General features: G+C 38.4%; 1 pseudogene; it reads left to right on the top strand.

The window, feature by feature from the left end:
- Window positions 1-19,846: 19,846 nt before the first annotated feature.
- LOC127130173 (LRR receptor-like serine/threonine-protein kinase ERECTA) lies at window positions 19,847-21,593 on the top strand (annotated as a pseudogene).
- The last annotated feature ends 50,496 nt before the right edge of the window (window positions 21,594-72,089 follow it).

The raw sequence follows: 72,089 nt of genomic DNA, 5'->3' as shown, positions 1-72,089 counted from the left end.
TTGATGTCAACTTGTTGAATTTAATTGGATGACCTATGCATGTTGGAATTGGCTGAAATTTTGCATGATGACTTGTTGACATGTTAGGATGCTTGATGAATTTTTGTAGGATTTTTCACTGTATTTTCAATTTAATCTTGATTTTTCATTTCTGGTTGTTGAAATTGCAAGCTCATGTGATACATGTTGGTAGATTGATTGGGAAATCCTCATATTGTATTGTATGGCCATGAAATTTGATATTCATGAACTAGACACATGTTAGGACCTCCCTGTTTTGGTCTCATCCATTTCTTTTTAGTTTCCAATGAGATATGAATTTTTGAAGTGGAAGCATGTATTGATGTTGTGATTTGGAGCCTATAATTGTGACTGTTTTGTTGATTTTCATTGACATGGTTCCATTTGCCCAATTGAGCTCAAATTTGACATGGTAGACCTTGATTGACCCCTGTTTAGGTGTATTTAATTTGAGATTTTTTGATGTGTTTTGGCATGGCTTTGAATGCAATACTTCTGTTTGTATATTGGGTGCGTCATTTGAACCAATATGGATTGTTTTGTGCATGAATTGAACATAATGGATGATATAAACATGAGACCAATGATGTTTGGTTTTGTTTGATGTTAATTTGATGTTGGTTGATGAATACCTTGCTGTTTTACATTTTTTCTTGCTTTTGGACCCTAGGCTTGGCCTAGTGGTCTAGTTGCTAATATTTGCTTGATTTTTCAGGATCAAAAAAAGCAATGCATATGGAGAATGATGCAAATCAATTTTGATTGATGTTGTTGTTGTTTGTACACTAACATAGCATTGTTTTGTAGGTGTTGAAGCTTGGGCTTAAGCCTTGGGCTTGTTTGTGTTGTATTGTTTAAGCTGGTTAACTGTTTATTGTTTATGGTTTGTCTGATTGAGTACTGACTGAGTTTGATTGTTTCCAGGTACTTTAGTTGCTCAGTTCCTTGTGAACTATTGCTTTGCTTTGCTTTGCATAAGCAATTTGCATAGAGGTATAATCTTCTTACTTCATGTAGTCTGGAGACCCGGCTGTTACCGGGCCGGGCAAATAAATGTCTGAAGTCCTCCTTAAGAGGCAATGATTGTGGTTGTTTATTTTTAAGCCCAAGCAGGTGAAAGTCCTTTAAATAAGGCAATTGGTGGAAGGTAGGGACAAGCAGTCTGTCCCCCACTATTCAGTGAGTCTTCTCCTTGCTCCCATTACATGGTTGTAGCATTGAGATCCAAGCCCAAGATCTGTTGTGTCAGAGTCATCGAGTATAGGAGGGTTCCCCTATTCTGGACCCATGCTCATTTGTCAGCTCTCCCTGGTTAGGGATAAGAGCTGTGAGGTCTCATCCTCACTTCATCCATCATCTGCTTCACCTTAGCCTCGTAATGGCAAGGTTAAGAGCAAATCCAGCCCGTACAGACGACTCGCTTCGGCAGTCAAACCTGTTGATTGAGCCCCTTGTTTGGCTATAGTGCGTGCTATGTGGATATCTGATTGACATGTTTGAGATGCCTGTTCTCATTTGATGTGTGATATGATTGTATGCTTGTGTGCTAGCTTCTTTCCTGGTTAGGATAGGCTTTTGTATGCAAGTAGGATAGAAAACCGAACTTAGGTGAACGATGCATGACAACATTAGGCTCGAGTCTCAGCTCCCTAGTCGTGTGTCTTTCCCCGGTTTCTGGTTAGCAATTTAGTCCCTGTTAAGGGGAACTACATCGCCCTGATCCTTGTTCCAGACAAGGTATGTAGGCAGGTGGTCGTGCGAGACCACTCCGGGCAACCTTTTTCTTTTTTGCGTGTGTTTACCTGTTATCTGATTGTGTTTGGCTCGGATGCCGACGTAAGTCCAGTAATTGGCTGTCGGGCTCCACGTTTGCCCTTTTGAGTGTGTTTTGGTTCGGATGCCGACGTAATTCCATCCAGTGGTTGTCGGGCTCCATGTTTGCCACTCTTGTTTGTTTGTGTCGTTTTGTGTTGTTTGGCGTGCGTAAGCCGAACTACAGAGGCTCTGATTCTTGTTCCAGACAAGATATGTAGGCATAAGGTGCGATACCTTATCGAGCCCGTTCCTCCTAACCCCACCTGCGTTCCCTGTGTGTGTATGATGTTTAGCAACCTTTTCTTTATTCTAGGACGTGGATCCCTAGGAGTACCTAGGACGTGAGGGGTGCTAATACCTTCCCCTCGCGTAACCGACTCCCGAACCTTTTCTCTCTGGTCGCGAGACCATGTCTTTCCAGGTTTCTCTGAGCGTTTCCTTTCCCTATCTTGGGATAAATAACGTTTAGTGGCGGCTCTGTGTGTTTTTATTTTTAGGCTCGCCGGTTGATTTTTCGCAGGATGCGACAATAATCAGTTAAGTTTATACAATGAATAATATATGGTTGACTTCCCAGGTAAGAGATGTGGACCGTAAAGGACATGGTCGACCAAGTCTTTTCCTTAGCCAGAACCCAACTGAATACAACTACTAAATGTATCCAACTTCCCTTATTTCATTGGGGATCTAACACTTAATATCTAATCAATATTGTTGTTTCTCTCCTTAATAGATCATTTTCTTAGTCTATCAATCACAATCACTCAAGTATAAATAAAATAAACAATTAGACAATTAATCAAACAATGTAAGCATAATACAACCTCAAATTGTCATAGATCATTCTTATTTAAAATATTTAATAATAACCTCCACTATATTTAAATCGTTATTAAATTCAAGTATAAATTAGACTATACTCCCGTTTGGATTTATTTGTTTTAGAAAATTATCAAGAGTGTATTCCTAATAACATTTTAATTTTATAATAATACTTGGGCATTATAACAACTTAAAATGGTAAGAATTATCTTGGACTTTATAGGTTTAATATCTCGACGTCTGAACGGAAATTTAAATCGAAATCTTAAAATAACCTTTATATAAATAACATAATTAAAATAATTAAATTATAACGGCTTTGCCGTTATTTATGAAAATGATTTGAGCAGAACTTTGACGTATCAAACTCCTTTAAAACTTTATAAGAACTTTGACCCCAAAATAACTCTAAAAACTTCAAACCGACACCGTGAAAACTTCGACAACTAAAACTAATATTTCTATATGAAGAAACTAGAGAAAGAAGGAAATAAAGAGGTAAGAAAGATGATTTGTGAATGAATGAATGAAAATGGGGTGAGAAAGGCCCCTATTTATACTAGTTGTAAGATATTAAAATAATGTAAATTTATCTCCTTTTGCCCATGCTTTCTAACTTTTCAACTCTTGCTATAAATATGTCTTTATCAAATATTTACAAGTCTTGCATGAATAGTTTTATAGATGTTCTAATATGACTTTGTGAAAATAGTTGGTGAGAAATGTATGGAAGTTTGGTTTTCTACTATTTCATGACGTATGATAATGTAGAATATTAATAGAAAAATAAAATATATTTCTTTTTTATAAAATGAAATGATAAGTGTAATAATAATAATAATAATAATAATAATAACAACAAGGATAATTATTTAATACATTTATTAACTTAAGGTTATTTTATTTACTAATTGTTTTTAAGATTAGTTTGTAGAGTAAAATAGTGATATTCAAATCAAATAACATCAAATAATATAATAACAAAACAACAAAAGTAATAATAATAAAAATAATATGGATAATTAATTAACTTAAAGTTAAGTATTTAAATGACTAATTTCAAAGTTTAGTTTGTAAAATAAAACGATGATATTCAAATTGAATAATAATATTAATAATAAAATAAAGAGTAATTAGTGTATAAATTAATTATTATAGTTGCTAGTTTCAATGTTTAGTTTGTAATAATTAGGAATGTTAAAATCTCAATTATAATCATATATATTATTTAAGGTATGGAAAATTAGGATGTTACACCAATTGTAACCCTAAGATCCCTCATGTTATCTCATCATATGCATTGGCATTGGGATCATACATTGGCATCCTCCTTACCCCTTATTCATTGGGTTTGTATTGTGAGAGATCACCAAGCACCATGTGATTGTATCATACTTTGTATTTTATCATTTCCTAACCAAAATACCAAAAATATGTCTTTGCATTTGCCTAATTTTTTTGTAGGTAGGGCATTTGATCACCTTTGATCTATCAAGTTCATGTATAGGGTTTAAGACCCTCATTGCTAAGAGCTCAACCAAGAATGATCCATATTGGCTCTAGGAATCATATATTAGTCCCTATTATCTCTACATGTTATTTTGATCAAGAATTCTTCAAGAGGTTGGGATTGGTTTGCCTTGGAAACCCTAGTTCATCTAGGTATCTTGTGTAACTTCTTCACCAAGCTTCATCAACAATTGATCAAATATTTCAAGGGACACTTAAAATTGCATCATCTTATGCATATATGATCTCCCATGAGTCCCAAAATTTAAGATAATTGCAAGTTAGCAAGGTGGATGATGGTGGTTGACCAGAGGAATTCATTTGATCAAAACTGGGGTCCCCTAGACCCTATCTCCTACAATTTTCATCATCTGAAAATGATTCCAAGAGAAAAGTTACTCTAAATTACATTACAAACAACTTTCATGTTGAGGTCTAGAGATAGTTTTGTTTGGAAAGACATTTTTATGTTGAAAGATTATAGGTCATTTTGTCTAAACCCTAATTTGGAAGTCAACTTCCCAAGGCCATAACTTTCTCATTTTTTATGAGATGAAAGATTTACAAGTTTCACAATCAAGTTTAAGGTGTCTACTTCAACTTTTATGTTTGGAGGAAGAGCTAATTCAACTTTTATGAGCATGTGATATGACGATACATTATAGGTCATTTTGGACAAATACCATTGAACAAGTGATTTTCCTCAACTTCAAAAATGCATAACTCATTCATCCCAAATTCAAACGAGGTCAAATTTATGACCATTTTTAATGTTTTTTAAATAGCTACAACTTTGATGAATACACTTTTCTCATTTGAAGCTCACATAAAAAGTGAGCCAAGGTGGAATAATTGAACATATGGTTTGACACTTTGAAAAAATTTTGACATGTTGAAATTTCCAAATCTCCACCTCAAAATTCATCATGAACAAGTTTCAAATGGAAAAGTATTCAACATAAGAGTTGTTCCCTTGATCTAACCTTTCCAAAGAGTCCAAATTCATTCATTTTGGACAAGGTTTGAGGGGTTTGCGCATGGTCTGAACATGGATGCATCATTTGGCAAGGATCAATCTTCAAGCAGCTACACACTTTTGCCTTGCACTCCAACTCACATTCAGACTCAATTTCATGTAATTGTGGACTTAATTGAGTAGCTTCATGGGCCTGTACACGCCCATGCAAGCATCCATCATGCAATTGCCAAAATTGGAAACATTTTGAAAGGTGCAAATAACACTTGCTTGAGCTATAAATAAGAGGTCCTTACATCATATTTGAGGACCCTTGCGCGCCAGCTTCGCCTCTCACACTTGAAACCCTCACATTTGAAAGGAAAACCTAAGAATTTTCATTTGAAAATTGAGTTTGAATCTCACTGTTTGGAGATTCAAAAACTCCAGGATCCAAAGCTTTGTACCAATCCTAAGCCACTTCTGCAAGCTTCCTAAGCAAGATCAAGCACGAATTGAAGCAAGAGAGATCAAGTTCTGCACAGCATCAAAGGTATTTTCCAGATTTTTTCTTCTCTTTGATTCTCTCTCAATTCTGATCAATTATTTTGGATCCTTGGTTGTCTGAAGTCCTACCAATGTAGGAAAGAAGATTGAGTTGCTTTGAGGTCAAATCGAAGCAACTCAGTTGATGTACCTCAAATTTCAACTTCATGTATCTCTCAATATACTTGGAGTTAGGTTGAATTGAGGTCAAATTCGTGATCAGTGCCATTTTTCTGTAGGATCATGTCCTTCTTTTTCATTTTTGTAATGGTGATGAGAGAACCAGTCCGACCAAGGTCACCTGAGAAGATGATCGGTGGTTTGCTCCGGCGGTGAGTTGGACACGTTCTGAGCCACATGATCAAGCCTTTGAGTTCTAATCTTGAGTGTTACTTTTGAATACCATTGGTGTGGCGCGCTGACTCGTGTGTTTGGTGGAACGCGCATTTTAGACCACTTGATCTGCCACCTCAAATAATTAGGGAGATCAAGTGGTCCACGTTTTTTCTGATTAATTGATTTTCATTTTATTTGTTCTATTTTCATTAATTCATATTAAATTTAATATTGATCCAAAAAATATGAGAGTTTCACCCAAAAAAATTAAATGAATTCCTCTTTCATTTTTTGAATTAAAATTATTTTTTGGATCATTATTAATATTTTTTATGATTTAATTGATTTTGTGAATATTTTTAATTGTTTAAAAATACTTTTAAGTTTCTAAAAATTCTGAAATTTTTTCTCCAAGGTCCTCTGACCTTGTTTGACCTATGATAAATCTCATGGCCATTTTTTTTGGTGTTTTGATGAGGTTTTAGGAAATTGACCAACCATAATTTAATTTAATGCATATTTTTATTATTTTTAATTGATTAAATTTCAAATAAATTGTGTAGAGCTATTTTAGTTGACTTTATGAGTTTGACTTGTGTTGTTGGGCCTTGGTCAAGGTTGATTTGACTTTGCTAGGTTAAGATCATTGAATTTAGGGGATTGATGGAATGTACATTCCATCTCCCAAAATGAATGAATAACCTTAATTTGGTAAAAGTCCTCCTTTGACCAATTTGTGTTTGATCCATTTCCCCTCCCTCTTCATCTCATCCCCCTTGTTTATTCATTCATGTCATGGACCTATAATATCTCTATATCCTAAGGCTAGTTGATTGCAAAATCAACATAAGTATGGATGAGATTAGGTCCCTCACTTTGCATATTCTTTTTGTGTGTGGTATGTTTCATGAGCATAGTCCATCATACTATGTCTCTAACATGCATTAACACCAAAACTTTATTGCCCGACCTCAAATAGTTGTGACTTCTACATAAGTCCAATTACGATTGCTTAACATAGCGCTAAATATTGGCACAAAAGGGATAGCATTCTAGTTAGTGAGATTGTAAGTCTCCCCTCTTTCATGGTATTGTGTGGAAACTTGGTCTTTTTTCCTTCCTTTGAAAGATGTCTTGGTTCAAGGATCTATGCTTGTGATAAGTGGGTTGAGTGTTATCCAAAGAAGGACTTAAACAAAAACAAAGCAAAAGCAATACTAATTTCTCATCAACTAACAACTAACATTTAATTTCAAGTCATTTATTTTTATGCACTTTAATTTTTTAAGCTTTATTCATTTGCCATTATTGATACCATTTAAGTTGTTTACTTTAATGTCATTTTTCCTTTGTCCACTTGGACCATCTTTTGTGATGTATTGTATTTGTATATATTTGTTTGCTTGTGTGGTCTTTTTGACCTTAATGTATATAATAAGAACAAAAACCCTAAAAAACATCTTGTATGGACTGTTGGTTTGATCTGAGACTATTGGACTTAGAATTTAGGCAACACTCCCTATGCAAAGGACTTGGCCAATGCCAACTTTCATGAAATCAAGTGCTTGTGAAGTGAACATTCATATGATATTGAAGATCCATTTGAGTTCATCTGCAACATGATTATAGTGAAGCTGTTATTTTGAACTTGTGCATAATGCCATCTTTGAAGTCATCTGGTACATGGGAAATCTTAAAGAAGATCATGGAGTTACTGAACTTGGATGTGGATATCTTTATTTGATGCCTTTCTCTTCAACTTGCTATTTGTATATTGATTGTTGCTTGATTCTAAAGTCCAAGGGAAGTTTGGGTTTCTATATGACATTCTTGTCTATTGGATCGCAGTCCATTTGTTAGATCTTTTCAACTCTTAACTTTTAAATTTTGCTTAGGATTAGTCTCTTCATCTCCTCCCCATTTATTTAATTTCAAATCTCTCCCTACTTTTAAAATCTTCTTTTCTTGTGTTTGTTTTTTCTAAACTTTGACCATATTGCAAATTAGAAACTTTGGCCTTATGCCATTGCATTTTCAAAACTCTTTTCTTAATCAAATTTGCAAATTAGATACTTGACTTAAAATTTCAAAAGATAAAAATAACTAACACTCATTCAAACCATTTTAGGCCTTTGGTGCCTTTGTTAAACTTAAAATTTTGTTAAAAGCAATGCACTCACTTTGAAATTGATATCACGAACTACGAGATTTTGATCCCTCATTTTTATTTTGGTACGTAGGCACACGTCCGAAGATCTTGTCAAACACAAAAATATAATTAATGAATTCTTTTCTCATCCCTCCACTCTATTTATTGCAAACATCTTTTGTACAAAAACACATATGCACACAAAAAAAGGGCTCCCTAGGAGTACCTAGGACACTTTGGGTGCTAACACCTTCCCTCTGTGTAACCAACCCCCTTACCTGTAATCTCTGGCATTTTATTAATTTTGATTTGAAAACTTCTTATATTTTGGGTTTTGTTCGTACTTTTCCCTTTTCCATTGGAAACAATAAAAGCGCGGTGACGACTCTGGTTTAATTGACGTCTAGCTTATCCATAGCTTGATGGTCATGAATTTACCGCTACATAAATTAAGTGGCGACTCTACTAGGGAGTAGTCTCTAGTGGGTTTAGCCTACTTTTTTGTGTGTATATAATTGTATATTTTATGTATGTATATTTGTTTGTATGATATAATATGCTTGTTGTGCTTGGTGATTTCTGAGTGGTGAGATAAGTTCTAACCCGAACTTGAGTGCAATTTATAAGACCCCAATTTTGGCCCTAAGATCCCTCATGCAATTTCATCATAAGCATTAGCATTGGGTTTGTTTTGGGAGAGATCACCAAGCACTTTGTGATTGTATCATACTTGTATTTTATCATTTTTACTAACCAAAATACCAAAAATATGTCTTTGCATTTTCCTAACTCTTTTGTAGGTAGGGTATGATCTTCATTGATCTATCAAGTTCATATCTAGAGTTTGAGACCCTCATGACAAAGAGCACAACCATGGATTGATCCAAGCATGGTTATGAGCATCATGTATGAGTTCCATTGGTTTCTACATGTTATATTGATAAAGCATTCTTCAAGAGTTTGAGGGTAATTTGCCTTGGAAACCCTAGTTTGACTAGGTATCTTGAGAAACTTCTCCAACAAGATATCTCATCAATTGATCAAATTTCTCAAGGTACACTTCAATATTCATCATCTTATGCATATATGATCTACCATGAGCCTATAAAGTCAAGAGAATTGAAGATTAGCAAATTGGTTGATGGTGGTTGGCCAGATGAATTCATCTGATCAAAACTGGGTCTCCCTAGACCCTATCTCCTACACTTTTCATCATATGAAAATGATTCCAAGAGAAAACTTACTCTAAATTACATTCCAAACAACTTTCATGTTTAGACCTAGAGCTATTTTTGCTTGTAAAATCATTTTCTATGTTGAAACATTATAGGTCATTTTGTCTAAACCCTAATTTGAAAGTCAACTTCCCAAGGCCATAACTTGCTCAATTTTTATGAGATGAAAGATTTCCAAGTTTCACAATCAAATTCAATATGTATACTTAAACTTTTATGTTTAGAGTGAGAGCTAATTCAACTTTTATGAGCATGTGATATGAGGCTACATTATAGGTCACTTTTGACCTATACCATTGAACAAGTGATTTTTCCAAACTTCAAAAATGCATAACTCTATCATTTAAAATCCAAATGACATGAAATTGGTGACCATTTTTAAGGTATTTTAAATAGATACAATTTTGATAAATACATGTTTCTCATTTGAAGCTCACATAAAAAGTTAAGCAAGGTGGAATATTGAGATATATGACTTGACACTTAGAAAAAATTTCAACATGTTGAAATTTCCAAACTTCCACCTCAAAATTCATCATGATACAAGCTTCAATTGGAAAAGTGTTGAACATGAAAGTTGTTCCTCTTGATCTAGCCTTTCCAAAAAGTCCAAGTTCATCCATTTTGGACAAGAATTGCTAGGGCTGCACAGGGCATGAACATGGTATCATCATTTGGCAAAGATCAAACTTCAAATCTTCACACACACTTGCCTTGCAATCCAAGTTGATTTCAGACTCTCTTACACTCATTTGTGGACCTAAAGCAATGATCTCATGGGCCTGTACACGCCCATGCACCCATGCATCATCAATTGCCAATTTTGGAAAGTGATTTGGAAGGTGCAAATATTATGAGTTGCAGCTATAAATAGAGACCTCTAGCATCAGAATTCAAGAGACATTCGCGCCAGCTTTGATCCTAAACCCCTAACCCTTCCATTTGAGAGGATAATCCTGAGAATTTCATCTTGAAATTGAGTTTGAATCTCACTATTTTGAGATTCAAAACTCCAGGGATCCAAGAATTTTTGTGCATTTCATTCTACTTCTGCAAGCATTCTGAGTGAGATCAAGCACGAGCCAAGGCAAGAGCAGTTGAATCCAAACCTGCATTGAAGGTATTTTCCAGAAAATTTTATCTCTTCGATTCTCTCTCAATCTTGCTCAATTCTCTTGATTCTTTGGTTGTCTGAAGTCCTACCAATGTAGGCAAGAAGATTGAGTTGCTTAGAGGTCAAATCGAAGTAACTCAGTTGACATACCTCAAAATTCAACTCCTCATATCTTTCTATATGTGAGTAGTTAGTTAAAATTGAGGTGATATTCGTGATCTACACCATTTTTCCTTTCAGATCATGTCCTTCTTTTTCATTTATGATGTGGTGATGAATTGACCAGTCCGGCCAAGGTCGCCTGAGAAGACGACAGGCGCTTTGCTCCGGCAATGATGTGGCACGGTCCTGAGCCATCAGATTGGTTCAAATTGTTTTAATCATGAACGTTGCTTGTGATGACCAAGTGTGTGGCGCGCTGACTAGCGTGTACCATAGAATGGGCGTTTGTCACCACTTGATATGCCACCTCAATTAATGAGGCAGATCAAGTGGTCCACGTTTTTTAGATTTTCTGATTTTTATTTTTATTCCTTTGATTTTCATTAATTCATATTAATTTTAATATTGATCCAAAAAATATGAGAGTTTCACCAAAAAAATTCAAATATTTTCCTCTTTCATATACTGAATTAAAATTATTTTTTGGATCATTATTATTATTTTTCATGATTTAATTGATTTTTCATTTGTTTTTAATTGTTTAAAAATACTTTTAAGTCCTTACAAATTCTAAAAAAAATCTCCAAGGTCCTTTGACCTTGTTTAACCTATGATAAATCTCACGCCCATTTATTTGGTGTTTTGATGAGGTTTTAGGAATTTGACAAACCATATTTAATTTAAATGTATTATTTTAGTATTTTTTTAATTGAAATAAATGCCAAATGATTTTGTTGACCAACTTGTTGGTGTTTGACTCTTGTTGTTGGGTCTTGGTCAAGGTTGATTTGACTTTGTCAAATTAATATCATTGGATTTAGGGGATTGATGAAATGTACATTCCATCTCCCAAAATGAATGAATGATATTAATTTGGTAAAAGTCCTCCTTTGATCAGTTTGAGATTTCATCTATTCCCCTCCCTCTTCATCTTATTCCCCTTCTTTATGCATTCATCTCATTTGGCCTATGATATCTCAAAGTCCTAAAGCTAGTTGATTGAAAGATTAACATGAGTATGGATGAGATTAGGCCATCTATTTTGCATATTTCTTTTTGTGTGTGGTATGTTTCATGAGCATAGTTCATAATACTATGTCTCTAACATGCATTAACACCAAAATTGTATTGCCCGGCCTCAAATAGTTGTGACTTCTACATAAGTCCAATTACGATTGCTTAACATAGTGTTAAATTTGTGACATAAAAGGCATAGCATTCTAGTTAGTGAGATTGTAAGTCTCCTCTCTTTCATGGTATTGTGTGGAAACTTGGCCTTTTTTCCTTCCTTTGGAAGATGTATTGGTTCAAGGATCCATGCTTGGATAAGTGGGTTGAGTGTTCTCCAAAGAATGTCTAAGAATGAAAAGCAAAAACAAAACAATTCGAACTTCTAACCTATTAACTACTAACTTTTAATTTCAAGCCCTTTACTTTAATGTCATTTAATTCTAGCTTTTATACATTTGCCATTGTTAATATCATTCTAATTGTTTATGTCAAGGCAATTTTCACTTTGTCCATTTGGACCATATTATGTGATATACTTTGTTTGTGTATACTTTGCTTGTTTGTGTGGTCTTAGGCCATTAATGTACATAATAACAACAAAAACCCTAAAAAAACTTTTGTGTGGACTGTTGGCTTGATCTTGGACAAATGGACTTAGAACTTAGGCAACATTCCTATGCTAAAGGACTTGGACAATGCCAATTTGTTGAGAGACCAAGTGCTTGCAATTTGAAACTTCATCTGATACATCATTGAAGATCCCTTTGAATTCATCTGCAACATGATCATTGTGTAGCTGTTATTTTGAACCTGTGACTTATGAAATTCATCAGTTACATGGGCTACCTTGAAGAAGATCATGGAATGGATAAGCTTGGATGTGGCCATCTTTATTTGATGCCTTGCTCTTCAAGATAATATAATTGTGCATTTGTGTGTTGCTTGATTCTAAAAGTCCAAGGGAATTCTGGGTTTCTATTGACATTCTTGTTTATTGGATTGCTACCCATTTGGTCAGATCTTTTCAACTCTAAACTTTTAATTTTGTACATAGGATTAGTCTCTTCATTTTCTCCCCATTTCTTTAATTTCAAAATATCTCCCTCCTTTTTCAAAACCTCTTTGATTGAACTCATTTTGTTCTAAACTTTGACCATCTTTGCAAAAAGATAGAAACTTTGGCCTTATGTCATTGCATTTTCAAACTTCTTTTCTAAATCAAACTTATAAATAGACTTAACTATACTTGACTTAAACTTTCAAAAAGCCAAAAAGAACTAACTCATTCAAACCATTTTTAGGCCTTTGTGCCCTTCAAACTTAATTTTTGTTAAAAGCAATGCATCCACTTTGAAATTTGTATCACGAACTACGAGGTTTTGATCACTCATTTTTATGTTGGTACGTAGGCACAAGACCAAAGGTCTTGCCAAACACAAAAATATAATGAATGAATTCTTTTCTCATCCCCCCATTCTATTTGTTTGTAAACATCACTTTGTACCAAATACATATGCACACAAAAAGGGCTCCCTAGGAGTACCTAGGACACTTTGGGTGCTAACACCTTCCCTCTGTGTAACCAACCCCCTTACCTGTAATCTCTGACATTTTATTAGTTTTGATTTGAAAACTTCTTACTTTTGGGTTTTGTTCGTACTTTTTCCCTTTTCCCTTGGAAACAATAAAAGTGCGGTGGCGACTCTTGTTATTTGATCTCTAGCTTATCCATAGCTTGATGATCATGAATTTACCGCTACAAAAATTAAGATAGGAGGATGGTATAGTCATGTTAGAATTGTGTGGAGTAGTCCTTAACAAGTTGGCTTGAGATCCATCTACTCAGTGGAGACCCTTTTGGATTTAAGAATGTCACACAAGTTATTTGTGGTTAGGCATTACTATCTCTGATTTGGGGTCCGAGAAGATGAGGACTGTAGAACATTTAACCCCTCTTGGCCTATTTAGGACGTAGTGCGGAGACTGTTTCAGTGTAGACTTGATCATACTTGTTACGCGATGCTACACTCAGATGCGTTTCTCTTGAGAATATTATGGGTTGATGAGTCAGTCATCCTAACCTGTAATATCCGATAGATGGAATTAAGACTCTGGGAACTTTTTAGAACATGATCTACAGGTTTCTTATCCTTAGTACACTCCTTTGGGATGGTTCTTACCCAGACTCCATGCTCGTGACTCACAACAAACCCTTGATTCTTGGTTGATCCAATCAAGTCTTGTCAATATCAATGGAACTTGGGTGTTGATAAGGTGTAAACCATAATCCACCAAAATGGATGATTGATCTTGACAATGACTTGATTCATCCCTTGACCTTTGTTTGTTTGCCTTGTGTGTGATCCCTTTTTTGTGATTGTTGCATTCATGCATTCATGCGCATCATAACATTCATCATACGAAAATTTCAAGGAACTGAGGTATTATTTGCAAATATTTTCATACCATGGATTGTGGACGAAGGAACACTAAGAAGTACGGTTTTAGATGTCCAGACTTGAAAGAGTTAAGGAAGCTATCATCTTTTGTACTAGATCCCTTGGACTTCAAGCAATGTCATGGGAAGCTTTTCTCTATCTTATCTGCTGATGTGGTTGAAGGACTTCTGAGTGTTTTGGTTCAGTTTTATGTTCCTCTCTACCGTTGCTTCACTTTTCCTTATTATCAACTTGTGCCTACGTTGGAGGAGTATGCACATCTCTTGGGAATACCTGTTTCTAACAAAGTACCTTTCAGTGGATTGGAGGAGATCCCGAGATCTCATGTTATAGCTGAAGCTCTTCACTCGAAGAAGTCTGAGATAGAGGCTCATTGGGTGAAGAAAGGAGGATTGTATGGATTGACTTCTGATTTCCTTATCAAGGAAGCTACTGCCTTTGCTCAAGATGGTAGTGTGGATGCTTTCGAAACTATCTTTGTGTTGTTCATCTATGGTTTAGCTTTGTTCCCTAACATTGACGATTTTGTTGATGTTAACGCCATTAGAATTTTTTTGATTGGGAATCATGTGCCTACTCTGTTAGGTGATATGTACTTCTCTTTGCATCTAAGGAAATCTAAGGATGGTGGAACTATTTTATGTTGTGTTCCTCTTCTGTACAAGTGGTTTATTTTGCACTTGCCTCAGACGCCTGCTTTTGTGGAGAGCAAACAATGTCTAAGGTGGTCTCAGAGACTTATGTCTCTCACTAATGATGATATAGTTTGGTATGATTCTTCATTGAGTAGTTTGGAGATTATTGATAGTTGTGGTGAGTTCTCTAATGTACCTCTCATTGGTACACTAAGAGGAATCAACTACAACCCTGCTTTGGCTCGTCGTTAACTTGGGCTCCCCTTGAGAGACAAACCTAATAACACTTAGTTAGAAGTTATTTTCTATCAAGAGGGTAAAGATCCCCAACGTTTGAAGAAGAAGATTGTGCATGCCTGGCATAATGTGCATAGGAAGGGAATATCCGAGCTTGGTCCGTGCAATTGTGTAGCTTTAGAAGCTTACACTCTTTGGGTGAAGAAGAGAGCTTTGGAATGTAAGATGCCATATGCTTGTGAGAGACCTATGTCTATGGTTGTGGTTGAGCCATTAACTCTCCCTAACCAAGTTGTAGAGGAGTTGGAAGACGCGCTCGCCAAGATGAAGCAAGAAAAGGATATGTGGGAAAAGCGTTTCCATGCTTTTAGCAGAAAGCATGAGGAGTTGCAGCTTGAGTCTAAGAACAAAGATGCATTTATTGAGCTTGAGTCTAATTCCTTTGAATACCACGTTCATGCATTCCACAAGGTTTGTTGTCATGTGGCCCCATCGACAACCTCTTTCAAATGCCCTTGTCCACTGCTCTACTGGTATGTTATTTAGCCATCTCCATGCGTCTTCATTAGACAGTCTAATTTCATCATGATAATATTGAAATGACAGCTGAGTTAGAGCTTACCCAACATTCACCACCTTCCTGTGAAGATTCTTATCTTTTATTGCACGCATGAAGTTTTGTGCAATATGTCTGATGCAATAGACATGGGTTGAAGGAGGATCATGCCATTCGTTGTCATGGTTGTTGTAGGCACTCTCAATGGTAGTATGGCTATCAGAAATCAAACAGAGATTGGCTTGTGGAGCCATATGCGTTCTGAGATGTCGAAGAAAGAAACCTCATCCACCAGCCGTTTCACCTTCAACCAGAGCAAAGGCAATAGGAAAGACATTGTTATTGTTGTCTTGTGCAACCTCCATAAGCAAAGTACCCTTGTATTTGCCGTATAACCAAGTGCCGTCAATTTGAATAATAGGTTTGCAGAATGCGAAACCTTTGATGCATGGGTCAAACACCCAAAAGAGACGGTGAAAGATTCTATTACCTGTAACACAAGTTTCGTCTGGCATCATTGCTGGCAATGTCTCCATAATTGCCACAGTTCCTGGGACATATGTTTTATGGGCCCATAAAAACCATGGCAATTCTTTGTATGAATCCTCCCAGTTGCCGAATACCTGTTCAACAACCTTTGTCCTTGCAATCCAGGCTTTCTTATAAGATGGAGTATAATTATATGTTGTTCTGATATGGGATATAATTATACTCACCTTCACTGATGGGTCTTTATTAACCAACGGCAGAATGTCTTGACATATCAATGCAGCACTTAGTTTACGGTGATCTTGTTCAACGTTAGTTGCAATGCAACTGTGAGGTGGGTCTATTGAAGTGATCTCCCAAGAGTCGTTTTTCTTTTTGTAAGATGCGGCCAACCAAAACTTACAAAGGATGTTAAGACATTCGATAACATACTTTCTTGAATCAGTGTGTTTCATTGTAAAATCAACAGAGTTTTTCATGTGGAATTTTTTGATAGCTCGCACACATTCTTCTTTGGTACGAAACATGTCTCCCACCTTTAATTCACCTTCTGATCATGGATATGGGTTATAGAAAACACTGTTGGATGTATCATCGTCATGCAGATCCAAATTTGTCATATGTTGAGGTGGATTGTAGACATGACTAGGAGGTATTGGTGGTGGTTGATCATCACCTTCAATGTCGTTGTTCATCATCTGATCAACCTGTATCTCGGTTTCCTCTTATTCTTCATCAACAACGTCAACTTCTGCTTCTGCTTCTGGGTTGACGTCATCTGACCATTGTGGATCAAATTCACCAGATTCATCCTGATTGGTTATTTGAGACTGCTGAGACGGTATACATGGTTGAAGAGTAATATGTAACTTAATACAGTTGCAGCCTGAATGTTCATGACTAACAAACATGTATTCAATATCTTCATCATCTCGTACCTTAAGCGGGAAAAACTTGCATTGACTATTCTAAAAAAATATTGGATTTTGATACGTGATCTTTGACACAATACCCGATCCTATAAATGATTGTATTCTTTTTTTCAAATGCAAGAATGTTGCATTTCTCTTGATCGTAAGTCTAATGGTATCAGTGTTTCGAAAACAAAAACCATATAACTCAGACTCGTATGTTTCACTGTTGCAGTGAACGTTGACACTGTATTTTGGTGAAGATGACATTGTGCAGATGAAAACTATTTTCTTGCTGCAAATGAATATGAGTGATGTATCTTGGATGTTGATAGTAAGACACTTAAATAGGGAAATGATGTGTCTCACATGCTATCTAGTTTGAAGTGATATGTCGCACATGCAAGCTAGTCCGAAATGATGTGTCAACCATGCAAGCTACTAAGAAGTGACATGTTCAGCATGCAAGAGAGAGGACAGCCACGTGTCAGACATGTAGACACACACTCCAATTGAATTGGCGCCCCCATTCATTCCTTGCACATGGGCGCCAATCCATTTGGCGACACCTTGTCAAAGCATGCATGCAGACCTCGAAACCAAGCAATCAGACCTAGGTCTTGCATGCATGTCCCTATGGAGGCGCCAATTTGAATGGCGACACCATGTACAAGTTGTACATGGGCGCCAATTCAATTGGAAACACCATGCAAGCACAATTTTTCATGCTCCCATTCATTTGCCTATAAATACATCCACACCATCAACACTTCTTCCACACCATCACTCTCACTACTTATTCTACAATACTTCTTCTACAATTTCATCTGCAACAACTTCTTGTAGTTTCATCTGCATCAACCGCTTTCTTCCCCGACAAAATGTCTATCCTCACAATGGGCGAAACACATAGAGGAACGGTTACGAACATAACAACTTATGTAAGTTTTTTTCTTTTGTTATTTGTTTTAATAGCGGCCCGTTTTATTTTAACATACCAACTTAGTCAAGTTTTTTGTTCTTTCTTTTATAGGATGTTTCAAGGTTCCGGACCCGGGTCCACGAACATGTCCATATGGACCCGATGATTCAACCTTATGTTGAACTCATCGGTTTTGGTCACATAAGCAAGATTTTGTCTTGGTTAGTAGATAACAAATTCATTCTTGCTTTATGCGAAAGATGGCGTCTAGAGACACACACAATTTGGTTTCCAACCAGTGAGTGTACCGTGACGTTAGAAGACGTCTATATGCTTTTGGGACTTCCCATTAAAGGTAAGGTTGTTAATGGTAAAACCAACTATGCAAATTCAATTTACATGGACCTCTTAGAGACTGATTTATTAGATGATAACGCAAGAGGTCAAGGTATACTACTTTCACGCCTTAAGTCATACTATAATAGTTTATACTTAGATGAGCATTCTACCGAAGATGCTCGAATAATAAAAACTAGGTGTTACACTATGCTGTTAATTGGTTCTTTTTTATTTCCCGAAGGTAGTGGTTCTATGTCATACCCTGATTTTGGTCCTGAAACATTTCCCAGTCAATCACTCGTATAGTCATAAATGTCTCATGCTTATATGATGGCCCCAAAGGTTTTAAGTTGATTTAGGTTTCGTTCGTCCTTTGGACGGATCGGGACATCGTGTACAACAGTGTAGTTTTGGAATAGGGTGAATGGTATTTTTGTTTGAATGCCAGAGTTTGAGTCACTATGAACATCCGCTGAGGATTTGGTCACGTGTAACACATAAGGAAAGAAAGCTTGCTCTGCAGCTGAAGCAAGTTCAAAAAACACGGGAAAAAAACTTTGCTTTGGGATGTTCAAAGCCATTGCATCAATAACTTCTGCAGCAGCTTGTTCAGGTGCAAGGTCATCATCTTCGCCTTTATTGATGGATTCAGCAAGAAGAAGGTTGATGCAAAGAATGCTTCGGAAAACTATGCTAACAACATCCGCACACGCAATCGCCATGAAGTTTTTGAGTTACATGTATTTGGTTTTGAATGTTTGATTGGAGTTTTTGAGTGTGGAAATGTTTACGGTGGGTCATTTTTACTCTCAAATTTAAGGAAACATGCCTAAATATTCGTGTTACAAGAAAACTCATGAAGTTAGAAAAAGACATAATACTTAGGTATGTTTTGCGTATATCTTTGTACATGGTGCAATTTCGCTCTAAGTTGTTGCAAAACAAAAAGAAAAAGACCATTCAACAAGTTAGATCCAATCTGTTGAAGCTACTGTAGTGAATTTAAGTACTAAGTTAATAGTCGGTCCTGTGTTAACACCGCTGTTTATGCTTGGAATTAATTTGGTTTCCGCTGGATCGGGTGTTTGCTTTTGATGCTACCACGGGCGATTTTATCAAGTAGAATGCATAGTCGAACGCTGCTTATGCTAACCTTATTGCATCTATAATTCTCAAGACCAGAGATTCAGGTTCAACAGGCTGTGCTGGCACCTTCGAACAACATTCTCGCTCCGAACGCAAGTATTTTATCAAGAATTTGGATAAGACATTTGATTCTAAGGCTTTGTATGACACTTTTTCTATTGTTGGACGCATCTTGTTTTGCAAAATGGCTACTGTTGGTTCTGGCCAGTCTAAAGGTTTTAGCTTTGCCCAATGTGAGAACATTGAACCTGCAAAGAATGCAAATTGATAAGTTAAACGGAATGCTGATCAATGATAAACGGTTACATGATCTCACGTTGATGCCGGTTTAATTCTTGAACCGACCATGGTGCTTAGAGACCTCAGTCAAAACTCAACGCGGCGCAATATCATCCTGCAATAACAGTTCATTTTCAAACCACCAAACACGTTAAATCTTAGAATATAAGAAGGAAGCATAGCATTTGTGCGTCTTTTTCTCTTCTTGTGGTTCCTGGTGCAAGAACAAGAGGTTTTAGAAAGAAAGAGCTTGTTGGGTTGGTTCATCTTTTGTTGAAGCCATGGCATTTCAATTTGGAGTACTCTGTCTTCTTGTTTTTTCCATTTGTTTTAATGTCAATTCAGTGGATTCAGATGATGGGTCAACATTGTTGGATATAAGGAAGTCATTCAGGGATGTGGATAATGTTCTATATGATTGGACTAACTCATTAACATCAGATTATTGTGCTTGGAGAGGAATTTCATGTGATAATGTCACCTTCAATGTTGTTGCACTCAACCTTTCTGGGCTGAATCTTGACGGCGAAATCTCGCCTTCGATAGGGAACCTCAAGAGCTTGGCCTCTATTGACTTAAAAGAAAACCGGTTATCAGGTCAGATACCAGATGAGATTGGTGACTGTTCTTTGTTGCAGGACTTGGATTTGTCATTTAATGAAATTCGAGGGATATACCATATTCAATTTCAAAGCTGAAACAATTGGGAAATCTGATTTTGAAGAATAATCAATTGATTGGACCAATTCCTTCAACATTGTCTCAGATTCCTAATTTGAAGAACCTGGACCTGGCACAAAATAATCTTAGTGGTGAAATTCCAAGGCTTATATACTAGAATGAAGTTTTGCAGTATCTTGGCTTGCGAGGGAACAACTTGGTCGGTTCATTATCTCCGGACATGTGCCAGTTAACTGCCTTGTGGTACTTTGATGTGAGAAACAATAGCCTAACAGGAAGTATTCCCGAAAACATAGGCAATTGTACTTCCTTCCAAGTCTTGGATTTATCTTACAACCAGTTGATCGGAGAAGTTTCCATTCAATATCGGGTTTCTACAAATCGCAACCTTGTCATTGCAAGGGAATAAACTTTCCGGGCATATTCCATCGGTGCTTGGTCTCATGCAAGCACTTGATGTGTTAGACTTGAGTTGTACATGTTAACTGGATCAATTCCTCCTATTTTGGGTAATTTGACTTACACTGAAAAATTGTATGTGCATGGGAATAAGCTGAATGGAATAATACCCTCTACTTTCCAGAGCTTGGAGAGTATGACCTCTTTGAATCTTTCGTCAAACAACCTTCAAGGCTCCATTCCAATTGAACTGTCACATATCGGGAATTTGGATACTTTGGATATTTCAAACAATGAATTAATTGGACCAATTCCTCCTTCCCTCGGTGATTTGGAACAACTTCTGAAGCTGAATCTGAGCAGAAACGGTTTAACAGGACCTATTCTTGCAGAATTTGGTAATCTCAAAAGTGTTATGGATATTGATCTTTCCCATAACCAGCTCTCTGATTTTATTCCTGTAGAACTTAGTCAGCTTCAGAATATAGGATCATTGAGGCTTGAATACGATGACTTAACGGGAGATGTGGCATCACTTGTTATTTGTCTTAGTCTTTCTTTGCTTAATGTGTCCTATAACAACCTAGTTGGTCTTATTCCCACAAATAACAACTTTACCAGATTCTCACCGGACAGTTTCATTGGAAATTCTGGTCTTTGTGGTAATTGGTTGAATTATCCATGTCAAGGTTCTCACCCTACGGACCGAGTTATGTTATCTAAGGCGGCTATTCTAGGAATAACACTCGGTGCCCTTGTGATTCTTCTGATGATACTTCTGGCTGCTTGTCAACCACATCCATGGCTTTCTTTTAGCTTCACCCTGTGTTTTTATGACAGGTCTAGGTTGGCAAAATACATGTGAGAATGTTGATGACATAACTGCAACTCTGGAAGCCCTGAGCGCCAAAATAGATATCAGTGTACTTTATCGTGGGTTAAGTCCTAAAAGCACCCATAACTTGGTTTCAGTGGTCTGTTACTATGGCCAGCATTATCATCACTTTGCTTTAAGTCCAAACGACGATGCCAAATGGAGACAGCATATGCAAACCAAAGCAAGAGATTTCCCGGAAGTACCTGCATTGACAGTAGACACGGTAACACATGGATCAGCAAGATTAAGATTCAAATTCTTACCAACCTTATTGGTTATACCAAGGGTGCTAGAAATAAGATATTTTCCATAGAACCTACACCAATTTAAGTCACAAGTTAACACAATCACATTTCAATAATTTCAATATTACGCACATCCCATTTTTGTTCAAGTGTATCGAATAAGTTCGCAAGCAGTGTTTAACTTCTTACCAACGGTAAAAGAATGAATGAAGGAGTTAAGAAGAGGGACCACAAGTTGGGATGAGGACAAAAATCTACGAACGTCTTCCATACGGACGTGTTCAACCACTCTGAAGAAACAAACAACAAAAAAGGAGAAGAAGGACAAAACATTTTCACAAGAAAGAGTACAAGGTACGAGTTACCTTTTTCAGAACGAGACATCAAAACAGGGTAGACAACTGGCAGCACAAGAAGCACTTCCGAGTCCAATATCCCTTTGCTCTTGTCTGCCGATTCAAAAAACCCTAGCAGTATGACTATAAAAGAAGGAATCTCATCGTCATGGAGAGGAAGAAAAAAACCCTAGTTTATTTATGGTGAAGAACGGTGCTCTTGAGAAGAAGATTTCCATTGGAGTTTTTCTCTGCAAATTTTTGAAGGAACGGAGATTCGTACCAAAACCTCATTTCGTTGCGACAAGGCCTCCTAGCAAGCGAGTTATTCATAGAGAACAGACAAGAAGAACAAAGACTGATTCAAACGAAACCTTACCTACATCCGTCGGTCAATCTCACCGCAACTGGTTAGCTTCCTTTCCGAGTTTCTATTTCCATTGTTTCGATTTCGCTTTGCATTATTCTGAGGGAACTATGGCCGCATTCCAATTTAGTTTCCTTGAAATTTCCATGTGGATTAGCTCTAGCGTCGCCTAGGTTGCTTGTTTCTTTTATCTCGCTCTTGATTTTTTTCGTTATTTACATTGGAAAGAAAAGGAACAATTTGGAATGAGGAAGTAAAGTTGGATTTTCGGAAATGGTGAATGAGTACCGTTGGAGTTCTATTCGTTTTTTTTTATTGATTTATCTTCATATTAATATCATTGGTGTGTTGGTATGTGGTTCGTGGATCAGTCCCCAATATTTCCTTTTCTTGCTCTCCAGACAGTTATTGTCTATTAAGGCATTGTCTTTTCATGTTCCCCAGTCATTAATTGGCTGTTAATTTTCTAATGCCTAAACCAATACAGCCATGCAGCTAGGTCACAGTGACCTTTGGTCTTCTTTTAGTTTCCCCCTTTTTTATTTATCAGGCCAAAGGACTTGAAATGGGCCTCCACTGACCCGAGCCTGGAACCTAGAATTTGTGGGCTTTGGTTTAACATACTCCAGCGGCCCATTAGCTGGCCTTTTTGTTTGTTCCTTTTCTTTTGAAGTTTCATCTTAGTATTTAGGTTTTTTATTGGTCCTAGTTTGACAACTGGCAACTTCTGGCTGGGTGGAGATGGAGTTAGTTCATCTCCCCCTTAGTAGTGGGTTTGATACCCGTGTGTGGCATGTTCGATTTTTGCTGCATTTATTTTTTTATGTTATTCTTTTTTTAATTCTTTCATGTTTATGTTTTATTCTCATTTCTCCGATACTCATTGTTTTTTTATGTTTACTCCTCTTATTTATTTTAATTGCTAAAGCATCGATTTTAATTTATGGATTCAGCCGCTATTATGTTGTTTATCCATGATTATTTTATCGAGATAGCGATAGAATTTCACCGTGTTTCAATTTGTCGCACATGATCATCCAATGTTTGTCATGATGCATAAACCGGGTTTGAGCACATTACTTAATTGTAATTTCCCCATCTCCACGCCCTTGTAAGTCGATTGCTTTTAAGCGTCGCCGTCAACCTCACATAGCTTACTCTTGGGCTTTCTTACAATGAGACGGTTTCCTTACACCTACGCTCATACATTGCATTGCTTGTTGTTTGGGCCCAATTTAATTATTTCATTACTTTGAATCCCCATTTGACAAAATGTACCCCCACTTCCATGATGTGTAATAATATTTTACTGTTTTCTTTCTTTACTTGCTTGATTGTTTAGCTAGCTACTAACGCAAGAATAAAATCAACCATTTCCAAAAGATCAAAAATAAAAACTTGATCCAACGTCGGGTATTTTTCTCAAATCCGTCCATTTCTATTCACCCATTCCTACCCATTCCTTTTCTTTCAAACCAATTCATTCAAATCTTTCTCAATCACTCATCAAATGCTTGATCCAACGTCAAGCCATTTTCATAATAAAAACTCAAAAAAACTTAATTCATATTTAAAACCTTTTTTCAATAAAGATGGAAATGGAACATGGTAGATACCACGTACTCCTAAGACTAGGGTTCGAGATGGATGTCTCTCCTATCTTAGCTCTCGCCATCATCCAAATCTATCTATTCTATTTCTCTCAAACTTTCATTCAATTCCTCTTAAAAACATCCATCAATGCTTGATCCAACATCAAGCCATTTTCATAATAAAACTCAAAAATACTTAATTCTTATTTAACACTTTTTCAATAAAGGTGGAAATGGAACATGGCGGATACCATGCACTCTTGAGACTAAGATTCGAGGTGGATGCCTCGCCTATTTTAGTTCTTGCCATCATTCAAAATTGTCAAAGCAGTTTCTTCAAACCCTTTCTCAATTAAATTCAAAAACATTTAATTCTTATTAAACATTTTTACAAATAATATGGAAATGGAACATGGTGGATACCACGCACTCCTGAGATTAGGATTCGAGATGGATATCTCGCCCATCCAACTTCTCGCCATCACTCAAAACACATCAAACCAATCAAACATTTTCTCGTCGTCGTGCGATTGGCCCTTCAAACCCTTTCTCAAACAAAAGGTACTTTGTTTCAAAACAATGCAAGGCAATTTTTCTCCACCTATTTTGGGTAGTCCAACAATGTTTTCGTTGATTGACACAAAGTAACTTTCACTAAAATCGACCAACAAACAAACATTTTTCTATCCAGAACTACGTATGTAACACCCTTCTAAAATACCCCAATAATTAATTAAACACAAAATATAAATCAGAGTAGATATGCAATTAAGGGTGTCACACTTGACACTTCACACCATTCACCATAATAACTTGTCATGCTCATTTATTAATCAAAATAAAACATTGCACAATACGCAGCGGATAGAGATCAAAGCAATCATGCAAACCATGTAACACATTACATGTAAAGTTGTTCAACAACCAAAATGAAAACAAAGTAAAACATCCCGTCCCGATGTTACATCTACCAGAGCATGACCCACTAAGGAACTACACTAGACTCCAAGCACTAGCTTCTACTCAATCATTGCTCGTTACCTGAAACATAGTTGTAAGGGTGAGTTCCTCAATCGATATAATAAGCATTATAAAATATCATGTAATGCTAAGTAAATTAACACATTTCATCACCCAAATCAGATCACACATTCAGCAACGGCAACATCAACTCAAAATCATAATCATACTCAACTCAACACAAAACACACGTATAATATTGGAATACATCCATTCATATTATACGCCATACATACATTATGCAAGGAGACTCCATGCATGCGGTACCGACTATTCGTGAACACATAGTTCAACCTCACCGATCAAATCCAGATACGGCTACCAAGCTCACTAGTCCCACTCATTTGAGACCTAGTGACTCACATCACTAATTCCTCACCATGGGAATTAGCTACCACCCCAAGGGCCATGCTATGCATGCTAAATCACCTAGCATGCAAACATCAACAACAATCCACAATAACTCATCACTAATTCCTCACCATGGGAATTAGCTACCACCATAAAGGCCATACTATGCACGCTAAATCACCTAGCATGCAACATCAACAACAATCCACAATGGACATATGCTCACACTCTAAGCCATAAACAGTCCATCCACAATTGCATACACAATAGATATATTCACAGTATTATGCATACCAACATACATCATCAGCATATTTATCACAGAAGCATATCATGTCATGCCAAATAATAAATCACAGTATTAGCACACTCTACTAATACCTATACTGCTCAAAACAACGGGAAATGATCCCTACTATATCCTACACCAATATAGGCCAATCATCAAATATGTTCACAATATTTAAATATCAATTTTCCACTTTCCAAACAGTGTTAACCGGTTACGCCCTGGGTTAACCGGTTAACGCAACACAGAACACGCTTCCTGGCACATTTTAACAGTGTTAACCGGTTAACACCCTGGGTTAACCGGTTAACGCAAGACAGACAGCAATCTCTCATAATTCATAACAGTGTTAACCGGTTAACACCCTGGGTTAACCGGTTAACGCAAGACAGAAAGCTGTTCCTGTGCTAACACGAACAGAATGCAGAATTACCCGCATTTTTCGCCGTTGGAGGACTTCCGGACCTCCGATTTCGATTCCGTAAACGGCTACACGTCCATAAAATCACAACTCATCCAAATATAGATTCAATTACAGTTTTTAACATAACTTATTCATCATCATTTACAGCATTCCTCATCCCAATTAGGGTCAATTCAATGGCTTATTACTACCCATCACATGTTAATCCATAATACCCATTAAACGACGATAAACCCCCCCTTACCTGAGTTAATCCGGCAAATCCTTTAGCTTCAAGCTTTTCCCTTCTTCAACCCTCGTTCTCTTGTTCTTCCTCCTTGCCTTTTTCTCACTTTCTGTCGCTTCTCTGGTTTTCACGTGAAAAACCCTTTTTACCAAATGGAACTCTTTATATATATTCCAACTTTATTATTCCAATAATAATAATTCCAAATAATATTCCAACAATAATCCAATTATTTAATTAAATTAATAAATATACTATTAACTTAATTTAAATAATTATCATATTTTATCGGGGTGTTACAACGTAAGCCTTGAGTTCTCTATTGAGATACGTAGGAGCAGGATTTGTAAATCTTGTCAGGCCCACTAATAAAAAACTTAGGTTTAGTCCTTCGTCGAAAACCCAAAAAAATATTCTTCTCTCTTCTATTCTTTCTTTCCCACCTAATAACTCGAGAAGCCTAACATTTCAAACTAACACTAATGCGCACAACTAACCTAATGGTTCCCGTTGAGTACAACGGAAGTGAGGGGTGCTCATACCTTCCCCTTGCGTAATCGACTCCCGAACCCTGATTTGGTTGCGACGACCATAATCATTGTCGTTATTTCTTGGGTTTTATCGATATTTCCCCTTTCCTTTTTAGGAATAAATAAAGATCGGTGGTGACTTTGTTCAGTCCATCATTGCGAGCGTGCGATTGAGCTTCGGTTAGGTCGTGTTCTCATTTTTTTGAGGTACGACATTCTAGCATCCATATTATGTATTTACCTTTACTTTGACATGTAGATAAAATAGGAAGTTACAGTTGGGGGATCTGCTTGTCTAGCCTATCTCTATAGCTTCTTGTGCAAAAACTCACACAAAGAGACATCTACATTTTCTGGATGTGCTGTTTTTCTACAAGCATGGGGTTGGTCAAGACTACCGTCCCTAGCACCCGTCAACAACAATCCTTTCACATTCCCTTATGCACAAAAGTAAGTTGTTTAAATTTCTATATCTTTACTTACTTCTTTAAAGATTATTATCTCTAACTAATATTCCTACCTTTTTGGTGTTGATGGTCTGCACACTGATAATACGGTTCACAACTGTGGAGATGCACAACAGTGATCGTGTGAAGTTGCAGTTTGGTATGCTCCAAAACATCCCAGATCCCCCAGCAAGCCTAGGAGAGTGGCATCTGCGCAAAGTTAATGACCAATGGAACTTCAATCCATGGCAAAGCTTCGCAAGATCAAAGTGTCGCAAATGGAAGCACCACCATGACCATGTCTTAACTGACGCAATCATGTCATATGAAGAAAAACCAAGTCGTACTTATATGGCTTGGTATAGATCGGTTGGTTGTCAGTTCATCGCTAAGGATATGTACCTCTACGACCCACCCCAGATGACTTACACACCTGACACCTCAACATCAAACCCCCAACAACAGTGTCAGACCGGGTACGCACAACCCCCCATCCGTCAAACGTTCCGTTCAACCAACACACAAACATACAACCAAAACATGCCATACACCCAACCCCAATACCAAGAGCATACCTCATACCACCACCAACAAATTGACCATCAACCTGAGACCCAACATTGCTTCGTACCCACCCCATCACCCTACCAAATCTGCCTTAGCCAGAACACCCAACGATCATTCAACACCAATCGCCCCTCCTCCTACCATAGCCAAGAAGCCCAAACCTCACAAAACCAAAACATCCAACAACCCTATCTCTACCAAACACCCCAACAACCTTTCCAACCTTTCCTTGATGCATCATTCACACCCATGTCTCCCTTCAACCATCCTGGTCGCCCACCAATGAGTCGACCACAACCCAATTACTTTGGCATGGGTCATGAACTCAACTACGGCGGTACACCCTCGATGCATACTGAAGACTATACCGACTTGTCTGACTACCTCAGCAGACCATCTCCTGTAGTCGGTAGTGACGCTCCTGGCCCCTCAGATGATCAAACACCAGTGGTAAATCATCAACGTGGGTTAGGGCCACGTGTTAGGGTAGCTAGGGGATGTGGGACCGAAGGTCGGTTAGGTGATCCCGTTCATCACCATTAGGCTTTTTTATGTAAACGGAAAATTATATTAATATCAATTGGTCCTATTTCAAATTTATGTATCACGTAGACCATTTACCAAAAAAATTGCATTTTACACTAAGGTGCCAATCCAATTGGCGCCTCCTATCAAGTAATACACATGGGCGCCAATTGGATTGGCTAGGCACATGCCCTAGCCAATCCAATTGGCGCCTCCATTCAACTTTTAAGAGGAGTCGCCAATTCAATTGGAGATTCCTCCTAAAAATGGGGTAGTTTGGAATTTTTTTTGAAATCGAGGGTATTTTGGGAATTTCAATGAAAAAGTGGGTTATTTTTGTAAAAAATTCTTGTTGTCAGCCACCTGTCATCTTTCTCTTACGTATAAGCCGAGGATGAGGTTGGAACTTCGTTCCAAGCCTTATCTATTGCTGAAGAAAAGAGAGTTGGGGCACCCATGTCCTCATTCAAAGATGCGTTGAAAATTGTTGAAGATGGTCAGTCTGATCAGTGGGGACATATGGTAGAAGTCTCTAACAACAAGAGCAGAGTTGTCTTGGGTTTCTGACAAGGTTCATCAGTGGTTAGAGCTGAAGATGTGCAACTCAGTTTCCGTAGTAGAGGGTTCATTCATGGTAATGAACAACACTTAGTTGTTGTGATCGAGGGTGATGAAGATGAAGACTGCACCAATTTTGTGACGCATGGAAAAGCTTGCAACAATTGGCCTGCCGTTGATATTCCTGTTATTATGCATCGATCTAAGTAATTGCTGTAAGACCCTAATTTTGACCCTAAGATCCCTCATGGCATCATAGCATTGCATTTGCGTTGCCTCAAGGATCATAAGCATCTTGGCTTCTTACCTTTGGGTGGGATCTCCTTTGTGAGTTGGTTTGAGATCACCAAGTATGCTTGAATTGTATATTATTTCTTTTCTCATTTTATTTCACTAACCAAAAGCACAAAAATATGTCACTAACATCTCTTGTTTGTAGCTTGAGCAGTCACAAGGTCAAAAGCTTCTAGGAGATCCTATATGCATTGATATGGTCAAGAGAAGATGAAAGAAAACATGGCAAAGGTTCCCTAAGCTCTCATCCATCAAAAATTCCTCCCAAGTTTCTCAATTCATCATTTTGATCAAAGCAAATCAAAGGGTTTGAGGCTTGTTTCCCAAGGAAACCCTAATTCATTTGTTCATCAATTGTGCCTTGCTCATGAAGCAACCTCAACCTTTGGTCAAATTCAATCAAGGTAAGTTCTTTAATTCATCATTTAATGCATATTTTAATTTATTTGAGTGTCCTCAATCATCAATTCATCAAGATATGAGATTTGGACTTGAGAAGTTGATCAGTCAATTCATCTGACTATTTTGAAATACACTAAGAACTAACTTTTTATGTGTGTGTCAAATGGAGATTACCCCAAGAGAAAAACGATTCTTAAGGACCATATGAACAACTTTCATATTCATCAAAAATTGATTTGAAGCTTGTAAGGTCATCATCCATTCCAAGACATTATAGGTCATTTTGACTGAAACCCTAATTTAAGGTCAACTTCCCAAGGACATAACTCCTTCATTTTTCATGATTTTGAGGTGATATCAAAGGCATTGGAAACCTTAACATGTCTATTTAAAATTTTATGTTGAGCAAAATTTCAAAATCTCAAAATAAATACATGTGATAATGCAAAACATTATAGGTCACTTTGGACCAAATGCATTGAAATGTGAAAAAGTCCAACTTCAAGTGCCCATAACTTCTTCATCAAAAATCCAAATGATGCAAAATTTAAGTCCAAATTTATTGCCTTGAAAATATCTACAACTCTCATGTTTAAGATTTTGTAATTTGGAGCTTACGTTATTGAGACAGAAGGGCTTGAACTTTGGCCAATTTTGAAAATTTCACATATGCATGTTTTGCACCCTACACTTCAAGTTCAATTTTCACTAATTTCCAAGGCCCAAATGGAGTTTTGATCAACATAACATTTGTTCCTTATGCAATAAGCTTTCTAACCATTACTCATAAGGTTGCATTTCAAGGTTGGACATGGCATTTTCGAAGACTTTAATGTAATAGTGCATTTTTGGAAACTCATTTCAATTGCCATGCATGAGCTAATACAATCCAATCTGCATGTCCATTCTACTTACATCATGCATAAGCTTCCATTTCCAAGTGGAATTGGGCCCTCCATGCGCCTGTGCAGGCCCATGCATGAAGGCCCTTTCCATCCATGCACATGATTTGATCATGCAATTCAGCCTTGCTCAGCTATAAATACAATGCCTTGGCCTCTCATTTTCACAACTTTAAGGCGCCCCAATTGCTGCTGAACTGAAATCTTAGCCATCACTAAAGGAACTATTTCATTTCTCTTCAAATTTTTCAGATCTGAATTTTGATTTCATTGATCAATCTTCAGATCTCAAAGTTCTTAAACCTTCTCTCCTTGATCCCTAGTGTCTACTGTTAGCAAAAGCATCCAAAGATCTTGACTCCAAGCCTTGCAATTCAAAGGTTTACTTCAACTATTATTTTCTTCGAACCAGCTTGTATAGTGATCTATTTGCTTTGTTATTGTGTGATCTGAAGTTCTCTACATAGAGGCAACATTGTTATGCTTTCAATTTTTGAAAATCATGAAGTTCATATGTACACCACAGAATTTCCACTTCTGATTTCTCTCAATCTAGAGATCTAGAATGGAATTGAGTGGTACAGGGGTGATGTACATCACCCCAGCTTTCGATTGATGCCTGGATCGTGCATTTTGGTTGCCATTTTAAGTTCTGCAATTTTTGATATGGCCGGAAGTTGGCCGGAGAAGACGGTGGCGCTGGCCACCGTCTGGTCTCCAGATTAGATCTAGGCCTTCCATTTGTTTTTCCAGATCTAATCCTAAGCGTCCAATCTTATGACTTTATTAAAGGCCGCGTGTATCTCATTGACCTTGGTGTTTGGTGGACGCGCGCGTGTGGTCTCTCTGATCTGCCAGCTCAATTAATGAGCTCAGATCCAATGGCTCACGCTTTTTCCTATTTTCTAATTTCTGGTTTTAATTTCTTTTATTTCTTTTAATTCCATTTCACTTTATAAATTCATATCTCTCTCATTATTGGTCCAAAAATTATGGGACCAATTTCATTCTTCTCCTTTTAATTTCTACTTTCTAAAAATGATTTTTAATATTTTTTATTTTATCATTTGATATTTTTTTAGTAATTTTCTCTTTTCTGGTTATTTATAATTCATTTAAAATAGTTTTTTATATTCAAAAAATACAAAAATATTTTTCCAACCTCTTTGAATGATGATAGATCTATGAAAAATATTCTCATCAATTTATTAATTGATTTGAGATTTATTTGAGATTTATTTGAGATTTTAGTTCAATTAGGTTATTCTTATGCCTTTTTAATTGATTTAAATTAGTTTCTGAAAAATGCTGAAATTTTTTGTCAAACTTTGTTTGACCTTGTTGAACTTGGGATAATTCACTTGGACTTTTCAAAGTTGATTTAAAGTGAGTTTGAAGTTTGACCTTTCTTTATTATTTTAATTCAAGTTTTATTTTAATATTAAAAAATGCCAAAAATATTTTATTTGTTTCTTGATTCCTAATTCTCATTTTGCTTCTGTTTTCTATTGTTTGACCTTGATCTTATCTATCTTTGGTCAATGCTTGTTGATTAATACATACCATTTCCATTAATGCACTTTAATTCTTCATCTTCTTCTTCTCCTCCTTCTTTTTCTCTTTGATCAATGAGTTAAAGATTGGTGGTTAGCATTGATACATGGAAGTTTAATCTTCCTTGATTCAAATCTAATTCATCTTGATCATAGATCAAATGAATGGCTTTGCACTAAGGATAGGTTGCTTCCTAAATCATGCAAAGAACCTAAATCAATACAAGATCATTTCTTATCTTCTTTTTGGCATGACAAGTTGTTGGAGTTTGATTCACTAATCAAGACCTCTAACTTGTGTTGTTGCCTACATTATTATTGACCAGCCTCCGATAGTTGTGACTTCTACATAAGTCCAATTACGATTGCTTAACATAGCGCTAAATTTTCCTTATGGCACACTAACCATAACACTAACTATTAACCATTAACATTTACTTCTTGCTCTTTACATTTATGCAATTTACTATTCTTGTACATATTATTCATTTGTTTTGCTCTTTGCTCACTTGAGCACATGTTTATATTAATGCAATTTGCCTTTTGCTCACTTGAGCACATAATTGTGTATATATTATTGTGCTTGTGTTTTATTTTGATTGTTGTGAACCAAATGCAAGGAAATGGACAAATGGACTTAGTTTCTAGGACATTCCCTATGCAAAATTGGAGTAAGAGGACCTTAATATTGAAGATGGATTAGAAGGACCAAACCTCTAAACTCACTCTTGTCCATTCTTGATTTGCTTCATAAAACTCTTTGATGTGTGTGCTTTTGTGCTAGGGAATCTTATGTGAGCTCAAATTGAAGAATCATTGTCATGTTCATCCAAAGTGAAAGATACAAGAGACATTGGGGATCTTCTAAGAGTTTGTTTGATTTTGTTGATTGCTTGAGTTTACACTTATTTTGCTTGCTTATTCCAAAGGATAGGAGCTACTTGGATCATCAATATGATCTCAAGAGAGGAACTCCATTTGTGGTCTTGTTTCTTATCCTTCATCTCTTGTATGATTAGGAATTTAGCCATTCTTCTTCTTCCCTCCACTCTAACCCAAGCCAAAACTTTTGTGCAAACATTTAAGATTTGTTTTCAAACATTAGAAACCTAAGTCTTATGTTTTTTATTTTCAAACTTTCTTTTCATAACACTTATTTTGAATTGAACTTTTAAGTCAACTTTGACCATATTTTGTAAATACTTTTCATTGGTAAATATAACTCATTAAATGTTTTTATTGTGGTTTCAATGGCCACTTTTCTTAATAAAAACTTTTCATAACCTTTAGCTATTAGGTTTAAGTTATCCTTGAGGTAGATGTAATACTCACCTATATCCTTAGTGATGGACAATGAGTCTTCCATGCTTATTATAGGGTTAACCCCTCACTAGCATGTTGAAGCTATCCTCACATGGTGGATTTATGGTTTTAGGTTGAGTTTTCTCCCTTGGATAACAAAAGACCTTAAGGCTTTTGGACCAACCAATTCACCAACTCATTTTGAGATTTTTACCCCGAACTACGAGGTTTTGATCCTAATCTTTTTTTTAAAGATGGTACGTAGGCAATGGGTTTATCCATACAAACACAAAATGTAAATAACTTGTATATTCTCTTCTCATCTCTTCAATCATGTTTGCACACAAAAAATTTCACAAAAATACCAACCTTACAACAAATGTGAAAAGGTCTCCCTAGGAGTACCTAGGATGTTTTGGGTGCTTAAAACCTTCCCATTGCATAACTAACCCCCTTACCCCGATCTCTGACATTTTTACTAGTTTTTTATTAGATAAAACTTTTAGGTTCTTGTTCGCTTTCTAACCATTCCTTTGGATAAATAGAAGTGCGGTGGCGACTCGACTTGTATGATTTACCTTAGATTTAGTCAATATCTCTAATGGTAACGAATACCCCGCTACAATTGCTTTTATTTGTTTTTGAAAATCTTTCTCTTATGCCTAAGGGAGAAGTGAACATTGTTTGGCATTTTCAAATTTTGATCATCAATAAAATATAATTCTATTCATCCAAATCTATGATGTTTTATTTTTTACTTTTTGCTTTATTTTGAAAACGGTAATCACAAAAAATATAAATAAATGATATAATTGTTCATCTGCGTAATATTTGGTCACAATTCACTTCTCTAAAATCAAAATATCAAATCATTATGCAGGTTGGTTTCTAACCCCATTAAATACAATGATCCTTCTCCTTCTCCAAATTTTGAGTTCCCTGTGTTTGAGGATGGGGAGGAAAGTGATGAAGAAGTATCTGATGAATTGTCTCGTCTTCTTGAGCACGAGGAAAAAGCCATTCAGCCATTCGAAGAGCAGATTGAGTTAGTCAACTTGGGTTCCGAGGATGATGTGAAGGAAGTCAAGATTGGGTCTCGATTGTGTCCTAATGTTAAGAAGGGGTTGGTTGATCTTCTCCGAGAGTATTCAGATGTGTTTGCTTGGTCCTATCAAGACATGCCTGGGTTGGATTCTGATATTGTAGAGCATAGATTGTCGTTGAAGCCAGAATGCCCTCCAGTCAAGCAAAAGTTAAGGAGAACTCATCCTGATATGGTAGTGAAGATCAAAGAAGAAGTGCAGAAACAGATTGACGCTAGTTCCCTTGTGAACGTTGAGTATCCGCAATGGGTGGCCAATATTGTGCCTGTTTCGAAGAAGGATGGAAAAGTTCGTATGTGTGTTGATTATAGAGATTTGAATAAAGTTAGTTCGAAAGATGATTTCCCTCTACCACACATTGATATGTTGGTAGACAAAACAACTAAATTCAAAGTCTTTTTGTTTATGGATGAATTTTCCATTTATAATCAGATCAAGATGGCACCCAAAGATATGGAGAAGACCACATTCATTACACCTTGGGGAATATTCTGTTATAGAGTGATGTCTTTCGGTTTAAAGAATGTTGGTGCAACTTACCAAAGAGCAATGACTACTCTTTTTCATGATATGATGCATAAAGAGATTAAAGTCTATGTTGATGACATGATTGTTAAATCTATTGATGAAGAGGAACATGTTGAGCATTTGTTGAAGTTATTCCAGCGTTTGAGGAAGTACAAACTCCGCTTGAATCCCAATAAGTGTACTTTTAGTGTTCGCTGGTATGTTGTTGGGCTTTATTGTCAGCGAGAAGGGTATTGAGGTTGATCCTGCCAAGGTCAAAGCAATACAAGAGATGCATGTGCCAAAAACTGAGAAGCAAGTCAGAGGTTTTCTCGGCCGCTCAAATTATATCTCAAGATTCATTTCACACATGACTGCCACATGTGCGCCTATATTCAAGCTTCTTCGGAAAGATCGGTCTTGTGATTGGACCGAAGATTGCCAGAAAGCTTTTGATAATATCAAAGAGTATTTGCTTGATCCTCCGATTTTGTCTCCACCTGTAGAAGGAAGGTCGTTGATCATGTATTTGACTGTGCTTGAAGAAAATATGGGTTGTGTTCTAGGTCAGCAAGATGAGACTAGAAAGAAAGAATATGATATTTACTACCTCGGTAAGAAGTTCACCGATTGTGAGACTCAGTATTCTATGCTTGAGAAAACTTGTTGCGCATTGGCTTGGGCTGCTAAGCGTCTGCGTCAATACATGTTGAATCATACCACTTGGTTTATATCCAAAATGGATCCAATCAAGTATATATTTGAGAAGCCTGCTTTAACTGAGAGGATTTCCCGTTGGCAGATGTTGTTATCAGAGTATGATATTGAATACCAATATTAGAAAGCAATTAAAGGTAGTGTCTTGGGTGACGATTTGGATCACCAACCAATTGAAGATTACCAGTCAGTACAATATGATATTCCTGATGAAGAGATCTTGTACCTGAAAATGAAAGATTGTGATGAACCATTGCTTGAAGAAGGGCCAGAGCCGGGTTTCCGTTGGGGAATGGTATTTGATGGAGCTGTTAATCAGTATGGTAATGGCATTGGGGTAGTGATCATTACTCCTCAAGTCACTCATTTTCCGTTTACAGCTAGATTTACTTTCAAGTGTACAAATAATATGGCAGAGTATGAAGCTTGCATTATGGGGCTTGAATAGGCCATTGATCTCAGAATCAAGCATTTGGACGTCTATGGAGATTCAACTTTGGTCGTGAATCAGATCAAAGGCGAATGAGCGACGAATCAACCCGGTTTGATACCATATAGAGATTATGCGGGGAGGATTTCAACTTTCTTTACAAAGGTTGAGTTCCATCATATCCCTCGAGATGAAAACCGGATGGCAGATGCTCTTATAACATTGGCTTCAATTATTGTAGTAAAGTATTAGAATGAGGTTACCAACCTGACTGTGATGTGTCTTGATAGGCCATCTCATGTGTTTGCTGTTGAAGAAATCAAAGAAGAAAAATTGTGGTATTACGACATCAATTGTTTCCTCCAAAGTCGGATTTACCCGTCCGGGGCATCTTTGAAAGATAAGAAGACTTTGAGAAGATTAGCCGATAATTTCTACCTAAATGGTGATGTATTGTACAAGAGAAACTTTGATATGGTTCTGCTCAGATGTGTGGATAGACACGAAGCAGACTTATTGATGACTGAAGTCCATGAAGGTTCCTTTGTACTCATTCCAATGGACATGCAATGGCGAAGAAGATGTTGCGAGCAGGTTACTATTGGCTGACACTGGAATCTGACTGTTGCAAGTTTGTGAAGAAATGCCACAAGTGTCAAATCTATGCAGATAAGATTCATGTTCCTCCGACACTGTTGAACGTCATTTCCTCTCCATGGCCCTTCTCCATGTGGGGAATTGACATGATTGAGCCCAAAGCTTCGAACGAACATCGTTTCATTTTGGTGGCTATTGACTACTTCACAAAGTAGGTTGAAGTGGTGTCGTATGCAAATGTAACCAAGTAAGTTGCTATGAGGTTTATCAAGAATCGGATTATACGTCGTTATGGTGTGCCAAGTAAGATCATTATTGATAATGGATAAAACTTGAACAACAATTGTTGGAAGCTCTTTGCAAAGACTTTAAGATTGCACACCATAATTCTTCTCCCTACAGATCTAAGATGAATGGGGATGTTGAAGCTGCAAATAAGAACATTAAGAAGATCATCCAAAAGATGGTTGTGACGTACAAGGATTGGCATGAGATACTCCCATTTGCTTTGCATGGGTATCGTACATCCGTTCGCACTTCAACAGGGGTAACCCCCTTATCTCTTATATATGGTATGGAAGTTGTGCTCCCTGTAAAGGTTGAGATCCCATCATTGCGTGTGCTCATGGAAGCCAAGTTGACTGAGGCTGAATGGTGTCAAACCAGGTATGATCAGCTGAATTTGATTGAAGAGAAGAGGTTGACTGCCATGTGTCATGGTCAGTTGTATCAACAGAGAATGAAGAAAGAATTTGATAAGAAGGTCAGACCTCGTGTGTTTAGAGAAGGTGACCTTGTGCTCGAGAAGATTCTGTCTTTCAAACTAGATTCTAGGGGAAATGGATTCCTAACTATGAAGGCCCATATGTTGTTAAGAGAGCCTTTTCAGGTGGTGCTTTGATTCTTACAACTATGGATGGTGAAGAGTTCACTCGTCTTGTGAACGCAGATGCAGTCAAGAAATACTTCGCCTAAAAAAAGGAAAAGAACAACTCACTAAGTTGAAAACCCGAAAGGGCGACTTAGGCAAAAATGAGTGTCTCGGTGGATTGAAAACCCGAAAGGGCGGTCCAAGAAAAAGTTAGAGACATAAAATAGAAAGAATTATCCTGATAAATTGAGTACCCCACCTTGGGGAAATTTATGCAAAAATTAGGGATTATGGCAAATAATTGCATCCTGCTGGTCTTCATTTTTGAAGACTTTCTTGAGTACATTGTTGGGTTATGATCCTCGGTAGCAGCCAAGAGCACAGTGGATATCAAGAGATGGTAAAAGGATTAGTGATCATTGTCGCATCCGCGAAAAACAACCGGCGGGACTCAAATAAAAACACAACACAGAGCCGCCACTGCGCGTTATTTATCCCAAGATAGGGAAAGGAAACGCTCAGAGAAACCTGGAAAGGAAATGGTCTTGCGACCAAAGAGAAAGGGTAAGGGAGTCGGTTACGCAAGGGGAAGGTATTAGCACCCCTCACGTCCGTCGTACTCGACGGGATCCACGTTCTAAAATAAAGAAAAGGTTGCTAAACATCACACACACACACAGGGAACGCAGGTGGGGTTAAGAGAAGGGAGCTCGATAGGACATCGCATCCTATGCCTACATATCTCGTCTGGAACGAGAATCAGAGCCACTGTAGTTCGGCTCACGCACGCCAAACAAACAAACAAACACACAGGCAAACATGGAGCCTGAATGCCAATCACTGGGCTTACATCAGCATCCGAACCAAAATGCGCACAAAACGGCAAACGTGGAGCCCGACCGCCAATCACTGGACTTACGTCGGCATCCGAACCAAATACACGCAAGAAGATAACAAGCAAACACACGCAAAAAAAAGAAAAAAGTGCCCGGAGAGGTCTCGCACGACCTCCTGCCTACATACCTCGTCTGGAACAAGGATCAGGGCGATGTAGTTCCCCCTCAAGGGAAAGAAAATCTAGCCAGAAACCAAGGGAAGACACACTACCAGGGAGCTGGACTCGAGCCTAGTGTTGTCATGCATCATTACCCTACGTTCAGGTTTCTACCTACTTGCACAACTGCAAGCTAATCCTATCCAGGAAAGAAGCAAGCATACAAGCATACAAACAGAACAAACAATTCAAGCAAACATGTCAAACAAATATTCACAAAGCACACACTATAACCAGTCAAGTGGGCTCAAACAATGGGTTTGACTGCCGAAGCAAGTCGTCTGTACATGGGTATTATTCGCTCTTAACCTTGCCATTACGGGGCTAAGGTGAAGCAGATGAAAGGGTGAAGTGAGGATGAGACCTCACAGCTCTTATCCCTGACCAGGGAGAGCTTCAGACAAAGGAGCGTGGGTCCAGAATGGAGGGACCCTTCTACGCTCAAAGACTCTGACTCGATTGTGCAACAGCACGAGATCTTGGGTTTGTGTCCCAATGCATCAACACACAGCAGTGTGAGCAGAGGGACGACTCACAGAGTAGTGGGGGATAGATTGCATATCCCTTTGATCCACCAATTACCTCATAGAGGTCTTTCACCTGCTTGGCACAAATGTAAACAATCACAAACATCGCCTCTTAAGGAGGACTTCAGACATTTGCCCGGCCAAGTAACAGGCCGGGTCTCCCAGACTACATGAAGAATAGAAGTCCTACCTCAAGTGGTTCAAAAACCAAGCAGCAGCAAGCAAGTTCTTAAAGAACTGTAAGCGACTAAATGTACCTGAAATCAATCAAGTATCATCAGTACTCAGACAAACAACCATAAACAGCAAATGTTAATCAATCAGACTATACAGATTAAGCAACACAGATTAATGCACACAAGTGCAAGCTATAAGCTCAAGCTCAAACTTCACAACCTACAAAACAAAGTCAAATTAGTTCAAAACATCCAACAATCTCAATTTAATTGACTTGAAGCATTCTCCTTGAGCATTATGCATTTCATCCTGAAAATCCACACCAAATGTGAGAAACTAGACCACTAGGCCAAGCCTAGGGTCCAAAAGGGAGAAAAAATTCTAAACAGCAAACAATTCTCAACCAAAACCAAATTAATGCAAATAGAAAGCAAATGCAATTGATCCCATACTCATATCATTCACCACATTCATTTCATGACCAAAACATCACAAACTAGGTCAAATGCAACATCCAATGTCCAAATAGAATAACTTCAATCAAAATCATACCAAAATAATTCCAAAAATCTTCAAATAATTCACACCTAAACAGGACATATTCAAGGTATAGCATGTCAATTTTCAGCTCAATTGGACAAAAGGAACTAGGTCAATGAAAATCAAGAAATCCAGACACAATTATTCAAGCCAATTCAAGGTATCAACACATACATTCACTTCAAAAATTCATAACAGAGTGAGAACCATTAAGAAATGAATGGGACCAAAACAGTGATGTCCTACAATGTGTCAACAATCAGCATACCAAATTTCATCTTCATCCAAAACCATATGAGAATTTCACACAAGATATACCAACATGTATCACACAAGGTTGCACAATGAACACACAGTGAAGAAAAATATCAATCAAATTGAAAATGCCATAGAAAAATCCAGAAAAATTCACATGACATCTCAACATATCAATAATCATCCATGCAAAATTTCAATCCATTCCAACAATCATAGGCCATGCAAATAAATCCAGAAAGTTGACCTAGCTAGGTGTGACACAAATTGTCACACCTAGATTCAAAAAATCATATCTCAATCATCAGGTATCCAAAAATCACAAACTTTATATGTAAATCACCATCAACATGTCTAGAATGAGCTCAAAAAATTTCAGGAATTTCTTTTAATGTATGAGCATTTCACAATGAAAATGGCAAAACATGCACAAAAATGACATAGGTCAAAGATCCATAGGCCAAGTCAATATTTCACCATGCACAACTTCTAAAACCATGCCTATAAAATTCTAGGGGAAAATAGGATCCAACAAAAAAACTCTCATAATTTTCTGATTAGCCAATATTTTTTTATGAATTTTTTAAGGTTTAAATGAATTATGTAATAATTATTTAAATGTATATGAATTAAATCGATTTAATTAAGTAACAATGGCAGAATTGTAAATAATCCTGGCCGGTCCAAACTTCATTAATGCGTTGTCACGCTGTGGTTGGACGAAAGTGGAGGGAAACACACTTTTGAATTGCCAAGCCAACGAACAAGATTCAGCAGCGTTTTTCTTCAGCATTTCCGTCTCCTTCACCGCGTGTTCATCGCGCCTCCATGTCCAGCTACGGCCTCGAGCAATTCTTCACCAAAACTCACAAACGGATATCCATTGGAAAGGTCTGAGCATGAGGATTTCAAATATGCTAACGATTTCTCCTAATTCTAACTGTACTAGACGGATCGATCAATTGAAGTTTCGCATTCAAATCCTAAAATCAACATAACTCTTCCTACAGTTCATCATTTTAAAAACCAAGCCTATCATGTTGATCTACATGCAACGATCTTTCAAATGCATATAATAATTTAAGAAATCATGAGATTCGAATTCGCACCTTAGTTTGATGACAGCCGTGATTCCTTGAGCTTTTGCGCGCAACAATCCAAAACAGATGAAGAAGATGCTTCAGGAAGGTAATTGGAGAAGATAGAACAGCTCGAGGATGCTCCAATTATGAGAAATTGCAATTTGCCATTGATGAGCTCCTTTGCAACAGTTGAGATTCGTGAGGTTTCTTGATGCAACTTGCCAAAACAGTTTGAGAAGAAGATGAATGGAGGAGAAAGCAAAAAGAATCACACGATTTGGTGAAGAATTGGAAGAGATTTGCTCAATTTTGTTCTTGAAGCTTCTTGAGAAATCTTGAGAATTTGGAGGGAAACTTGGTTGAAATCTCTTGTGAATTGTGATTCTAATAAGAAGTTTGTTATGATTAGGAATTTATACTTCCAATTAATCAGCTCTTAATCATGATTTAACCAAAGTGCAAGGTAATTAGCAAAAGTGTCCCTTTCAAAGCAAGGGCAAAATGGTCTTTTCATATGAGCTCTGTGACAGCTCATTGACAGCTCACACACTCTCAAAATGACATGTGTGAGCTGTTGCAACTTGTCCCATGGCCATTGGATGTGTAATTTGCATTTTCACTATGCCATGGCAATTTGTACACTTTTCAAGTGCATTTCAAAAGTGAGTTGACCAAATATGAAACCTTGACATGTTATGACCATTCCAACAATTTTCAAATTGCATTTGTGAGGTGTTGCAAAAATCCCCATGCCAAAATTCTCATTATTTCTCAACTTGGACCATTTTGCCCCTGGATCTTTTAACTGTACACTTGAAATTGGACTTTTTGCATTGACCATTTTTGATGAAATCCAATTATGCACCATGAAAGTACATGTCAAATGGAGTTTTCACATAAAAAGATCACTCAATTTGGACACTCCATGTGGAAGTTATGCCCCTCTGATTATGGGTCATTTTTGAATTTGAATGGACCATAACTTGCCAACCATACATGGGAATTTCAAGTTCTTGGACTTTTTGGAAAGGTTAGAACAAGATCTACAACTTTCATGTTGAACAAATTTTCATTTGAAGCTTCCTTAGACATATAAATTTGAGGTCAAAAACTTTCCATTTTTGGAAACTTCTATTACAAGTCACTTTCTATTTTTGGCAGTTTTTGTTCTAACTTTATTTTCTCCATTCTTGAGCTTTGACATGTCAAATAACACTTGTTCCAACATGAATGAAGTGTATCCAACTCATTTTCACCTCCAAATCCATAAAATCAAGCACAGTTGACCACAGTTGACTTTTTCAACTGATAGATGAATTTGGCAATGCACTGATCAATCTGAACCCCAATCTTCTGATGAAATGGCTCAAGGATGAAACCCTAGCCTCAATAAGCTCCATATAATCATATGATGATCCCCATAGCCATCATAAACCCCATCTCCTTGCTATGCCCTGATTGACCCAATGCAACTGATTAGGGTTGACCAGTGGTCAAAACCCTAATCTCAAAGAATATGCTCCTACACTTGATGATGACAAACCATGATGATGATGATGAATCATTTCAACAAGATGAAGACCAATATCTCTTGAGAACCACAAAACCTGAATTTGGACCTCCACATCCTCAGATGATTAATGACCAGTCCAATGAAACCCCAGCATGCACATGACCTCTTCATCTCCTGATCAAGACTTGTGAGGATGACTTGCACAATGTAACCACATGATATGCAATATGCAATGCCTAATGACCTAAAAATGATATGCAATAATGATATGCTAGTCCCAAGAGAGGAGGGCAAATTTTGAGGTGTTACAGCTGCCCCTATTCAATCCACTGTGAACCTGTCGATATGAATAGCCTCGGCTTTCAGATGATCAGGATGAAGAGTGATTGAATACCAAGAACAGACGAACAATTTGCACTCTGATGGGAAAATAATTAACAACGCCTGTCAGAAACGGCGAAGAAGCAATCTCAAAGAAAAATCCGTCTGGTACGGAGAAAACTCGGCTTGAACCCCAAAACATAAACGTCGACCTGGATACCAAAACAACACTGTCGACCTGGATACCAAAATAAATGGTAACACAGGGATAACCCATGGCCTGAACACCACTCGCTCAGGATTACTATTCTCTCTCCTTTTTTCATTCTCTTGAACCCCAGAATTTTCTCTTCTTTTTTTCATTTTCTTGGCCTGAACACCACTTTGGTCTGAACACCTCTTCGGTCTGGATACCACTTCGGTCTGGATACTGGGAAACTGGCCGGATTGCCGCAAGCTGCATCGATCTAATCATCGTGAGCTTCTTCGATCTGGAAATCGGAACTGGCCGGATTGCCACAAGTTCTTCGTCCTGACTGTTGAGAACCTCTTCGATCTGGAAATCGGAAACTGGCCGGAATGCCACAAGTTCTTCGTCCTGACTGTTGAGAACCTCTTCGATCTGGAAATCGGAAACTGGCCGGAATGCCACAAGTTCTTCGTCCTGACTGTTGAGAACCTCTTCGATCTGGAAATCGGAAACTGGCCGGAATGCCACAAGTTCTTCGTCCTGACTGTTGAGAACCTCTTCGATCTGGAAATCGGAAACTGGCCGGAATGCCACAAGTTCTTCGTCCTGACTGTTGAGAACCTCTTCGATCTGGAAATCGGAAACTGGCCGGAGTGCCACAAGTTCTTCGTCCTGACTGTTGAGAACCTCTTCGATCTGGAAATTGGAAACTGGCCGGAATGCCACAAGTTCTTCGTCCTGACTGTTGAGAACCTCTTCGATCTGGAAATCGGAAACTGGCCGGAATGCCACAACGACCCATACTGAGGATGACAAGCCCTGAGCCGACTGCTCTCTATTCAACCCTGGCAGACAAACACTTCGCGTTTAGCTGGGGATTATCTTCTTTCTTGTTTTTCTTGAACCCCGAAACTTTCTTGATTAACATTCCCATTTCTGCTCGACAGAAACTTCCTCCAGTATCGCACTACTGGGGAATATCCTTGATTAAAACCATGACGCTAGACTCCTCGGAGTAACACCTTCACTGTCTGATAAAACCAATCCTCAAGCGGTAACCACGGCTTGAATCGCGATGATCGCGTAACGTCCTCTGATTTTATTTCCATCTCTGTCCGACGGAAACATTTCCTCCAATATCGCACTACTGGGGAACATTGCTGATCTGACGTCATGATGCTAAACTCCACAGAGTAACATCTTCGCTTTCTGGCACAACCACCTCTCAAACGGTAACCACGGCTTGAGACTAGCTCTATGCTTGCAACAATGATGCATGATCTTTTTCTGCGTAATGCTCCATAATTATGGAAATGCTACGCGATTTATTATTTTTTCTATGCAACATGCTATGCTATTCTACATGATGAATGCATAAAAAGTATCCCCCTCAAGGGATTCTTCTGGGGAGCACAAGACACTCTGCTGAGGAACTCGTCAATACTCCGATTCCACCCTGCTGGGGAATAATACTACTGCTGGGAAAAGGTAACCCTTGCCGGGGAAGAACTTCCTTTGCACCCAATCCGCTCGAGGAAATGCTGGGGATAGGAACCACCAACACTCTGTGGGGATACAGTCTTTTGACTTGCTGGGGATATACATCCACCTGCTTCGGGAAACCCTCACAGACACCTGACGACTTCACTGGGAAGATGCTCACCGATAGCTCTGCTGGGTAACAGCAACCTCCAGGCCTGACGACTGGGGAAGCATCGATCTAAAACCTGCTGGGGATAACCATCCTGACCCTGCCAGGGAAACGAATGCTACTCCGCTGGGGACAACCCATGCAATCCATAGGTAGAATCAACTCAGCTGGGGATGCAAAAACCTGTCTGCTATGGAAACTCATCCAATCCACTGGTAGGATGAACACTGCTTGAGATATATTTCATTGAAACCCGCTCCACTCGGGGAATAGCAACCTTCAGGCCTGGCTGCTGAGGAAACACCGTTTTAAACCTGCCGGGGATAATCATCCTCACTCGGCTGGGGAAGTCACAGACCTTGGATCTGCAGGGGAGTTGGTCCTCTCATTCTGCTTGGGGACCTCGCTGGGAAATGAGAAAAGTTGGTACAGAACACCCGTCGACTCGTTGAACCATGGTATCCACCTCCCAATCTCGTATCAGCTTTCCACTTTCGAGAACTCCCAGACTCGTCTGGACCTTTTCTGCTCCATCATCTTGTATTCCCAATCACTTCGTGCTTGACGGAAAGCGAACTCCTGGGATTTATACATACTTTTCAATCTTTCGACTTTGAAGAGTCTTCTTGATTAATTCCAAAGGTCGTCGGACGTCCCTCGTCGTCTTTTCACCGTCCCCCAACTTGCTTGCCCCTGATCAGACTTCGCGGGGAATTTCTACAGACTTTCCAATCTTCTGATTTTGAAGAGTCTTCTTGATATCATTCAAGGATCGTCGTACGTCTCAACGTCTCTTCGTCATTCCTTCGTATTCATTCGTCCCTGATCGGACTCCATGGGGATTTGTCTTGTCAAAGCTTCCACATCACAACCTGCAAGTGAGTGAATAGTACCTAACAGTTCCTGCAAAACAGATCGTTAGATAAAACCGTGCCCCAGGCGTGTCAAGATTTCAACACTTGGGTCACTCAACCTTCCGAATAAGATTTCAAGCTTTCAATCTTATAGGCATGCATTGGAAGAGACCTGTACGTTTCAAAATGCAAGATTCTTTATCAAAACATTTGGATGTTTTTGCAATCAAAGCGGTAATGAAAAACAAAAACAAAATTATTTGACTGAATATGCATTTTATTGATTTGAAGAAGTGTGGCTCAAATGAGCAATACAAAAGGAAGCAATTCCTGAAAAGAGGTAATTGCACAAAAGGAAAAATCTATCCTAATGGCAATGTGAAACCCGTGATCTCATCGAGTTCCAACTTGGTTACATCCCATATGTCCTCAGACTCTCCGTGTTTTCTGTCTCCTGAACAAGACGTTTCTGATTGATCCCTACCGGGTATTATCCATGATGCTTCAACCAAAGCGCAAACGATCATGCTAGACGCAGTTGTTCGTTTCAATCCCTCTTTTGCCTGGACCGCCCTTTCGGGTTTTCAGTCCACCAGGATACCCATTTTTGCCCAAGTCGCCTTTTCAGGTTTTCGACTTGCCGGGTGTACATTTTTTCATTTTTTATCCCTAACTTTTGCCCGAACCTTTCTTGCTGCTTTTGGTTCGCCGGGATACCCATTTTTGCCTGGACTATTTTCTTCTTTTCGTCCAGCGGGTCTCTTATACGAAGTATTTTTTAACTGCGTCCGCATTCACAGGGGATGGAAAATCCTCACCATCCATGGTCGTTAACAACAAGGCTCCGCCAGAGAAAACCTTCTTAACCACGAATGGACCTTCATAACTCGGTGTCCATTTGCCCCTTCGATCGTTTTGAGGAGGAAGGATCCTTTTCAGCACCATATCACCTACGTGATATACCCGAGGTCGCACCTTTTTGTCAAAAGCACGCTTCATCCGTTGTTGGTATAACTGCCCATGACAGATGGCGGCTAGCCTCTTTTCTTCAATCATGCTCTCTGAGTGAGAAAGGCGTTTGCCCCAGTAGATATACGCATTGAGGTTTGGCACCCAGAATACAAGCTTCGGCCTCAGCCACCATCGTTGGTGCATTCAACTGTCATCCTGGCCACAAAAGGAACATGGGATCCTTTTGGCGTAACCACAGCAGCACTAACTCCTTCACATTAACCCCATCAGACATCAGAACCCGTTCGGATTCAGGGTCAGGCCCCTCCTCCGGGATCGGTTACTCTCAATCTTTCGATTAGAACACCTCAAGATATCCTCATCAGGGAACTCAAACTTCCTCGGTTGATAACCCTCAATGGGTTGCGGAGCGACGTAATCAGACAATACCCCTTGATTGCTTTCTGAGAGCATCACAAATCAGTAAACATTATTTTGCTCCTCTCGCAACCCGTCCGGTCAATGTTGGCTTCTCAAACCCATACTTGATCGGATCCATCTTGGAAATCCACAAAGTGGTATGAACCAGCATATACTGTCTCAGTCGGCGAGCAGCCTATGCCAAAGTACATCAAGTTTTCTCGAACAGTGAATGTATTGTTTCACAGTCGGTAAACTTTTTGCTTAGGTAAATTGCATGCTCTTTTCGACAAGACTCGTCATGCTAACCTAATACACCTCATAGACCCCTCGAAGACCGTCAAGTACAGAATTGACAGTGGTTCCTTCCATGGGAGGCAACAGAATCGGAGGTTCCTGCAACTTTTTCTTTTATCTTTCAATGCCCCTTGGCAATCATTATTTCGCCTGACCGTTTGATCTCTTTTCAACAACTTGAATATTGGTTCACACGTGGCTGTTAGATGAGATGTGAACCATGACAGGTAGTTCAATCTTTCTAAGAAACCACGAACCTCTTTCTTTATTTTTCTCGGTTCAGGCATTCTCTTATTGTTCTTTTTTTTTTTTTTTTTTTTTTTTTTTTTTAGCAGGATCAACCTCGATTCCTCTCTTATAATGAACCCCCAGCATTTTACCGGACCGCACTCTGACAGTGCACTCATCTGAATTCAACCTCAGTTTGAATCATTTCAACTGGTCAAACGACCTGCCCCAGTCTGCCAGATGCCCCTCTCCTGTTTGGGACTTTGCTATCATGTCATCATCATAGCATTTGATTTCATGATGAATCATATCATGAAACAAAGTCACCATAGCTCTCTGATAAGTAGCACCGGCGTTCCGCTTCTCTAGAGGACAGTCTTCTTTCCATGGCAGCTTGTGCACAACGACATCGGTATCCGACCCTGGCATATCCTGACATGACCAGGTGAAGGCATCCACATGCTCTTTCAACAAGGCTACCATTCTGCTCTCGATTCGCCTCTGAAGCGGCTCCAACTTTCATTTCCTTTCTGGCCTCGGCAGTGCTTGGAATAACAATCTCAATCCGCTCCGCATGCGGCTGAATCACCTTCTCCTCTTGTTTCAACAACCTGGCTAATACTCTAGCAGATCACAATCTTCTTCGCCTTCTTCTTCGGCATGATAGATCGGTTTGTCGAAGTCATATGAGGTGTAACCAAATTGTTATCAACGAGATCCGGAGAATTATTTTTGAATTCGGAACGAGACAAATCAAAAAGAGAAAAATGAAAATAAACATTGCCATTTTTATTTGTTTTTAAACTGCAAAAATAAACAAAAAACAGGGAACACCGCTTTTTGACTGAAAAACATCCTTTTATTAATGATGCAGAAATGTTGCAAAATGAAACATGAGGTGGCCCTTACAATGAACCAATACGTGTCGGGCAACACATATGGCTTTCATGCAGATAAAATCAAAACAGAAATCATTACTCTTCCGAATGAGTAACATTGATGATCTTTTTTAGGCCTTCCAGTTCTGGATTCCCATCCCTGGTGCGCACGGCTTTATCCAACCATCAAACTCGCAGTCACTGACAGTCCTTTCACCCATTGCACATGCGTGATCCGAATCTTCAGCAATTGCACTCACCACCGCCTGACCATGTGCCGGCATGGGATTGGCATTAACATTCGGAGATGGTGCGAAATTAATAGCCTTGGAATCCACCAGGTCTTGGACTACGTGCTTAAAAGCTTTGCAGTCCTCTACACTGTGCCCGGGAGCACCCGAATGGAATTCACATTTGACATTTTCATCAAAATTGGCTGGCCTTTGATCAGGTCCCATAGGTGCCAAAGTCCTCAACTGTACCAGCCCCATATCTTTCAACTTTTTCAATAGGAAAGAATATGTCACAGGCGGCCTGTCAAAATGCCGATCACTCATCCTCCTCCTGACTGGATATCCTACCCTCTGAGACCTCTGCTGAAATGGCTGACGCTGCTGTTGCTGTTGTGCAGGCTGATTGTCAGCAGGAATAGTTACCGCAGCGGTGTGCTGGAAGTAACGATCCCTACTGGGTCCTCTCTGAGCGTAGACCGCACTGGTATTACTCTCATTCTTGCGCTGACCGTTCCCGAATGGCTTCTTCGACCCTGATGACGAAGCATTACCTTGTATCTTCCCCATTTTCAGCCAACTTTCGATTCTCTCCCCTGCCACCACAATGTCAGCAAAGTTGGTTACCGGACAACCAACCATCCTTTCAGCAAAAACCCCTTGCAGGGTACCCATGAAGAGATCAGAAATCTCTCTGTCCACTAGAGGAGGTTGCACTCTGGCAGCCAACTCCCTCCATCTTTGGGCATATTCTTTAAACCCCTCGTTATTTTTCTGAGACATACCCTGCAGCTGGGTACGACTCGGGGCCATATCAGCATTGAACTGATATTATTTAAAGAATGCATCTCCCAGATCCTGCCAGCTCTTGATGTCAGCAGATTTCAACTTGGTGTACCACTCCAAGGATCCTCCAGACAAACTATCCTGGAAGAAGTACATCCACAGTTTTTGATCCATCGTGTAGGCAGAGATCTTGCGAACGAAAGCCTGAAGGTGAGTTTCCGGGCAAGAACTCCCATTGTACTTGTCAAATGCGGGCGCCTTGAATTTTTGTGGGATCACAATCCCCTCAACCAACCCCATATTCGACATGTTGATCATCCCCGGAGTGGCATAACTTTCCAGCACTTTAATCTTCTCAGCCAGCAGCTGGATCTCCTTGTTCTGAGGCGGGACCCCATATTGACCCAAGGGCTCATTATGCATGGAAAACTGATCTGCTTCCCTATCTTCCTCTCTGTCCTTATCAAACCCGTAGAATGGAGGCAACAGACCGTCCTTCATATTCTGCCCCAGACCGGGCCCAGGTTGACCACCAGCACCAAAACCAGCAGCATTGTTGTTCACCATACCCACGGTTGCTCTTTTTTCACCGTCTCTGGATCCACCCAGCCCCTGATTGGAGACACCATCCAGATTAACAACACTGTTAGCAGCAGAAGCCCGCTCGAGCTTCTCGACCTTATCAGCCAGAGCTTTCTGACCAACTGCAAAACCCTGCATGATGTTGATCAGCTCATTCATCTTGTCTTTCAGCTCGAGGAGATCAGTACTTGGAAGATCCATTATCCTGGGAGTGTTGCGTCGTGTGAAGTATCTGTGAGGTCGGGTTGAGTGCAAAGGTACAGTTCTACGAACACGAGCAATGATTCCTGCAAAACAGCAAACAGGTTAATATGCATGAATGCAACATCTATCCATATGAGGAAGATTCTGTCCTTTGATCCTGGTTTCATCGAGACAGATAATATTTTGACATCCATATTCTGAAATTCAAGATGTCTCTCAACCAGATTCTCAATCAATAATGCTCCCCATATGGCTAGACATAGGTTCGATGCAGATGAATGCAAAATGAGAATGATGCAGATGTATGCAATGCACTGGGCCATCCTCCAAGTCATCTGATCATCTGTTGCTCTGAATCACAACCCTGGTCTCTGAACCAATCACAACCTATTTGAAGGAACATGTAACCACAAATCCAACTCAAGGGTTCCGAAATAAACGGAAGACAGATACATCATCATCATCATCATCATCACCAAACAATCTCTGATCAGACAACCTGAAAACCTCTGAATCGGCCCGGGGAATCCTGAAATAAACGGATCCCCACTGATAAATATCTCGGCCCGGGGAATCCCGAAATAAACGGATCCCCACTGATAAATACCACGAACAGCATTTCGGCGTCTCTGAAATAAACGGCCATAAATCCGACTTATAAATAGGACTCTGATCCACGGAACAAAAAGTCACCATCTGAGCATACATCTGAACATGCATCTGTAAGAATCACCCTCCCCTCACAGGTAAATTCTAATCAGGTCACCCTAAGGCGGATAATAGTCTCGACAATCGGGCAAAGATACTCAATGGGTTTGCCCTTTCGGGTGTGCCATTGTAGCTCCCTTAAGATCGTCTAAACCAAAGATCCGGGAAATGATCGGTCACCAGAGTCAACAGCCCAAAAGAGATAACCCAACCAAAGTGGAAAATCCCACTGGAAGAGCATTTCTCAGATGAACCTCGTCCGGCTTGTGGTATGTCACGTCGCAACAATGTGCCCAACCGGCATGTGAGCGACGTGAGACCACGCTAATCCTAGGTGTATACTCGGGCCTGGGTTTTAGCCCCACTCAGAACACCCACCCCAAAACAGAGAAACCACCTGCACAGAGGACGGCAACAACATGATAGTATGATGCATGCAAACATTTATGCAAATATATACACAGGTTAGGATAATAAATGCAATAAATAACACAAAACAAGCAACCTAAACTATCCTAGAACGCTAGGAAGGACTCGCTTAGGGAAGATGGACCAGCACAGGTCTACACCTTGTAAGTCCCCAGCAGAGTCGCCAGCTGTCGCATCCGCGAAAAACAACCGGCGGGACTCAAATAAAAACACAACACAGAGCCGCCACTGCGCGTTATTTATCCCAAGATAGGGAAAGGAAACGCTCAGAGAAACCTGGAAAGGAAATGGTCTTGCGACCAAAGAGAAAGGGTAAGGGAGTCGGTTACGCAAGGGGAAGGTATTAGCACCCCTCACGTCCGTCGTACTCGACGGGATCCACGTTCTAAAATAAAGAAAAGGTTGCTAAACATCACACACACACACAGGGAACGCAGGTGGGGTTAAGAGAAGGGAGCTCGATAGGACATCGCATCCTATGCCTACATATCTCGTCTGGAACGAGAATCAGAGCCACTGTAGTTCGGCTCACGCACGCCAAACAAACAAACAAACACACAGGCAAACATGGAGCCTGAATGCCAATCACTGGGCTTACATCAGCATCCGAACCAAAATGCGCACAAAACGGCAAACGTGGAGCCCGACCGCCAATCACTGGACTTACGTCGGCATCCGAACCAAAATACACGCAAGAAGATAACAAGCAAACACACGCAAAAAAAAGAAAAAAGTGCCCGGAGAGGTCTCGCACGACCTCCTGCCTACATACCTCGTCTGGAACAAGGATCAGGGCGATGTAGTTCCCCCTCAAGGGAAAGAAAATCTAGCCAGAAACCAAGGGAAGACACACTACCAGGGAGCTGGACTCGAGCCTAGTGTTGTCATGCATCATTACCCTACGTTCAGGTTTCTACCTACTTGCACAACTGCAAGCTAATCCTATCCAGGAAAGAAGCAAGCATACAAGCATACAAACAGAACAAACAATTCAAGCAAACATGTCAAACAAATATTCACAAAGCACACACTATAACCAGTCAAGTGGGCTCAAACAATGGGTTTGACTGCCGAAGCAAGTCGTCTGTACATGGGTATTATTCGCTCTTAACCTTGCCATTACGGGGCTAAGGTGAAGCAGATGAAAGGGTGAAGTGAGGATGAGACCTCACAGCTCTTATCCCTGACCAGGGAGAGCTTCAGACAAAGGAGCGTGGGTCCAGAATGGAGGGACCCTTCTACGCTCAAAGACTCTGACTCGATTGTGCAACAGCACGAGATCTTGGGTTTGTGTCCCAATGCATCAACACACAGCAGTGTGAGCAGAGGGACGACTCACAGAGTAGTGGGGGATAGATTGCATATCCCTTTGATCCACCAATTGCCTCATAGAGGTCTTTCACCTGCTTGGCACAAATGTAAACAATCACAAACATCGCCTCTTAAGGAGGACTTCAGACATTTGCCCGGCCAAGTAACAGGCCGGGTCTCCCAGACTACATGAAGAATAGAAGTCCTACCTCAAGTGGTTCAAAAACCAAGCAGCAGCAAGCAAGTTCTTAAAGAACTGTAAGCGACTAAATGTACCTGAAATCAATCAAGTATCATCAGTACTCAGACAAACAACCATAAACAGCAAATGTTAATCAATCAGACTATACAGATTAAGCAACACAGATTAATGCACACAAGTGCAAGCTATAAGCTCAAGCTCAAACTTCACAACCTACAAAACAAAGTCAAATTAGTTCAAAACATCCAACAATCTCAATTTAATTGACTTGAAGCATTCTCCTTGAGCATTATGCATTTCATCCTGAAAATCCACACCAAATGTGAGAAACTAGACCACTAGGCCAAGCCTAGGGTCCAAAAGGGAGAAAAAATTCTAAACAGCAAACAATTCTCAACCAAAACCAAATTAATGCAAATAGAAAGCAAATGCAATTGATCCCATACTCATATCATTCACCACATTCATTTCATGACCAAAACATCACAAACTAGGTCAAATGCAACATCCAATGTCCAAACAGAATAACTTCAATCAAAATCATACCAAAATAATTCCAAAAATCTTCAAATAATTCACACCTAAACAGGACATATTCAAGGTATAGCATGTCAATTTTCAGCTCAATTGGACAAAAGGAACTAGGTCAATGAAAATCAAGAAATCCAGACACAATTATTCAAGCCAATTCAAGGTATCAACACATACATTCACTTCAAAAATTCATAACAGAGTGAGAACAATTAAGAAATGAATGGGACCAAAACAGTGATGTCCTACAATGTGTCAACAATCAGCATACCAAATTTCATCTTCATCCAAAACCATATGAGAATTTCACACAAGATATACCAACATGTATCACACAAGGTTGCACAATGAACACACAGTGAAGAAAAATATCAATCAAATTGAAAATGCCATAGAAAAATCCAGAAAAATTCACATGACATCTCAACATATCAATAATCATCCATGCAAAATTTCAATCCATTCCAACAATCATAGGCCATGCAAATAAATCCAGAAAGTTGACCTAGCTAGGTGTGACACAAATTGTCACACCTAGATTCAAAAAATCATATCTCAATCATCAGGTATCCAAAAATCACAAACTTTATATGTAAATCACCATCAACATGTCTAGAATGAGCTCAAAAAATTTCAGGAATTTCTTTTAATGTATGAGCATTTCACAATGAAAATGGCAAAACATGCACAAAAATGACATAGGTCAAAGATCCATAGGCCAAGTCAATATTTCACCATGCACAACTTCTAAAACCATGCCTATAAAATTCTAGGGGAAAAATAGGATCCAACAAAAAAACTCTCATAATTTTCTGATTAGCCAATATTTTTTTTATGAATTTTTTAAGGTTTAAATGAATTATGTAATAATTATTTAAATGTATATGAATTAAATCGATTTAATTAAGTAACAATGGCAGAATTGTAAATAATCCTGGCCGGTCCAAACTTCATTAATGCGTTGTCACGCTGTGGTTGGACGAAAGTGGAGGGAAACACACTTTTGAATTGCCAAGCCAACGAACAAGATTCAGCAGCGTTTTTCTTCAGCATTTCCGTCTCCTTCACCGCGTGTTCATCGCGCCTCCATGTCCAGCTACGGCCTCGAGCAATTCTTCACCAAAACTCACAAACGGATATCCATTGGAAAGGTCTGAGCATGAGGATTTCAAATATGCTAACGATTTCTCCTAATTCTAACTGTACTAGACGGATCGATCAATTGAAGTTTCGCATTCAAATCCTAAAATCAACATAACTCTTCCTACAGTTCATCATTTTAAAAACCAAGCCTATCATGTTGATCTACATGCAACGATCTTTCAAATGCATATAATAATTTAAGAAATCATGAGATTCGAATTCGCACCTTAGTTTGATGACAGCCGTGATTCCTTGAGCTTTTGCGCGCAACAATCCAAAACAGATGAAGAAGATGCTTCAGGAAGGTAATTGGAGAAGATAGAACAGCTCGAGGATGCTCCAATTATGAGAAATTGCAATTTGCCATTGATGAGCTCCTTTGCAACAGTTGAGATTCGTGAGGTTTCTTGATGCAACTTGCCAAAACAGTTTGAGAAGAAGATGAATGGAGGAGAAAGCAAAAAGAATCACACGATTTGGTGAAGAATTGGAAGAGATTTGCTCAATTTTGTTCTTGAAGCTTCTTGAGAAATCTTGAGAATTTGGAGGGAAACTTGGTTGAAATCTCTTGTGAATTGTGATTCTAATAAGAAGTTTGTTATGATTAGGAATTTATACTTCCAATTAATCAGCTCTTAATCATGATTTAACCAAAGTGCAAGGTAATTAGCAAAAGTGTCCCTTTCAAAGCAAGGGCAAAATGGTCTTTTCATATGAGCTCTGTGACAGCTCATTGACAGCTCACACACTCTCAAAATGACATGTGTGAGCTGTTGCAACTTGTCCCATGGCCATTGGATGTGTAATTTGCATTTTCACTATGCCATGGCAATTTGTACACTTTTCAAGTGCATTTCAAAAGTGAGTTGACCAAATATGAAACCTTGACATGTTATGACCATTCCAACAATTTTCAAATTGCATTTGTGAGGTGTTGCAAAAATCCCCATGCCAAAATTCTCATTATTTCTCAACTTGGACCATTTTGCCCCTGGATCTTTTAACTGTACACTTGAAATTGGACTTTTTGCATTGACCATTTTTGATGAAATCCAATTATGCACCATGAAAGTACATGTAAAATGGAGTTTGCACATAAAAAGATCACTCAATTTGGACACTCCATGTGGAAGTTATGCCCCTCTGATTATGGGTCATTTTTGAATTTGAATGGACCATAACTTGCCAACCATACATGGGAATTTCAAGTTCTTGGACTTTTTGGAAAGGTTAGAACAAGATCTACAACTTTCATGTTGAACAAATTTTCATTTGAAGCTTCCTTAGACATATAAATTTGAGGTCAAAAACTTTCCATTTTTGGAAACTTCTATTACAAGTCACTTTCTATTTTTGGCAGTTTTTGTTCTAACTTTATTTTCTCCATTCTTGAGCTTTGACATGTCAAATAACACTTGTTCCAACATGAATGAAGTGTATCCAACTCATTTTCACCTCCAAATCCATAAAATCAAGCACAGTTGACCACAGTTGACTTTTTCAACTGATAGATGAATTTGGCAATGCACTGATCAATCTGAACCCCAATCTTCTGATGAAATGGCTCAAGTATGAAACCCTAGCCTCAATAAGCTCCATATAATCATATGATGATCCCCATAGCCATCATAAACCCCATCTCCTTGCTATGCCCTGATTGACCCAATGCAACTGATTAGGGTTGACCAGTGGTCAAAACCCTAATCTCAAAGAATATGCTCCTACACTTGATGATGACAAACCATGATGATGATGATGAATCATTTCAACAAGATGAAGACCAATATCTCTTGAGAACCACAAAACCTGAATTTGGACCTCCACATCCTCAGATGATTAATGACCAGTCCAATGAAACCCCAGCATGCACATGACCTCTTCATCTCCTGATCAAGACTTGTGAGGATGACTTGCACAATGTAACCACATGATATGCAATATGCAATGCCTAATGACCTAAAAATGATATGCAATAATGATATGCTAGTCCCAAGAGAGGAGGGCAAATTTTGAGGTGTTACAATCATTATATTCAATGTATCCCTTTTCCATGTAAATTACCATTTTCAATTTTTATAAAGATCTATAGAGTCTTATCATTTACAGACTATCATTCTATTAAATAAAGTTCAGCTTTTATCCAATTGTTTCTACTCTTATTTAATTCAGCCAAATAATTTTAAATTTTATTATGATTATTTTGAAAATTAAAATTTTAAGCATGTTTTCTTAAACATATAAAAGAATTAATTTTAAGCAATCGATTTCATTTAAAAGGAATATTAATAGTGGTTCGAAAGCAGTAAGCCCTAAATGCGGAGAAGTATTGGTTCTCGGTAGCATGTTTAACACCCAGTGTTTGTTGTTTTCCCCAAAAGATTAATTCGCCATTATCCCCAAAAGAGTTTATGATTGTTCCCTAGCTGAGTACGAACATTCATTGCAGCAATTCGCATGATTTCGGCAGAGCTTTAGTTTCCCCACCAATCGCCATCAGATTCACTCCTAGTCAGATTTCTCTCCTAGTTTCTGAGTAACTATTTGAATTTGATCCCCCTGCAGGGTTGTCTCCCATTTGATATGGTGTTGACCTAAAATTCCCCGTCGAGTTAGTAGCAGTTTCCTCAGCCGATATCCTATCTTCTCCCTGTTGGTTCTATGTGTTGGCATAAATTTTGGTAAAACCTAGAGTTATCACAAGTTGTCACAAGTGTTGTCTTGACATGAGATATCAGTTTTCTGCAGGGTGTTTAAATATGGTTGTGCAGGATTTAACTGAGATGTCAGACCCGATGTTAAGACATGTGTATACAGAGCATTCAGTCTGAATGTTATGTATCTTATGATTGTGTTTTTCATGCAAATCTGTGTGTGATTGATGTGGAGATTGAATGCGCCATTCAAGCAGTAATTAAAACCAGATTGATTTCTTTTCCAATAAGATATGATTAGCTGTCTGAATAAGAAGATACGAAAGGAAAATAGAATTAGGGTTTTATGATATCCAAGCCCATTTAAAAGATTCTATTTAAAGGGCATGGAAAACTTGGTTTTAACACACAAGAAAATAAACGAAATAGTTAGATAGAATAAGGGTTTTAGTCTTGTGTGAGCTTGTATATTGTGAGTCATTCATTCATCCTATTGATGATTGAGTTGAACTGACTTTTGTGTTGTAATTTGTCCACTCTAAGCTTTGAAGCATGAGGGAGTGTTTACTTGGTTGAAGCTTTTAAGCAAGATCAAGTATGTGTTCTTGAAGAGTGTCTTCTTTCTTTGTAATATTTGTTTTTACATCACTGTTGTGATTGAGGGGGAGTGAGTAGGGTCTCTTATCTAAGAGTTCTTAGATAGAAGTCACACGGGTAGAGATTAGGTGAAAAGACTGTAACTTGAAGTTGTTTACTGAGAGTCTTTGAACTAATTCTATTTAGTGGATTTCCTTCCTGGCTTGGTAGCCCCCAGACGTAGGTGAGTTTGCACCGAATTGGGTTAACAATTGCTTGTGTCACTTGTACTATTGTTTCTTTATCTTTTATCATGTTTATATTGTTCAGATATTAGTGTCGTGACATTACCTTCGACATCTCATATCTAATACCAGAATTTCAATTGGTATCAGAGCAGGCAACCTGCTATGGTTCTGGGTGAGATCTTGGGACGTTACTTTATGGTACTATGGATAGAGACGGAGGATCTGTTCACAGACCACCAATTCTAGATGGATCTAACTATGACTATTGGAAACCTCGAATGGTAGCCTTCCTGAAATCTTTAGATAATAAGGCTTGGAAGGATGTTCTAACAGGCTGGGAACATCTCGTTATTACTAAGGAAGGAGAAGTTACAACTGATAAGAAGGTTGAGGAAGAATGGACCAAGGAGGAGGATGAACTAGCTCTTGGAAACTCTAAAGTATTGAATGCTATATTCAATGGGGTTGATAAGAACATCTTCAGACTGGTGAACAACTATGAGGTGGCTAAATATGCTTGGAATATTCTCAAAACCACTCATGAAGGTACCTCTAGAGTAAAGATGTCTAGATTGCAGCTGCTTACTACCAAGTTTGAAAATTTGAGGATGAAAGAAGATGAAAGTATTCATGACTTCCATATGAATATCCTTGAAATTTCTAATGCCTCAGGATCCCTGGGTGAGAAGATGTCAGATGAAAAACTAGTGAGGAAAATTCTCAGGTCACTTCCCAAGAGATTTGCCATGAAAGTGACAGCCATAGAAGAATCTCAAGACATCTGCAATATGAGAGTGGATGAGCTAATTGGATCCCTCCAAACATTTGAGTTGGGGATGAGTTATGGATTTGAAAAGAAAGCCAAAAGCATAGCCTTCATGTCAAACACTGAAGAGAAAGAGGAAGAAAGTGGTCAGGATACTGATGAAGATCTGGTAAATGATGTAGCATTATTGGGGAGACAGTTCAACAAACTCCTGAAAAGGATGGATGTAAGGTCAAAGTCTAATGTCAAGAACAACTCATTTGACATCAGTAGGTCCAATGATGCTGGAAGAAGAACAAAATTTGAGGAAAAATCCAAACAAGGCAAAGGAGTTCAGTGCCATGAATGTGATGGGTATGGACACAACTAGAGGATGAGAAGACAGAACACTTGGAAACCATTTCTAAGTTGAAGATTGAAGTCGTGTTCTTGAACTCCAAACTGGATGAGATGACAAAGTATGTCAGAATGCTAAACAGTGGATCTGACACCTTAGACAAAATCCTCCAGACTGGAAAAATGGCAGGAGACATGTCTGGCCTTGGGTTCAATGAATCCACTCCTGAGTGTAGTCACACTGGTAGCAAACCAAAGATGTCACATCAGGTGTCCCAACATCACAAGGAAAGACAATATAAAGGAAAACACCAAAGATGGAGATGTCATTACAATGGAAAATTTGGCCACATAAAACCATTCTGCTTTAAGATGCATGGCTATCCTAGTCCTACTCATCATCAACCTAGACCCAAACACCACATCCTTATCAACAGAAAACAGTGAGTTCCTAGGACTGGTGCTACTAACTTGATAGCTCACACTTCCTTCAGAGTTTCAGCCAAAGAAGACTGGTATTTTGACAATGGATGCTCCAGACACATGACTGGAAGCAAAAACCTTCTAATTGACCTTCATCCTCATGCCACCAGCTATGTGACCTTTGGTGATGGAACAAAGGGTGAAATCAAGGGGATTGGAAAGCTAAACTGCCCTGGAGTCCCTAACCTTGATAATGTGCTACTTGTTAAAGGACTGACTACAAACCTAATCAGCATCAGTCAATTGTGTGACCAAGGTCTAAATGTGAACTTCACAAAAACTGAATGTCTGATTACTAATAAAAAAAATGAAGTGATCATGAAAGGAGTCAGGTCTAAGGACAACTGCTATATGTGGAGTTCTCAAGAAAATGGTTATTCATCAATGTGTACTCTAGCCAAAGAAGAAGAAGGGAAACTATGGCATTAAAAATTGGGCCATCTGCATCTTAAAGGAATGAAGAGGATTATATCTATTGAAGTTATCAGAGGAATCCCAAAATTAAAGATTGATGAAGGAAGAGTTTGTGGGGAGTGTCAGATTGGAAAGCAGACAAAGATGTCACATCAGAAGATCAAACATGACACCACATCCAGAGTGCTGGAACTTATCCACATGGACTTGATGGGACCTATGCAGGTGGAAAGTCTTGGTGGGAAAAAGTATGCTTATGTGGTGGTGGATGACTTCTCCAGATACACCTGGGTAAATTTTATAAGGGAAAAATCTGATTATTTGAGGTATTCAAAGATCTTCGCCTAAGACTTCAAAGATAAAAAGAAAGTCAAGTTATCAGAATCAGAAGTGATCATGGGAAAGAATTTGAGAACAGTAAATTTGTTGGATTCTGTTCATCTAAAGGAATTAGTCATGAGTTCTCATCTCCCATTACCCCTCAGCAAAATGGTGTGGTAGAAAGGAAAATAGAACTCTCCAAGAATCTGCCAAAGCTATGATTCATGCTAAGAAGTTGCCCTACCACTTCTAGGCTGAAGCTATAAACACAGCCTGCTATATTCATAACAGAGTAACCTTGAAGAAAGGGACTCCAACTACTTTATATGAAGTCTGGAAAGGAAGAAGGCCTATTATCAAATACTTCCATGTGTTTGATAGTAAATGTTATATCCTGACTAATCGTGAACAAAGAAGGAAAATGGATCCCAAGAGTGATGAAGGAATATTTATGGGTTACTCAACAAACAACAGAGCATTTAGGGTCTTTAATTCCAGAACAAAAGTAATGATGGAATCTATCAATGTTGTTGTTGATGATCAACAGACTGATGTCACAGACGATGTTGAAACATCTCTAAATGATGTCCCATCTAATATCCTAGACAAAAGTAATGAGAGTGAACCCACTCAGGCTGAACTTTAAGCTGATAAAATTAATAAGGGACCCTCTATCAGAATTCAGAAGGATCATTCGAAAGAACTCATTACAGGAGACCCAAATAAAGGGGTCACCACTAGATCAAGGGAAGTGATCTCACATGATTGTTTTGTGTCCAAGATTGAGCCCAAGAATGTCAAAGAAGCCTTAATTGAAGAATTCTAGATCAATGCCATGCAGGAAGAGTTAGGCCAATTCAAGAGAAATGAAGTATGGGAATTGGTTCCAAGACCTGAAGGAATAAATGTTATTGGAACAAAGTGGGTTTACAAGAATAAATCTTATGAACAAGGGGTGGTTACTAAAAATAAAGCAAGATTGGTAGCACAAGGGTACACTCAAGTTGAAGGAGTTGACTTTGATGAAACATTTGCCCCTGTAGCTCGCTGGAGTCCATTAGACTACTGCTCGGAGTGGTATGTATTTTGAAGTTTAAACTGTTCCAAATGAATGTAAAAAGTTCCTTCTTGAATGGTTACTTAAATGAGGAAGTGTATGTTGAACAACCTAAAGGGTTTGCAAACCCGAATCTTCCAAAGCATGTGTATAAGTTGAGGAAAGCCCTCTATGGGTTGAAACAAGCCCCTGGGGCTTGGTATGATACACTCACAGTGTTTCTCATTGACAATGGATACAGGAAAGGAGGCATTGATAAGACCTTATTTGTCAAAAATGAAGGAGGAAAACTCATGGTGGCTCAGATATATGTGGATGATATTGTGTTTGGTGGGATGTCAAATAAGATGGTTGAACATTTTGTTAAACAAATGCAGTCTGAATTTGAAATGAGCCTTGTTGGAGAACTAACCTATTTTCTTGGGCTACAAGTCAAGCAGATGGAAGATTCTATCTTTCTATCTCAAAGCAAATATGCCAAAAATATTGTTAAGAAGTTTGGCATGGAGAATGCAAGTCACAAAAGGACACTTGCTCCTACTCATCTGAAAGTCTCTAAAGATGAAAATGGTGTCAGTGTGGATCAAAGTCTCTACAGAAGCATGATAGGGAGTCTGCTATATCTCATAGCAAACAGACCTGACATTGCTTTTGTTGTAGGTGTATGTGCTAGATATCAAGCTGAATCAAAGGTGAGTCACATAAACCAAGTGAAAAGGATCCTGAAATATGTTAATGGCACTAGTGACTATGGGATGTTGTACACTCATGGATCTGGATCTGTGCTGACTGGATATTATGATGTTGATTGGGCTGGAAGTACTGATGATAGAAAAAGCACACTAGGGGGATGCTTCTTCTTGGGGAACAACTTAATATCATGGTTTAGTAAGAAACAAAATTGTGTGTCTCTGTCCACTGCTGAAGCTGAATACATAGCAGCTGAAAGTAGTTGTTCTCAACTGGTATGGATGAAACATATGCTGATTGAATACAATGTCACGCAAGATGTCATGACATTGTACTATGACAATCTGAGTGCTATAAATATTTCTAAGAATCCTATTCAGTACAGCAGGACAAAATATATTGATATTCATCACCATTTTATTAGAGAACTAGTGGAAGATAAAATTATAGCCCTATAGCATGTTGCTACTGAGATGCAGTTAGCTGATATTTTTACAAAGGCCTTGGATGCAAATCAATTTGAATTTCTAAGAGGGAAATTAGGGATTTGTATTTATGAGAATTTGTAGCAATTAATTTGGAGTGGAAAAGGTAATCAAATTATTGTCTGCTTACTTAAAATAAAGCGCCCCATTTATGGTAAATCATCACCTAGTATTATAAATACCATCTATTACCTTTTCACACGCAACCTCTACTCAAACATTTCCAACTCCCTGCGTCTTCCTCAAACTCCTCTGCTAGGGCAACTGAAACCTTTCCACAAAAACAACAAGATGTCACAACATCAAACACCATCTAGTTCAAAAACTACTAAGCCTACTCACAAGGATAGAACGCCTTCAATGGACTTTCTTGATGAAGAAATTTTGGATGTGATTCCTCTGTCTGTTATTCCAGGCGAAGCTCTTAACTCAAACCATCCCATGGATGCATCTGCTTCTGCATGCCTCACTCAAGGTAACAACTCTAGTATCCCTTCTAGCTCTACTCATGCCACTAGTTCTAAGGACGACATGCACCACACTGATCGTGTCATAAGAAACCTAGTCACTAGAATCCTCAATGAAGGATGAAGATTCCTCTAGATATGAGAAGGATATGGCTGCTGAAGGTTTGTGCTCTTTAGGGAAAACTGTGTCTGGTAAAAAATCTGTGGCATCTACAACTACCAATGTTTCACATTCTGATAAGCATGATTCTGCAAACAATGTGATTGACCTAGAGGATGATAGGTATGATGATCAATATGGTAGCTTACTTCATCACTTAAAGCCTAGTGTGGCTAAGCAGATGAAGACTATAAAAGGTAGGTCCGTGGCTGAAATGATGTCAGCCAAAATAGCTAAGAAGACTACTGGTGTAGGTCCCTCAAAATCTTAGAGCAAAGTTGATGTGAAGAAGAGGAAGGTGAGAGAAGTTTCTGAGTCTGACGAAGATGTTGAAGAAGATGTCCTTGCCATCTCCCCTGTGAAGAGGACAACTGTGAGGAAGTCCCCTGTGAAAGTTGTTGTTGTACATTTGGACAATATCTCTTTCCATCTTGAAGATGGAGCAGCAAAATGGAAGTTTGTGATCCAAAGAAGGGTGGCTGTAGAGAGAGAGTTAGGCAAGGATGTTGTTGAGGTCAAAGAGGTCATGAACCTAATTAAAAATGTTGGGTTAATGAAGACTGTGGCTGGGTTATCTCAGTGCTATGAGGGATTGGTTAAGGAATTCATTGTCAACATTCCTGAAGATATTGCTGATAAAAACAACAAGGAATTTTGTAAAGTTTTTGTGAGAGGGAAGTGTATCACGTTTTCTCCCACTGTGATTAACAAGTTTCTGGGAAGAGGTACAGAAGGTGCATGTGAATTGGAAGCCACAGACAATGAGGTCTGTAGAGAAATTACAGCAAGACAGGTGAAGGAGTGGCCTATTAAAAAGCATCTCCCTGCTGGGAAGCTGACTGTTAAGTATGCCATATTGCATAAAATAGGGTCTGCAAATTGGGTGCCTACCAACCACATTTCCACAATTTCAAATGCCCTTGAAAGATTTATCTTTGTTGTTGGAATCAAGCAGAAATTTGATTATGGTAGATTTATGTTTGAACAAATTGTCAAGCATGCTTCTACTAATGCAGTAAAGCTGCCTATAGATTTTCCCTCAATGATTTGTGGGATTATCCTGAGTCAACACCATGGGATTCTGAGTACAAATGACCTTCCAAGTAGAAGAAAACCTCCTCTATCAGTACACTACAAATTGTTTGAAGGCACTCATGTCGAAGACATTGTCATGACATCTGTTGTGAAAAAGCCAGCCTCAAAAGGTGGTCTTATTGTTGAGCTGAAGGAAACTTGTAAAGAGTTGGATACAGGGATAAGGGTAGCAACAACCAGGAAAGATGTGTTGGAGGCTCTGATTGCAAGCTTGGAGCAAGCTGAAAGAGAGAATATTGGACAGGCCAAGGAAGCTGAAGCCCAAACCTCTAGTGAGAGGTATGTAACTAAAGATGAGACAAGTGGCAATTTTGTTTCTGATGCTGATGAAGATGCAAGCTCAAGCTCCTCTGATTACCCCTTTTTGAAGTTGGCCCCATTCTTATGATGTGGTTTTTTTTTTGCTGTGATGGATGTTCTGGTTCCTTTGTTTGGCAGTCATGTTCTGCTGCTTTGATGTGTATTTTTTTTGGATTGTTGGATTTTATCTCAACTTGTTTAAAGTTGTGTATGCTCTTGGATCTGTAACTCTTAACCTTTGACATTCTGTTTGTTTGAGTGAATAGACATTTATTTTGTCTCTTTGGTCTCTTTTGGCTAAAAAGGGGGAGAAGTAGCTAAAGTAGCTATGTTATACTATTTGCTATTGATGATGTTACAGATGATGTTGGAGATGATTTGTATGATACAGAGGATGTTGGAGATGTTGTTAAACTGTATGTTACAAGTGATGTTGAAGGTTATGCTAGAAGGGGAAGTGTTTTGTTTGTGTTGAGCAGACTAGTGCTAGCTGGAGGGGGAGGTGGTGTGTTCTGAGCACAAACGCATGTGTGTTTACTATGTGTTTACTAGTTGCTATTTTTGCTAGTAATGTGTGTTTGTTTACTTCTGCTGCTGAACTGATACTGTGATTATTTTCTTGTGAAATGTATGATCTGAAGTATGTTTTAGCCAAAATTTGCCAAAGGGGGAGTTTGTTGGTTCTATGTGTTGGCATCAATTTTGGTAAAACCTAGAGTTATCACAAGTTGTCACAAGTGTTGTCTTGACATGAGATATCAGTTTCCTGCAGGGTGTTTAAATATGGTTGTGCAGGATTTAGCTGAGATGTCAGACCCGATGTTAAGATATGTGTATACAGAATATTCAGTTTGAATGTTATGTATCTTATGATTGCGCTTTTCATGCAAATATGTGTGTGATTGATATGGAGATTGAATGCGCCATTCAAGCAGTAATTAAAACCAGATTGATTTATTTTCCAATAAGATATGATCAGCTGTCTGAATAAGAAGATACGAAAGGAAAATAGAATTAGGGTTTTATGATGTCCAAGCCCATTCAAAAGCTTCTATTTAAAGGACATGGAAAACCTGGTTTTAACACACAAGAAAATGAACGAAATAGTGAGAGAGAATAAGGGTTTTAGTCTTGTGTGAGCTTGTGTATTGTGAGCCATTCATTCATCCTATTGATGATTGAATTGGACTAACTTTTATGTTGTAATTTATCCACTCTAAGCTTTGAAGCATGAGTGTGTGTTTACTTGGTTTAAGCTTTTAAGCAAGATCAAGTATGTGTTCTTGAAGAGTGTCTTCTTTCTTTGTAATATTTGTTTTTACATCACTGCTATGATTGAGGGGGAGTGAATAGGGTCTCTTATCTAAGAGTTCTTAGATAAAAGTCACACAAGTAGAGATTAGGTGAAAAGACTGTAACTTGAAGTTGTTTACTGAGAGTCTTTGAACTAACTTTGTTTAGTGGATTTCCTTCTTGGCTTGGTAGCCCCCAGACGTAGGTGAGTTTGCAACGAACTGGGTTAACAATTGCTTGTGTCACTTGTACTATTGTTTCTTTATCTTTTATCCTGTTTATATTGTTTAGATATTAGTGTCGTGACATTACCTTCGACATCTCATATCTGATACCAGAATTTCACTCCCCCAGCTAGGGTCGAGCTTTTGAGATGTTTGGTCTTTTCTCCAGCAGTTGTTTCCCTCTTTTGTGGATTGGTCGAGAATTGTATCGATGATTCAAATTTGAGACATTTTTGTATCCTTTGCGATTGTTTTGTCAGCATAATCATCATATATACATATGCATATACATATACATATACACTCATATAATTTCATTATCGCATCATTACACTTTGAGATTCTTGTAATTTTATTCTCTGTCATGGTGGTACTTTATCCTCATGCAAGTTTGGTGTGTCTGTCCTCTTTCAATTGTAGAGTGTCAGCCCCTTAAGCAGAAAAACTTTAACCTTTCTCCTTTCTCCACCGAGTTTGTTTCCTCGTGGATGGTGTCATACCCCGATTTTGGTCCTGAATTTTTTTCATTTTTTCATTTTTTATTTGGCACGTGGCCTAAAGGTCATTTGCATACATTCATGACCAAAGGCAACCGTCCATTCCCAAATCCATATTTTTTTGATAAACATTGGTCATTATCTAGTTTTTTGATCATGGTGTTTTTGATTACAAAATGGATTTTAGTTATTTGACTTTTTTTAATTTTTAATTTCAATTTAATTTCAAAGTAAATCTAATTCCAAATTTCAAGTTAATCTTAATTGTTTTTTTACTAATGATTCAAACTCTAATTGATTTTAATTTTCAAATAAATGTTAGAATTGATATCAAAGTAATTTTAACAAATTATAGACTAATTTGATTTTAATTGGTTTTATTGGTTTTTTTTAATTTTAAATTGACATTTAGATGAGTTTTAGATTATTTCAAAAAAATCCATATCCGTTTCTATAACCACAAATTCATTTCATTCAAACCAAATTCCATGAATAATTTCAAACCAAGTTACAATTTCACTTCCAATTCATTCCACATTTTACACTAGCCAAATTCAAACATTCACTACACTATTCAAATGTCCAAATAATCATTTCATTCATTAACAATCCAATTACTTTACAATAACCATGTCAAAAAAAATAACAAAGCAAAATCTCACAAACATGATCCATTTTCCATCCATAGTTCATTTCAAATCAAAATAGTACATACACTCATTTCATGACATTCAATAATATTTAACTTTCAAACATCTCCAAATTCATTTTCATACATACATTTTCATGTCCAATTACATTCGATTACCATTGCATACGTCCATTTTCAATTCACATCACAACAAAGACTACGATAATTACATGTCTAAGCAAACTCTTCCAAGCAATCCATTCTACACTAATTTAAGCGTCATTACAATTCCATAAGACAAGTTGCTTCCGATTTCAATGTCATGTTGCAAGCCCTTTGTTCCAACGTCATCTTTCATGTGCTCATGACCAAGAAGCCTAACAAAGCATGAATGAGGTCAGAACATGTCAAGCTTTCCATACACACATGCTGTTTTAAACCAAGCTGGAAATGCAGTGCAAGAACAAACTTCAAACCAAGCAATAAGGAGTTCCAAACAAGAATATGTCATGAATCAAAAGAAACTAAGTTGCATCAACACGGGATTAGTGAAACAACAATACCATACACAAGCACTATTATCTAGTAGCATATCAAGTGAGCAAATCAAGTCATGCGACAAGTTCCATGCATTGCACAAACCAAGCGTCATGAAACCACAATCACCAAGCCTCATTTGAACCAAAACCTGCAGTACATAAAGCGAGTTGGAATTAAGGCATGAACAAAATTACATCCAATTACAAACCCACAACTCACATAAATCACCCTGCTATGCGTATAACCGACATGTAATGTGGCTAATATTCAACCATATGCTACCTACATCATGAGCAACCAACCATTCTGCATTGAACCATACATCAACCACTCTGCAAAACCATAGCCATGCCATTACAAAGTCAGAAATGCATAAACAAGTACATGATCCAAAACATTGACATCACACCAATTCATTCACTAACCGAAACCAATTCTCAAAACCTCCCTAACAAACATCCAAAACTGAGTTCAAAAACTTTTTCGACCACATCAGAATAGAATAACAGCAAAGGAATGGAGTTCATGCTTGAAACCATGAATGACATCAAGAACAACAAGAAGAAGACAGAAGAGGTCCCCCCCTCGAATTAGAAAGCAGCTACAAATGTGGCAAAAGCAAGCCAAGATGTGCTGGCTTCGAAGGTTGAGGAAAGGAGATACTTCGTGGAAGTTGTGAATCTTTTAGATAAGCAAGTACAAAAAATAAAGTTAATGACAAATGTAATAAATTGGAACCTGTGAATCTAGTCTCTCAAGTTTGATACTTGTCAACAAGCTTTCTTCTAATATTTCCCCAGCCAGCTCTGTTACTGATTGGTCTTAAGTGGCCTCCACAACAGCTTCAGTTCCTAAATTCCTGTCTGACGGTTCGAGGTCCAGCATTGATAAGGGTCTAGCAGTTGTTCTCATATTCCTCATAGCAACTAAGGCTCAGAAAGGAGGAAGGCTCGGCGTCCCGGAATTATCAATCCAACTGCAAGGACCACTTATATAACAGCAGTAATCCTTCAATAAAACCAACCAAGCGTATTGATAATGGTTTCACCGTACGTAATCATAGCAGTCGCCATGTTAACGAAGACTGCTCTGAACCTTCAATCAGAAGTAATTCTTGGAGATGCCGTTGCAATCCACAACACATAAAATTGAACCGAGGAATCGTTGGAATCAATCACCAAACCGATCATCCTGCAATAACAGTTCATTTTCGAATCACCAAACACGGAAAACAGCACGGAAATGACAACAAAAGACCAGTCAAGCGAAACACATTGAAATCGAGCAATGGAGATGTACCTGAAAATATCTCGAAACGGTGCTTTAGTCCTCGGTCTTGTTGTGTACTAGTTCTTCTTTCTCGTAATTCTAGTCCTTTCATGTGGGAAGCGGAGAGTAACTCATGTGATGTTGGTTCTGCAGAAAGGCCAATTGGTACACAAAATCATACCAAAGCCATAAGTTTTTTGAGTCGTTAAAACAAGCTGAGTCCAGGCTAATGCCAGCTTGACGCAACATAACAGGAGATACGGTCATACCTGTGAATTTTTGATGACCGATAGAAGTCATCATCAGGAAATCACGGTGCTTCCACTGAAGAAATTTCAACCCAAAATCACGATCCAGAACCCATGTGATAACCGAAGCTACTCTTATTTTAACCAATCTTCACTGCAGTAAACAAAGTAATTGGCAACAGTAAGATTTCAAAAAAAAATATCCCAAAATGGAAGGGAGACAAAGTAGGAGAAAAAAGCATAAGTTCAGAATACCTTTTCCAGAACAAGCATCAAAGAGGCAATCCGTTTCTGAGCACCAAAAGGACTTTGCAGAGATTCCTGTTTTAATCACCATAGACCAAATCGGAACCCTAATTGCAAGATATAAAAGAGGAATAAACGAAAATCAAGAGGAGGAAGAAAAAGGGAGGAGGCGACGAAAACCACAAAACACAGAACCCTAATCCCAAAATCAAAACAAACCTGGGTTTGAAGAGGCGAAGGAGGAGGATTTAAGCATCATCGGAGTCGTCGTCACTGCCGAAGGTGAGATTTTCACTCGACCCTCTTTTGAAACCATAAATTCGTGTATTTCTTGGGTAGAGGTGAGCGATTGTGAGAGAGACGCGAGGTTGAGAGCGAAGGAGAGATGCGTTTGAGCGGCTGTGAGAGAGGGTTTGTTAGCGAGAGAGATTGAGAGAAGTGAGGTTGAGAGGACGCGAGGATGGAGGACGCGATTGAGAGAGGTGTGAGATAGAGAGATTCTGAGAACGAAAGTTGGGAGGAGGACGACTGAGTTCTGGATTTCATTTGCGTCCTCACCCTTTCCTTTTTTTTTATTTACTCTTTATTAAATAGACCATTAAATCCATTTAAGTGACCATTTAGTTTCCCTTAGTTGGTCATTAACTTTGGTTTATGGGTATTAGTAACATATTTGTGTTTATCTCTACCAATTAATTTTTCTTTTGAAAAACCAACAGCCAACGGCTATGGTTGTGTTTTATATTCCTCCATCATTTAGTTAAGTGGTCCAATAGCAGTAGCCCATCCCATTTTAATTAATTTGTTTTCTAAACTATCTTCAGCTAGTTCTGTTTATATACCCAAGTTGTTTTTGTAAATAATAACTAATCATAATTGGCCTAGTGGAGAGAGGGCAGTTTCATGGTCTTTAGTGGAGCGGGTTTGATACTTGGGGATAGCCAATTTTTGTGTTTATATTTGTTATGTCTATTATTTTATTTAATTTCTTTTTCTATATAGAACCTTGCAATTTATTTTAACTTTAGGTTATTAATACCCATTTCCATACCCTTGTAAGTCGATTGCTTTTTAAGCATCGCCATCAACCTCACATAGCTTACTCTTGGGCTTTCTTACAATGAGTCAGTTCTCTTGCACTTACACTCATACATTGCATTATTTGTTGTTTGGGCCCGATTTAATTATTTCATGATTTTGAATCCCCATTTGACAAAATGTACCCCACTCCCCCGATGTGCAATAACTTTGTATTGTTTTATTTCTTTATTTGTTTGACTGTTTAGTTAGATACTAACACAAGAATAAAATCAACTATTTCCAAAAGATCAAAAATAATGACTCGATCCAACGTCGAGTATTTTCTCAATAAACAAATCAATTCATTTCTCCCTCCTATTCTATTCCATTTCTTTCAAACTTTCATCAAACGCTTGATTCAACGTCAAGCCATTTTTTCTAATAAAAACTCAAAAAATATTAATTCATAGTTAAGACCTTTTCAATAAAGATGGAAGTGGAACGTGGTGTATACCGCGCACTCCTGAGACTAGGATTCGAGACGGATGTCTCACCAATCCTAGCTCTCGCCATCATCCAAATTTATCCACTTTGTTCTCTCTCAAACACTCATTCAAATTTCTCTTAAACGTCCATCAATACTTGATCTAGTGTCAAGTCATTTTTCACAACAAAACTCAAAATACCTAATTCTTATTTAACATTTTTTTAATAAAGGTGGAAATGGAACATGGTGTATACCGTGCACTCCTGAGATTAAGATTCGAGACGTATGCCTCGCCTATCTTAGCTCTCGCCATCGTCTAAAATTGTCAATGTGGTTTCTTCAAACCCTATCTCAATCAAATTCCAAAATACTTAATTAAACTCTTTCAATAAAGATGGAAATGGAACATGGTGTATACCGTGCACTCCTGAGACTAGGATTCGAGATGGATATCTCGCTCATCCAAGTTCTCGCCATCACTCAAAATACATCCAACCAATCAAACTCTTTCTCGCCGTTGTGCGATTAATCAATTTTTTTTTCATAAATGAAAGATATATTGTCCTAAGTGATACAAAACAATGTTTCGGCCACGATTGTTGAGTCGAGATAAGTGACGCTTTTCCGAATGTAGATTTATAAATTCGTTCGATGTCTGGTATGCGTCCACTCCTCATCTGTTTTGGGTAAAACAATGTTTTTGACGATTAATACAATATAGCTTTCGCTAAAATCGACCAACAAACAAACATTTTCTACCCAG

Source organism: Lathyrus oleraceus, chromosome 3 (assembly GCF_024323335.1).
Source record: "Lathyrus oleraceus cultivar Zhongwan6 chromosome 3, CAAS_Psat_ZW6_1.0, whole genome shotgun sequence".
Lineage (NCBI taxonomy): Eukaryota > Viridiplantae > Streptophyta > Magnoliopsida > Fabales > Fabaceae > Lathyrus > Lathyrus oleraceus.
The sequence above is the reverse complement of the archived record's forward strand: the minus strand, read 5'-3'. Positions and strand labels throughout refer to the sequence as shown.